The sequence below is a fragment of the Malania oleifera genome, chromosome 3 (genome assembly GCF_029873635.1).
Source record: "Malania oleifera isolate guangnan ecotype guangnan chromosome 3, ASM2987363v1, whole genome shotgun sequence".
In the NCBI taxonomy this organism is placed as follows: Eukaryota; Viridiplantae; Streptophyta; class Magnoliopsida; order Santalales; family Ximeniaceae; genus Malania; species Malania oleifera.
In genome coordinates this window covers 101,217,608-101,289,696 of record NC_080419.1, presented here as the reverse complement: position 1 = coordinate 101,289,696, position 72,089 = coordinate 101,217,608, and the positions used below count along the sequence as shown (strand labels likewise).

General features: G+C 35.5%; 2 protein-coding genes across 4 annotated transcripts; both read left to right on the top strand.

Annotated features, from left to right (window-relative positions):
• Positions 1–20,920: 20,920 nt before the first annotated feature.
• LOC131151075 (probable CCR4-associated factor 1 homolog 7) lies at positions 20,921–22,615 on the top strand. Of its 2 annotated transcripts, XM_058102256.1 has the most exons (2): positions 20,921–21,308; positions 21,564–22,615. In XM_058102256.1, the coding sequence occupies exon 2, from the start codon at positions 21,658–21,660 to the stop codon at positions 22,366–22,368; it is 711 nt and encodes a 236-aa protein (XP_057958239.1). In that variant the 5' UTR covers positions 20,921–21,308; positions 21,564–21,657; the 3' UTR covers positions 22,369–22,615. The 2 variants fall into 2 exon arrangements, with proteins under 2 accessions (XP_057958239.1, XP_057958237.1); XM_058102254.1 differs by having other exon boundaries at positions 20,927–22,615.
• A 9,650-nt stretch (positions 22,616–32,265) lies between these two features.
• On the top strand, positions 32,266–53,750 carry LOC131152074 (probable tRNA N6-adenosine threonylcarbamoyltransferase, mitochondrial). Of its 2 annotated transcripts, none has more exons than XM_058103688.1 (13): positions 32,266–32,740; positions 32,856–32,900; positions 35,752–35,826; positions 36,005–36,101; positions 36,471–36,561; positions 44,464–44,513; positions 44,685–44,875; positions 45,014–45,099; positions 51,137–51,212; positions 51,315–51,398; positions 51,526–51,640; positions 53,004–53,092; positions 53,341–53,750. In XM_058103688.1, exons 1-13 carry the CDS (start codon positions 32,438–32,440, stop codon positions 53,473–53,475), a joined length of 1,437 nt encoding a protein of 478 aa, XP_057959671.1. In that variant the 5' UTR covers positions 32,266–32,437; the 3' UTR covers positions 53,476–53,750. The 2 variants fall into 2 exon arrangements, with proteins under 2 accessions (XP_057959671.1, XP_057959672.1); XM_058103689.1 differs by having other exon boundaries at positions 32,306–32,740; positions 44,688–44,875.
• Positions 53,751–72,089: the final 18,339 nt, after the last annotated feature.

The following is a 72,089-nucleotide window of genomic DNA, read 5'->3' as shown; positions in this document are numbered from 1 at the left end:
ATGACATAGAGTTATCCATCTAGGGAAGTTTTCAAAACTATTACATATGTATAGGAAATAGCAGGATTACTTATAGCTATTAAACGTATAGTCAAATAGAAAGTTCAGTAACAGATGTATTTTAAGTAACACAGGTGTGAATTACACTGTATATTATTATTACATGTTATTTTAGATTTAGTTAATTACAGTGTACGTATATAGTTTGCGAAAACTCATATGCCACACATTGGTAATAGCATATTTTGTCTTACTGAGCGTTGTCTCATCCCAGTAATTTAATATTTTCAGGTGATCTAGCTAGACGAGCAGACCAGACTCGTAGATAGATGAGATATCAGTTTTGCCCTGTTTATAGGGTAAGTAGTTTTTGGGAGAGATGTATTTTTGTATAGATCCTAGGGGATCTGGACTTTTAAACTAGAGTGATGTACATAAGTGGTGGAAAATTCTGGTATTGAGTTTCTAGTTGTACTCTTTATGTTTTCCGCTGCCCAGGTATGAATATGTTTTTGGGTATCAGAGAACAAGATATATTTACCAGTCAATATTATTATTATTATTATTATTATTATTATTATTATTATTATTATTATTATTAAAAAAATGGCATGAAAAATCACGTCGTTATAGCGAAGCTCCCTTTACATCCGCTTCTTCACAGGACGAAGCTACCCTTTGTTAACCTTATTGGTCATATCACATTTTGATAATGACAAATCATTGTGTTTCTTACCTATGCCTTGAGTTTGTAAACGGGATCATTCTTTGCACGCAAGGGTAAGGATACGGTGGAAGCCATAGAGATCTTAATGCTCACACCACAAGATGACATTTGAAGAAGCAAAAGGAAATGAAGACCAATCTTTCATTCTTGTAATTGCAATTTAAATTCGTTGGTCTGTATTATTATTATGGTCTGTAATAATTGCATTACATGCTTAATGGGATGTATAAGCTCAAAAGGCCTTAGACTGACTTTAGGTCCCCAAACTAAAAAGATAATACTTATACAAACAGGGACATACTTGTTGGGGTCAAAATTGGGGCTTTTAGGCTTAAATAAAAAGCTTCAGCCGACCGACCACATCTGTACCAGTCACTTCGATCGACCAACACTGCTACGTGAGGCATGTGTTGTGAAGTCTCGGTCGACTAACTAGTTTAGGTCATATGACCCTTAGCCGACCAACTAGACTTAAGGCCTGGAAGTCAAATATTTGACTTGATCTCAGTCAACCAACCAGAAATGAATGCACCAGCCATGATTGCTCAAACCCTCAAATGGGGACTTTTCACTGCCCACAGTCAACCGACCAAATGAGCTAAAAATAGCTCGATCGACCGAACCTACTAAGGTTCGAAAAATTGCCCATGGCTCAGCCAACTAGCGATATGCTCGGTAGCCTGAACCTTAAATGTTTTTTAATACATGTGAGGGCTCAGTAGGCTGGCCAAATGCTCAGCGAACCGAACCTATCAATTTAGTCGATCGACCCTTTAATTTGGTTGACTGAACATTTCTGTTTGCCAAATTTTTCAGTGCTTAAAAGCAATTAATTTATCATTAATCTTTTTAAAAAATACCGGTCTTGTCCCTAACAACTACATTTTTGGGGATGCCTATATATGTCCCTTCATTTGACCAAATTAAAGGTGATTAACACATTTTTATTAGCAAAATCCTCTAGAATTTGTTATACTCCAAATTGCTTATTATTGACCTTTTGAGTCTGATCTCTAGTTTTGATGCTGATGAAACACAAGGATCTTATGCATGCATCTTGTTTGTGAACAAATTTACAATGCAGCACCCACATAAGGTATAGAAGAAATAGAAGCCTGAAGAATTCAAAGAATACATTCACTTGGTAGGATTCCACAAAGAACAAGAAGAGCAAAAGAAGATTAAAGACATTCCTTGCTTTTTAAATTTTATATGTATTTAGTTTATGGTCTGTAATAATGCATCCACATGCATGATAGTATTTTAATGCTCAAGACCATAGTTTGACCTTAGGGACCACCCTTCGATCGACCTTTGGTCAACCGACGCCGGGTTTTTAGGCGTACTTGAAAAGTCTAGACCATTAACTAACCTTAGGTCCTTGCACAAGCACTTAGGATTATCCCCACTATCATATATGCAATCAGGGGTATCTTATGGTCTAAAAATATGACTTAGGTTTTAATTTGACCTGGCTGAGGACGACCGAACCTTGGCGTTGAAAACGTCTTGGTCGACCGAATGTAGGGAAAGTCAAATTGTTAACCTGACTTCGACGACTAAACCAAAATGAACTGAGTGTTCATGGTCGACTGAACTTAAAATAAATACTTTTACAATGACCCGGGCGCCCAAACTTCATAGTCATTTTGACCTCGAGCGACCGAACTGAGAAATTGGCAGACCGAACTTAAGACCAAGTAACCAAACCTCGAGCAGGTTGAAAATCGCCTTGAACTCAGCCACCCGAAGCTTTGACCAAGCACCCAAACTTCAAAAATGTCTTTTCTTTGTGCCTATTTGCGCAACCAAACCTATAGCTCGGTCGACCGAAACTCTCGGCTTGGCCTATTTTTACCGTGGTTAATTAAGGGTAATTTGGGCTAAACTTTAATTTAACAATTTCAAAATACCCCATAGGTCCCCAACGGTCATGTTTTTTTTTTTTGGAACATCTATATATAGCACCTCATTTATTCTGATTAAAGGGTGATTAGCAAATAAGATTAACAAAAATCCTTTAAATTTTTACAATCCCATTTGTCATACTACATATTTTTTAAGCCAAATTTTACTCTCTCTCTCTCTCTCTCTCTCTCTCTCTCTCTCTCTCTCTCTCTCTCTCTCTCTTATATTCTTTGCAAAAATCACTTTGAAATAGAGAGGTACATTTTTGCTTATACTTCTCACTTGCAAATTAATTGCAAGTTTAAGGGGAGTGTTGAGCTTTATTGTTGTGAGGATTTTCCTACACAAAATTTTGTATGCTCTCAAATTCCTATACTCATTTGAAAAAATCTTCCTTGAGATCGTGCTTGGTAATTTTCCTAATAGAAATTGAGTTTTCTAAAGTAGTTAAAATTGAGTACTTACATCAAGCTTTTCTTAAACATGATGCTTCAAGCTTTTCTTAAACATGATGCTTCAAGTCTTTGATAAGCCTCTTGACTTCAAGTCCCTTTTTATCTTTAAGCTTTTAAGTACTGAGGCTTCAAGTCTTCTTCTTTACTGCTTGAAAATATTTGTTGAAGTTTTCTCTTGATATTCATAACTTGTTCTTTTGACATGATAAAAATGCACAGCTTGTTCTCTTGACGATACTTTAATTCATAGCTTATTTCTCTTGTGTTGAGATATATATTCCTGAAACAAACTCACTCAACAAACAAGTTATACCAGCGTCATTTGTTATCATCAAAATAAAATTGAAAAGCCTCATTTGGCCAACAATCTCCCCCTTTTTGATGATGACAAATGAGAAGCAAAGATAAGGATAAAAATAAACTCCCCCTTACTATATGCTCCCCCTTATTATATGTATATGTATCCAGTATCAAAACTCATAGTTTTCATACACATACTCATCCATACATCCACATAAACATCAGATACAAGGTGCATAATATTCCATTAAAAAAATACAAGGTTCATAATATTCCATTCATAGGGGAAAAAAATGCATAAGTCATAACATAAGGTTCATAACTTCCATCAACATAAGGTTCATAACTTCCATCTTTTCTTGTCACAAAGACTCTCCCCCTTTGGACATCAATCAAAAAGTAGGAGAAATAAGTAAGTAAAGCTACCATCCAAAATTATAGTACATAGCAAAAATTTTTCAAGAAAATCAATTATCGTCAGCTTCATCTTCATCTTCCTCTTCTTCTTTTGCTTCTTCACCTGATTTAACAGCTTCACCTTCCTCATGTTCTTCTTCTGTGTTTGTCTCATCATCGTTATTGCCATCTTGAGAGTCATCTTCATCACTACCATCATCACTTGCAGAAGCTAAACTAATATCCATAGGATCTGAAGGACGAGATGAACTACCAAGGTATTTTTCAATGTGACCAACATGTTTATTCAGTGAGGAATAGTTTGCTTAAAGAGCGAAGAGTTGGTTTGAAGAGAGTGAAGTATGGTTTGCATGTTTTGACTAAAATTGGTAAACTATTGATAAATGGATTGAACCAAGCAGGAGGTCCAACAATAGGAGGAGGAGGAGGTGCTTGACCTCCACTTCCTTTAAGAATCCATTCATCATTGTGTTTTTCATATCCCATCATCTTATAAGTAGTAAAGTTAAAAATATCATAGGGAGTACATTTGACAAAAAGATCGGATGATGAGGATATATGTAATTTGGCAAAAAGCATATTTAGAGTTCCTTTATAAGGCAGGGTAACTCGTCGTGCCTCTACACGTGTGATCATCCATTGAAGCATAAGACTTGGTAAGTCCAGCTTCTTGCCTTTAAGCAAGCACCAGAGAATGAAGTAATCAGCATAAGAAATATAGGCATGAGATCCTGCTTGAGGAAGGATGTTATATGTGATGATTTTCTGCAGTATTTGCGCTTGAAGATTTGGGTGTTTATATAAGGGAGGACCTTCAAATGAAACAAGAGCATGGTTCAATACCAAAGGAAGAAATTCTTCTGGGGTGAAATCTTGCTCATAGATCCAAGACGTGCCAAAAGTAGGACACCTAAACTCACCATTGGAAAACGAAATATTTTTGCAAGAGATTCTGGAGTAAGAGATATGGACTTTCCCATGACATTTGTCAAAAAACCATTTTCTTCCCAAACAAGATTTGCATAAAAATTTTGACAAGATTTGGAAAGTGACCTTGGGCTTGAAATAGTATGAAGTTTTTCCATCCGAGAGTTTCGAATAATGAGAGGATATGTGGAAAATCAGATGAAAAGAAAGATGTGTCAAGAATTTTACCAAGAAGAGGTTCCGCCATGCTAATTTGATTGTGGTAGAAAGTTTTGGCATAAGGAGCTATGAGCCATTTTTCAATGGTTGGGTCTTCGGTGTGCTGCTGCAAAGAGGTGGAAGCCTTCTTGTTCCCAACTGTTTTGGTTCTCAGCATTGTGATGTAGGAATGAAAGGGATTGACAACTTTATGGATTTGGAGGATGATCTATTATGATATTTGGAGGAAGGGAAACAAAGGAGAGTTAGAGACGGAGACTAAGTGGAGAGAAAACCCTAGGTCAATTGACTAACTACTCAAAAGACTTGTATTTTTATAACTAAAGTTAGGGTTTTTCCGTCTGTCAGTCAGCTGGGTCTAGAGCCAGTCAGCTGACTGCTCTCTGTTTCGAACATTTAATCATTCAGTCAGTTGGCTGGGTCTAGAGCCAGTCAGCTGACTTCATCCTGTTTGATTTATTCTTCATTCAATTTCTCTATTATGCAATAGACCTAGCTCTCTCCTAATACTTATAAATTTGTCTTCTGTAAGAGGTTTAATAAATATATCCGCCCATTGATCATGTGTATTTATAAATTCGAGAATTATGTCTCCTTTTTGAACATGATCTCTTAAAAAGTGATGTCTTATGTCTATATGCTTGGTTCTTGACTGTGAGATAAGATTTTTTGATATATTAATAGCACTTGTATTATCACACTTTATAGGAATTGTTTTGTAATCTAGATTGAAGTCTTTTAATTGTTGTTTCATGTATAGTATTTGTGCACAACAACTTCCAGCTGCTACATATTCAGCTTCGGCGGATGATAAAGCTATTGAGTTTTGTTTCTTCGAGAACCATGACACTAAGGATTGTCCTAGGAAGTGACATGTGCCACTTGTACTCTTTCTATCAACCTTACATAGAGCATAATCAGCATCAGAATAACTTATCATATTAAAATCAGTATTTTTTGGGTACCATAAACCTAGGTCAAGTGTTCCTAGTAAGTACCTAAGTATCCTTTTAACGGCTGTTAGATGAGATTCCTTAGGTGCTGATTGGAACCTAGCACACATACACACACTAAACATAATATCGGGTCTACTAGCAGTTAGATATAGTAAACTACCAATAATTCCTCTATAGTGTGTTATGTCTACTTGTTTTCCTTTTTCATCTCTATCAAGACTTTTGGATGTACTCATCGGACTTGTGGATGTACTCATCGAAGTTCCTATGTTTTTACTTTGTTCCATATCAAACTTTTTAAGCATATCTTTGATGTATTTAGTTTGATTTATAAAAGTCTCATGTTTAGCTTGTTTAATTTGAAGTCCTAGGAAATAATTTAACTCCCCCATCATACTCATTTCAAATTCTTTTTACAAACATGTGGCAAAGTCTTTACATAGAACTTCATTTGTAGCCCCAAATATGATATCACCCACATATATTTGGACAATTAGCATGTCTTTATTTTTGTTTTTAATGAATAAGGTACTATCAACCTTTCCTCTTGAGAATTCATTTTTAAGTAAAAATTTACTTAGCCTATCATATCAAGCTTTAGGAGCTTGTTTCAAACAATATAAAGTTTTTGTCAACTTAAATACATGATTTGGACTTTTTACATCTTCGAAACCTGGAGGTTGTTTAACATATACTTCTTCATTTATATAACCATTTAGGAATGCACTCTTTACATCCATTTGATATAATTTAAAATCCTTATGGGCTGCATAGGCTAATAGCATCCTAATTGCTTCCATTCTAGCTACGGGAGCAAAAGTTTCATCGTAATCAATTCCTTTTTCTTGATTATATCCTTGTGCAACTAGTCTAGCTTTATTTCTTACAACTACTCCATTTTCATCTTTTTTATTTCTAAACACCCATTTAGTTCCCATGATTGATTTATCTTTGGGTTTAGGTATAAGCTCCCACACTTGACTTCTTTCAAATTGATTTAGTTCTTCCTGCATAGCTATAATCCAAGAATCATCTTTTAAAGCTTCTTCAATTTTTTTAGATTCCTCTTGAGACAAAAAAGCATAATGGTTGCAAATATTTTTCAATGAGGCTCTAGTAGTTATTCCTTTTGATGTTTCACCAAGAATTTGTTCTTTTGGGTGACTTTTAACATATCTCCATTCTTTAGGTAGTTCTGAATTTTCTAAAATATTTTCATTTGAAGCTTCTTTATTGTTTTCTTCTTTTATTTCAATGATTTCTTCTTTTTGTGAGTTGTCTTCTTTCTCATCAATCTTAGCCTTGTTATCATAGTTGTTTGACTCATCAAATACTATGTGTATTGATTCAATAATTGTTAGAGTTCTTTTATTATAAACCCTATAAGCTTTACTATTTGTAGAATAACCTAAAAAGATACCTTCATCAGATTTTGCTTCGAACTTTCCTAGATCATCTTTAGTATTAAGAATAAAGCATTTGCATCCAAATACATGAAAGTAAGAGATATTAGGTTTCCTACCTTTCCAAAGTTCATATGGTGTTTTGTCTACACTTGTTCTTATAGATACCCTATTTATAATGTAGCATGCTGTATTTACAGCTTCTGCCCAAAAATATTTAGGTAGATTATTTTCATTTAGCATTGTTCTTGCCATTTCTTGTAAAGTTCTATTTTTTCTTTCTACAACTCCATTTTGTTGTGGAGTCCTAGGAGTTGAAAAACTATGATTTATTCCTTGTTCATTACAGAATTTATCAATGTCTTTGTTTTTAAATTCCCTACCTTGATCACTTCTAAAACTTGTTATCTTATAGCCCTTTTCATTTTGTAATTTCTTGCACTAGGTGATTAGCATACCACAAGCTTCATCTTTGCCTGCTAAAAATAAAACCCAAGTGAATCTAGAATAATCATCCACTATTACAAAAGCATATTGTTTTCCTCCTAGGCTTGATATTCTAGTTGGACCAAATAAGTCTAGGTGTAATAGTTCTAGGGGTCTTTTGGTAGATATATATTTTTTTCTTTTTGAAACTTGTTTTAACTTGCTTTCCTTTTTGGCATGCATCACACATCTTGTCTTTTAAGAATTTTGTATTTGGCAATCCTTTTACAAGATTTTTCTTTGATAATTTTGATAAAAGGTCCATGCCAGCATGTCCTAATTTCCTATGTCATAGCCAACTTATTTCATTTATTGCTGCTAAACAAGTTACGTCTTGATTCACTAGATTCTCAATATTTATACAATAAACATTATTTACCCTATAAGCTATAAATAAGGTTTTATTTTCCTTAGCATTTTGAATAATACATTTTTCTTTCTTAAAGGTTATCTCAAAACCTTTGTCACTTAATTGACTAATACTTAAAAGATTATGTTTTAATCCTTCTACTAATAATATATTATCAATGGTAAGAGAAGGTTCTTTACCTATTCTCCCAATGTCAATTATCTTACCTTTGGCATTGTCGCCGAAGGTGACATATCCTCCATCCTTTTGTCTTAGAGAAGAAAACTTGGTCTTATCACCGGTCATGTGTCTTAGTCATGTGTCTTGAACACCCGCTGTCCAAGTACCACTTATCCGTTGACGGTGTTGTCCTAAAACATACCTACAATAGAGGATTTATTGTGTTAGTCTTTGGAACCCAAATTCTTTTAACTTTCTTTTTTTTGTTGTTAGTTCCATTATTAACTTTCCATTCACTTTGTACTTTAACATACTTTCTTTTTAGTGGGCAATCGAACATTGTGTCCTTTAATTTTGCACATATAGCAAGTAGTGTGTTCATGTTTGTTGTTTGAAGAGGTGCTAACACAGTACTTGGCTTCCTTGACGAAGTATCCCATGTATAATTTCTTATTCTTTTTATTTGTTTTACCATTATATCCTATTCTTTCTTTATTTCCAGGAAACCTTTGTTGTCCAACCATTTTTTCAAAATTTTCTTTACCTTTGGTAAAGTTATATATAATTTTCTCCTTATCTTCTACTGATTTTTTGAGTTTATTTACTTCTAAATCCTTTTTATTTAAAATATCTTTATGATTTTTGCTTAATTCTTGAGTTACTTTATTCACTTCTTCTTCTAACTTCCCAATACAAGTGTCTTTTTCTTTTTCAATGATTTTGAATGATTCAAGTTGTTTTAATAGTTCTTTATTTTGATTTTTCAAAGTTATATTTCTTTTGGAAATTTTTATGAATCTTTTATACAAAGAAAACAACTCAGCTTACAATTCCTTATAGGAAGGCATGCTATCACATGACTCATCACAGGACTCGTTGTAAGATTCTGTAGAGGAATAGTAGGAGTTTACCTCTTCTTCATTCGCCATGAAGCATATATTTGTCATCTCTTGTCCGCTTGATTCGTTTTCTATTTCACTTGGGCTTGAATCATCCTAGGTAGCCTTCAAAGCTTCCTTCTTTTTCTTCTTTTCTTTCTTGAGCAACGGACAACCCGGTTTGATATCCTCTGGTTTCTTGCAATGATAGCATATTGGAGATTCATTCTTACTTTTATTTTCTTTCCTTCTTGTCTCTCCTTTTTCAGGTTTCTTTTTATTGAACTTTCTAGTAAATCTTTTATTTCTTCTATAAAATTTACCTAGTCTTTTAGTGATGAATGCTAATTCATCTTCATCTAAGTCACTTGTTTCACTTTCTTCTTCACTAGAGCTATGACTAGATGCTTTTAGTGCAATGGATCTTTTATGCTTTGGTTCAAGATTCCTTTCTTTTGAGGCCACTTCATAGGTAAGAAGTGAACCTATGAGTTCATCTAAAGAGGTGGTCTTAAGGTTTCTACCTTCAGTGATAACTGTAGCTTTTGGTTCCCAAATAGAGGGAATGTAGCAACCCTAAATTTCTTAATATAAAATGTCACATAATAGATAAAATGGTCAACCCGAACCCATGGGTAACAGGGACACCTGTCAATCACAGCGAAAACCTAAGCAGCAGCAATCATAAAATTTAAATCATCCATCTATCAAGCATAATACCAGAGTTTACTACACACCATAAAACTGTATTTTTATACATCCCCATAAACATCAAAATAACTCTAGGTTTAAATACAAAATAATTCTGACCCTAGTACAAAAATCTTACCCTCCTAACGGGGTAATATCCCTAACTTAACGGCGGCCACGATCCGCCGGTCACTCAGGGTCTCCTGAAAAATATATTTAGTTCGGGGGTGAGACACTTCTCAGTAAGGGAAAATAAACTAAATACAGTTGTGTGGCAACATAAACATTTAATGCATTTATACATATACAGTACATTTCATAAATCGGAAAAAATTCATCATATCATACTGAATAATCATACATTTTCATATTTTCTAATAACTCATAACGTACATAAAACATTTGCTATAACTGTAATACTGAAAATACACTCAAGATGAATAGTTAGCTAATGTCATGTATTACCCCCTATGACGAGTTGTGCAGCTCGAAGGCAGGACCCGACAATGGCTACCCGACCACTGTCGAGTCAAATATGTCTATAAGTACAATGGGGCCGCCGCACTCTGGTCTGGACTGCCAGATAGACGTCCACAATTCTACACTGAAAACCACACCAACTATCCATCTCCCACCCCCTTGTGGGGTGGTTAGCACAAGTCTGAACATAGATATCTGATCTATAACTAGCTACGGTACCGAGCTCCTGAAACTGAACTAAACTAACATCCGAGTTCTGATAACATATAGTACATGATAATATAGCATCTTTCATAATCACAGCCTTGTGTCGATCATTTCATAAATACGGTCTTGCGCCGAAATCATACATAAATACGGCCTTGCTCCGAAATCATACATACATACGGCCTTGCACCGATACGGCCTTACGTCAAAATCATATATACATACAACCTTGCGTTGAGATCATATATATATATACATAATTACATCATTCTGAAAAATAATCATTTAATCATATATTCGTCAGAATCATAATGTACTGTATACTTTCATAACTTCTAAAATCATACTGCATTCATATCATCATCATATCATAATATTTTCCACATAAAATAATATTCATGCCATACATTTGCTGTTTAGAATCATGCATTTCATTTTAAAATCATACTTTCTAGCATCTCATACATATATATACATTTCAACATAATAACAGTATTTTTCTCAAACGTACATTTCCTTCGTAATATATAGATATAATATATGCTTTTCCTGAAAATAACTTTTCTCATAAATAACCACAATTTGCAAGAAAGTAACTGCTTTAGTTTATTCCCTTACCTGGCTATTGAGAAAAGCCCCTATAAACTCTAATCTCACATCCGTAGGATTTCCTGATCAATACCCTGAAACTGAAAACTTTCAGTATTAAATTTCAGTATTTCTACGTGTACATCACTTAAAAAGCTTTACCTCAACTTAGGGATGATTTCCAGCTTGCTTTCACCAACGATCCACTTTAGCAGATTTGGAGAGAACTTCCCCAAGAGCGTCATGGTGACTTCGAATTGTCGATTCGGCGTAAAACTAGCCCAAAATTAATGAGAGAGAGAGAAAGAGAACCGAAGAGGAGAGAGAGAGAGAGAGAGAGAGAGAGAGAGAGGTTTGCTTAGTTGTGAAGTAATGAAAATCCGGATTTTTCTATTTATAGAACTGGATTCGTCAACGAGCCACGTCATTCGTCGACGAATCCTTCAATAATTTTATCAACGAAATTCAGTCTTCGTCGACGAATTCTCTTAAGCCTTCGTCGATGAATCCCCTGTATTCGTCGACGAATTCTCTTAAGCCTTCGTCGATGAATCCCCTGTATTCGTCGACGAATCCCTGATGACTCCCTTTAGTTTTTCCTTCCAAAATGCGATGTCGTCAACGAACGCTTCGACTTCCTCCTTCTGTTGCCATTTCCATTTCCCCTCTTCTTATTATTTAAATTCCATTATTATTCGGGTTGTTACAGGGAAGGCCTCTAAGAATTTTTCTAATCATTTTGTAGGTAGTGTAGGTTTTTCCTAAAGCACTTAATGAATTTATTATGTGGGTAAATCTGGTGTACATACTTGATATTGTTTCATCAGAATTCATCTTGAATGCTTCATATTCGCTTGTCAACATATCTATTCTATTGTCTCTAACATTAATTGTTCCTTCATATGTTACTTCTAGTTTGTCCCAAATTTCTTTGGCCATTTTGCAGGTCATGACCCTATTAAATTCGTTAGCATCTAGAGCACAGTATAGAGCATTTATAGCACTTGAGTTTATTTGAAGCATCTTGTAGTCTGAATCAGTCATATCTTTTTTCTCTTTTGGAATATGTTTTCCATCAACGATCTTGGTTGGAATAAGGTCTCCATCCATAACTACTTCCCATGCTTTCCAATCCATGTGTTGGAGATAAATTTGCATTCTCTTTTTCTAAAAAGTGTAATTGTGTCCACAGAAGATTGGTGGACGGGTAAAGGATTGGCTCTCACCGAAGGGTGCTACTCCTATATTAGTCATTTGATCTTTTTATAATTTCTTGTTAAGAGTTACTATAATTTGGCTCTAATACCAATTGAATTTTAGAATAGCTACCAAGAGGGGGGTGAATTGGAAGTTTTTAGATTTTTAATATTATTATTTTAAATTTTTACTTGTTTTAATTCAAACACTAAAAGGACAAAACAACCAATCAAATTACACCAAAAAACTTAAGAATACAATTCAATAATATAAAACTTAACCAATCATTCAACCAATCATTCAAGAATGATATTTCCCTTTAATAGAAGTCCTATAGCTGTTTTGCAAAACCTGTTTTGAATGAATTTGTATTGCTTTATCTCTTAACCAAGATTTCTGCAAATTAACCAACGTACTCTCTTGTGGGTTTCCAAAAACAGTTAACTAAAACGTACTTTCTTAAATTAAGAGATTTCCTTGAATATGATGTATAAGCCCTGCAACCTGCACTTGATTCACACAGTATATAATGTGAAAAGTAAAGAGAGTAAGGAAGAAGATGAACACCGAGATTTACGAGGTTCAGCTTATCTCCAGCCTACGTCCTCGCCTTTGGTCAATTCCACCAAAGGATTCCACTAAGTATTCTCTTTTACCGGGCAGAGCAAGCCTTTACAAAATTCCCTCCTTTTGGGTAGAGACACCTCTCCAAGCGAACAATCCTCACTTGGTACAACGATCCAAACAATCCTTGAATCGTCAACAATACAAAGAAGTTGCTATAATGATCTGTGTACAAAAGAAACTCTCAAAACAGAGCAGGATTGTACAAGTTAGAGCACAATCAATACTTCAATCAAATAATCAATAAAGAAACTATGAAGCTCAAGTGTTTAGAGATCACCAAGAGTTTGTTTTGAATAAACAAACTTAGAGTATGAATCTTGGCTTTGATATTTCAGCAGAGTTTAGAACTTTGCTCCTAGATGGAGTTTGAGCGATAGAAAGTTTTGAGAGATTAAATGCTTTAATTTCAAGAGAGCTAAGTGATTTCTTGGATGATTGAATTCTTGAGTTTAAAAGAGTATTTATAGGCATTCTTGGCTTAGTTTCCTTGTTCTTCAAGTATCTTTGAGTGGTCTCCAAGTTTTTACAATTTTCATATTTTGAAAAACTAATTTTTTTAATTTGCCCGTTGGAGTTTAAAAAATAAAAACCCGTGGAGTCAGTTGGCTAGACAGGCGACTGGGTAGTTCAAAAAACACAGGGTCAGTCGGCTGGACAAGCGACTGGCACCATTCTGTCTCCCAAAAATTATTTCAAGAAATTGTTAGTCGGCTAGTAGAACACAGTTCATTTTGAGTCAGACGGCTGACTGTCAGTCGGCTGGGTAAGTTTGCCTTAGTTAAGTCAGTCAACTGGACAGACAAAAGACTAGATTTTCTTTTTGATTTTTCCATTTCAGCTTTACACTTATGATTTTATTTTTCATAAAATATTTCAGGGATTTAAAAATGAGTTTCTTAAGTTTATATTGGCCCCTTAAAAAGTTTCATATTATCTAAATTGTTACTTGATACAAAGTACTTACATCAAGCTTTTCTTAAACATGATGCTTCAAGTCTTTGATAAGCCTCTTGACTTCAAGTTCCTTTTTATCTTTAAGCTTTTAAGTACTGTGGCTTCAAGTCTTCTTCTTTACTACTTGAAAAGATTTGTTGAAACTTTCTCTTGATATTCATAACTTGTTCTTTTGACATGATAAAAATGCACAACTTGTTCTCTTGACGATACTTTAATTCATAGCTTCTTTCTCTTGTGTTAAGATATATATTCCTGAAACAAAATCACTCAACAAACAAGTTATACCAGTATCATTTGTTATCATCAAAATAAGATTGAAAAGCCTCATTTGGCCAACAGTTTGCATTTATCCTTGATAAATCATTTGCAAGCTTTATCCATAACCTCTAGTGTGCTTTATTTGTGAAAAATATTATTGAGGTACTTGATTAATGCGTATTCTGTGAGTGCATTAGTTGTATTGAGCATAGTGGTACATATATGCTTGTGTAAGAAGCAAATTTATTTGTACATAAATTTCTATATTTGTTGTATTCCCGACATATGATCGGAACAGGAAGACTAACCCTATGAATAGTCCCGGACTTGCTTAGACCCAATTAGGAGAACACCAGATTGGTTCAGACCCGGTTAGGAGAATTAGGTGCACCATCCTGTAAGATATTGTATTAGGTGCCACTCCACCTGTTAAGCGAGTCATAGTGGAATCATCTAACTTGTTAACTTAAGGTGGAGACGTAGGCACAGTTGCCGAACCCCGATAACATATCTTGTGTCTGCACTTAAATTCCTATACTTTAATTTTCAACATATGTATGTTGTATGCTTGATTCATTATATGTTGTACATGTGTTGATTAAATTTATAATTATATAGATAGACCCTAGGTTGTGTATTACTGCTGCTGATTTGGATATACTTAGACAAAAGTTTTAAGTTTCCAATTCACCCCCCTTTTGGAAATACACCAATTCCAACACTCATATTCTTTCAAATCTTTCAAGCATATTGCTCATTCTCCTTACACTTTTATTTGAAAAATCGTTTTTGAGGAGAATCATTTGTTATACTTCTAGTTTGAAAATTAATTGCAACTTGAGAAGGAAGTTTTGATTTCATATTGTTGTGCATATTTTTCATACATCCTTTTTTAAGCTTACACTCTCATTGCATATACTTGCTTGATATTATTTTATTAAGAGTAAGCAAGGGTTTTCCCTTGTGATTTAATTCATAAATTTCTTTTGGGAAAACTTTCTCAAGCTAGTGAGTCTTTGCATACTTGTTGCAAGATTCAACATTTCTGCTTTTGTACCCTTTGTTACGACGAGAAGAGTTTGTAAAAAATCTCTGCCTATTATCAGCACATTACCTCCAAATAGAAAATCAATATCCATTATATCCTTCATTGTTTTATCCAATGCTTCAAATGCATATCAACTTTCCATTGGTGCTCATCCCAAATAATCGTCGTTGCGCACTTTTTGGTGGCCGAGAATGGAATCTAGTGGTATTTTCCGTTCTCCAATCGGCCAAGAATCGGAGAAGATTGAAATTGAAGAAAGAGGGAGATGGGCGGAGGAGAGAGAATGGCGAGAGAGAGCTTCTGTTCTGGAGAAATCTTACAATTTGAAAGATTCAATTGAATCTTCCTTAGGAAGATTCAATATATCCATATATATATATTACTTTAACAATAACAATATTATATTAATATATAATATTGTATTATTTAATTAATAATTATTATTATTTAACTAATTAAAATTTTAATTTATTTTAATTTTAATTTAATTTTTTTTTTTTTTTGGAGCACTACAGTACACCTATTTTAAGTCACAATATATGTGGTGGTAACCCACCTAGTGAGATTGACTTGAGAAATTCCTGCTAGTATAGATAACGAGAATCTCCTTCAACTTTATCAAAGGAATGTAAAACATATTCATGACCTAGAATCTGAGCTATTATTCTATCATTCAAAGTATCAACATCATCATTTTTCAAAGTTAGCGATCCTCTATCTATCATGTACTTCGCATCATTCAAATGGTTTTCCAAATTTGGAAACATATTCTCTATCAATTGATTTATGGAGTGCTCAACTTCCTATTTTATCATCATTGAAAATAGGATTCCTATCATGTCATCTACAATTGTTGGCGAGGTAAACTCTCCGCCCGAAGGCTTGCTAAGTAAGGCAAGTGCCCTGATAGGTATCAGTTATAGCTGCACCTAGGCTAAATGGGCAAAGTTACATAAGGTATCAGAGCAAAGAGTGTTGACCCTATGGGTCATACCCTGTTTTCATTATGACAAACACGGTATTTAATGGTTTGATGAGTTTGTGTGCAAGACCGATTGAACGTATAATATGGTGCACGCACACGACACATGAAGTGAAGACCTGAAGACCCTATTTATGTTGTATTGTAATTTAATCATTCATTTGGGTCTGTAATAGTAATTAGGAGAACATGGTCTGTAATAATTAATGTCTTACCTGCATGGAAGGATCGATAAGCTTAAGACCATAGATGGACTTTAGGGAACACTTTTCGGTCGACCGACACTGGATTTTTTGGTGTCTTGAAAAAGGCTTAGAAATGACCTTAAGACACTCACTCATGCATATATTTGAATGGTCATTTAAATAGGTTGTTTGCATGATTAAAAGGGACCAAAATGTTCTAAATAAGTACTTTCAGTCGACCATACTTCACAGTACAAATACTCCCGGTCGACCGAACCCGGACCTAGTCAACCGTTTGACCATAGTACGGTCGATCGAACCGTTATAGTTCAAAATCCCTGGTCGACTGAAACCTCCTTGGGTCAAAGTTTGACCATTTGGGTGACCGAACCAATTTGTTCACAGATCCCTGGTCGACTGAAACCCCCTGGGGTCAAAAGTTTGACCATCTGGTCGACCGACCCTTTTTGTACTCCAACTACCTAGCCAACCGGAGGGTCCTCGGGAGAACTCCCAGCGGTCTGGTCGATCGAACCTCGGAAAATTGAGAAATCTTCTTCTCCTGGTCGACCAAGACCTCAGTTCAAAAGTCCCTTGGTCTACCGAACCATATGAGATCTGGTTGACCGAACTTGTTCTAGTCGACCAGACCTCTTGGGTTGCCCCATATTTTTTACCGCAGTTAACTTTTTAAAACAGGGTTAATTAGGGTTAAATTGGTTTAAAACTATATTAATAATACCCTACATGTCCTAACGACTATAATTTTTCCTATCTCTATATATAGGGCTTCATTTGCAAAAATTAGCAAGAAGATTAGATAAACAATTAGCAAAAAATCCTCTGATTCTCAAAAGCTCTATTTCTCACATCCAAGCCTTATTTCTTCATTCTTACTCATCCTCATTGCAAATCTTGTTAAGTAAAAGTGCTATTGTGAGTATCTAGTAAAGCTTACACTCTTGCTAGTTTTAGAATCTTTGATATATATTTTTATCCGAGAGTAAGCTTGAGGTTTTTCTTGGAGACTTCATTAATAAGTCTTCCGTAGGAAAACTTCGTAGAGCTTATGAGTTATGAGTTTTGCATAGTCATTGCAATACTCAAGAGTTCATATTGCTTCTTGTTTGTGAAATAAATTTTTACGAACCTTTCTCAAATATCCTGTGTGCTTATTTTTGAGAAAAATACTTTTGGGATATTTTGCTTGTGAAGATTTTTGTTATTGCACCTTTTGATTGATAATATTATCTTGACACAAAGATCAATTATTTTACAAACAAATTTCAAATATCTCTTGTGATTTATCTTGAGAAAAATATTTTGAGATATTTGTTAGCATATTGAAGATCTTTGTTGCTATATCTTTTTATCTTGATACAAAGATCAAATAAATTTTTACAAATCATTTTTAAATATCTCTTGTGGTTTATATTAAGAAATATTATTTGTTGAGATATTTGAAGTATGCTTGTGATCTTTATTGGTGCATTGTGATTAAAATATTATTTTGACACAAAGATCCTATCATTTACACTCTCATGCACTAATTGCTATATTTGCATAAATATTTGAGAGTAGACACTTAAACTACATCAAGCTTATCAAATCCTATCTTTTGGTAGTATATTGATTATACTGTGCATAACTGGGTACATATCTACTTTACACGAAAGCACAATCACTGTACCATTTGTTGTATTTCAAATCAGTTGTATATCTAGGCATGGGCCTGAAGAGTGAGACTAGCCCTATAATAGTCCCAGATTGGCTTAGACCCGGTTAGGAAAGTTAGGTGCGTCGTCCTGCTAAGGCATGTAGGTTAAGGTCAGCCCCGCTAATTGACCTGGTTGTAAAGGTTGAGGTCAGCCCTGTGCTAATTGACCTAGTTGTTTAGGTGCCGCTCCACCCGTTAAGTGAGCCTATAGTGGTAATCCTTGTGCTTGTTGGCCAAGGCGGGGACGTAGGCAATTTGGTCGAACCTCGATAACATTTCTGGGTGTCGTCTCTTTTATTGCTTTATTGTGCATGCCTGGTTAAACGTTTATTGCAGTTTAAATTCCATTGTATATTTACATTGATTTATTTTACATGCGCTAGATTGACCTTAAGCTTGTGTAATACTGTTGTTAGTGGTTTGACCTAAGGCAATAAATTTTAAAATATCAATTCACCCCCCCTCTTGGGATTGCACCAAAGCTAACAAAGAGGCGTTAGATGTATGGGCGTGTAAACTCCCCAATCCTTGGAAACTCTCGTTATAAATAATAGTGTATATGAATTGAATGCATCGTGATTGTGGATATGTTGTGGTGTGATCTGTGATGGTGGATGTACTATGGTAATACGTGTGATATATGTGTATGCGGATTTTTGTGTTATGGATGATGATGTATGTGCGAGTATTGTCTGCAAGTGTATGTTCAGTTATTGGTGAATATTTAAACTATTATATTTTGTATACACTGAAACTCATGTTGCCACACACTGATAATAATTTATTTCATCCTTACTGAGAAGTGTCTCGCCCCATTATTATCAAATATTTTTCAGATGCCCTATGGAGTATGACAGGAATCAAAGTAGCACAGCGGAAGCATGGGTAGCGTTAAAAATAGTAGTTTAGATTAATTATTAAATTTGTTATTTGTGATTTATCTTGGAATTCCTAAGAATGTATTAAATTGATATTAAAGATATTATTGATATTTTATTTAGGTTTTGATGAGTTGGGAACTTCATTGAGATACTAGGATGTATTTAATGTTATATTGGGATATTTTAGTTACTCTAGTAATTGTTATAAAGATCTTCTGTTGTTTTATTATATGGTATTAAAGATTTATTTTAAATAACACTTTGAACCCCAGTTTCGGGTTTGGGGCGTTACATGTACCAATAATATTGTTGAGAAATTTAGATCCAAAAGTAGGGTTATGTAATGGTAAAAGGCTGATTTGTCATTGGTATTTTAATTGTAATGACCTGAAATTCCATACAACTTTTTTTTATAATATATAAAATATACTGATAATCATTTTACTCTAATACTCCTGAAATCACCTATACAACGGAAAGGATAAAGTTATACATCCATAATTACAATACTAGAATCTAGTATTAACCCAAAGCATACATACATAATCATACATCATCCCAGCACCTTCTACCCAACACTCCTGAATACTATTCAAAAATATAATCCACTGATAACACTTACCCTTTAGACAGGGTAGTGTAGACGACCTCTCTACCCGCGAGCCTAATCCACTCATCTAATTGGATCACCTGAAAAATGTTAATTATCTGGGATGAGACAACGTTCAGTAAGAAGAAATATTCTATTACTAGTGTGTGGCAACTAAGTCAACATAAATAATTTACTGATAAATAATTGAACTAAGATATCATGTAAATACTGTGCAACTCACACCTACATGACTTAAAATACAATTGTATTATCCGAGTTTTCTATTTATCCATACTGATAAGAATATAATATATCTGTTGTTCTTCTGAAAATCTGTACATATATAAATAACTGAGAAATATCCTTGGAAATATGTATGTCATGATTTAACCCCTCATAATAAGGTTGAGCGGCTTGTAGGCTGGACTTAACTTTGGAACATTATTAACAAAGTTTTGTAACATCAAAAGAAAATATCTTTGAGTAATCTTCTGAAAAGTACGATTATGTAATTTTTATGTTATCTATTTTCAAATTACTCTTATCTACATTGTTATATACATTTGATATTGAATATTTCATAAATAGTTAGAAAAAGCATGCAGAAAATAAATATATGCACTCAAGAAGTGTGTAGTCGCAATTTTATGTGAAAATTTTATTTTAAAAAACCTACTAATTGTAAGTTCATATTTTAACTGTTTATCTTTTCGATGATTTTGTTACAGTTCTTTAAAACGCAAAGCACACGCATATAATAATTACCATTATCATAACTAAGAATGACACTATTATTTAAGTATTGAAATTTTATTTGATCTTATTATATGTAATATTAAATATCTTTTAATTATTATCTCTTAATGTACAATAGTAGCTATAAGTTTTTTTTAATGACTATTTTTTTATGTAAACATTTACAAAACACGAATATTATCTAATTTATTTATTGGTTAATTATACAAAATTATATATTATTATTACTATCTGATTTCATATGATGACTTTTCATTTATAAAATCAAGATTTTGAAATTTATGAATATTATATCATACACAAAAATATCTAAAAAGTCATAAAATATGTGCAACGTACATGCGACTAGTTATCGTAAAATAAATGAGAATACAAAAAAAAATTATAAATTCATAACATATAATGCATAAAAATAATTATTTTCAAATTTTGTAAAAAAATATATATTTCCTATAAATTATTAAATAAAATAATATAAAATTTTAATTAATTTAGTAGTACATTTATGTACCGCTTAGCTACAAATAGAGTACAACTTCGCTTTTTAATTGTCGAAGAAGCTTCCGGGTCGACGCCTGGCTGCCGAGGAAATGTGCCAATATTGACTGCAGGCCGGGGAAACAGCGGAAAACGTCGTCGTCTAGTGAGTGCAGAAGAACAAAACGACCTCGTTTGCACGCCTAGCCTCGCCTCCATTCAGTATAACTTTGGCAACGTCACACTCCTCTCTCTCTCTCTCTCTCTCTCCGTCTTCGGCTCTTCGCGTTCCGTTAAACCGCGGGCGACCCAGCAAACGCCAGATCAATCGTCTTCTCTCTAAACTGTTTCTACGAACTTTCTCTCTCTAGTTCTTGAGGACGCTTCGAGGTTGACCCAGAAAATCAGTACTCGAAAGATCAAGATCTGCTCATCCGAATCCGCAATATCACAAATTCAAGGTTGGATCTCTTCTTCGGATTATTCTTGCTTTGTATCGATTGATTGCTTTCTTTAGCTTGCTGTTGATTTCGAGCTCCGGAAGCTAAAGAGGGGTTGTTTCGGTGTTATTATTGCAGATCTGGTTAAATCATTAAAGCTCTTTTTTAGGGTTTCCCATTTCTCAATGTTTGTTCACTAACAGATATCTGACTGATAATTTTATTCACTCCGTGTCCCTTTATTGGTGTTTTTGGAATGTCGATTTTTCCCAAAAGCGATTCGATTCAAATTCGCGAGGTGTGGGATAATAATCTTGAAGCAGAGTTCTTGTTGATCCGCGAAATTGTCGATGATTTCCCTTACATTGCGATGGACACAGAGTTTCCTGGTGTTGTGCTTCGTCCTGTGGGCAATTTCAAGAATATCAGTGAGTATAACTATCAAACTTTGAGGGACAACGTCGATATGTTGAAACTGATTCAATTGGGCCTTACATTTTCGGATGCAAATGGAAATCTTCCCAAATGTGGAACCGACAAATACTGCATTTGGCAATTTAATTTTCGTGAATTCAATGTTGGGGAAGATATCTTCGCAAATGATTCAATCGAATTGTTGCGTCAATGTGGGATTGATTTTAAGAAGAATAATGAAAATGGCATTGATGTGATTCGGTTTGGTGAGCTGTTGATGTCTTCCGGTATTGTGTTGAATGAAGAGGTGCGTTGGGTTACATTCCATAGTGGATATGATTTTGGGTATTTGCTCAAGCTATTAACACGCCGTAGTCTACCTGAAACACAAGTTGGGTTTTTTGAAAAGATCAATATGTATTTCCCAATGGTATATGATATCAAGCATTTGATGAAGTTTTGCAATAGTCTACATGGTGGATTGAACAAGCTTGCAGAATTGTTGGAAGTGGAGAGGATTGGCGTTTGCCATCAAGCAGGGTCAGACAGTTTGCTCACTTCCTGCACATTCATGAAGTTGAAAGACAATTTCTTCAACGGTTCAACTGAGAAGTATGCAGGTGTTCTGTATGGTCTTGGTGTTGAGAATGGACAGAATACTCAATAAAAACATAAATTATTGAAGAAAAATAATGCTTAGTGTTTGTTTGACTACTTGGGTTTGAGAGTTCCATTGTTCGTTGTACACAATTGGCAAAATGATTGCTGCTTAGTTATAGATTTTCTCCTTTATTTGCTTTTTACCATCTTTGAAATTCCTGTGTAACTGAAACCCTTACCAGCCGTTGTAACTTGAGTTTTCTGTATATTATTGCAGTTAGTGTTTGAAGAACAAAATTAACGAGCTTCAACTCCTTCTAGTGACTTTCTTATCATTGTGTTCCTGAGTGTATTTGTTGACAATAGTGTGTGTGTGACATTGGGTTTCTTATCTTGGCTAGCATGCTTGTCTTATAGCATCTCTAATAGTATCCATATTTTGTTTTGTGGTCTCAACTTATTCTTCTAGAGATGTGTATGTGTGTGTGTGTGTGTGTGTGTTAGAGAGAGAGAGAGAGAGAGAGATAATGGGAAGCAAACTGAAGTTTAATCCTATTTTGAAACCAATTCTTGTGATTAGGGTCAAGGGTGGTACTAACCCAAATGTGTTAGGTTTAATTAATTAGATTTGCTTATATTTATGTGAGCTTATGGGGGTGAGTCTTGAGCCAATGATAAGGATGTTACATTCACAGAAGCAGCATCTCCGAAAGTTAAGGTAAGGTTGCATATATTATGCTCTCCACAGACCCTGATACGTCATGGGAGCTTTGTGTGGGTGTTATGCCTATATTTGTGTCATTTTTGTCCTGGGGGTTTTCTTGTAAAGATATGACCTCTATGAGTTTGTTTTTGTTTTTGTTTTCTAATTTACTCATACACATGTATATGCATAGCGTACATACATACGTGCATAAGTACGTACTTCTGTGCTCACACAAACACATAAGTATGTTGTATTATTATGAGGAGATTGGTTACACTTTTCAAGTGAATTGGGTAACAGTGTGGATCCCACAAGCCCCTCCCTCCGGAGCGGTCTTCATTTCATGTTCATTTTTTAAAAATATATATATATTCTCTCTCCCCTCCCCCCCCCCCCCCCAAAAAAAAATCCTCTGCAACAAAAATAAATCAGAAGTTATCTCTGGAGGATTTTAATCAGAGATAAGTCCAGGAGTTTCAGTGCTAGAGTTTGGGGTTCCAAGAAGATGATAATATTTATGGTCGAGACAAAAGATTTGCAGGTGAGCAGGCTGGTGGTAAGCATGATGATTCCATTGTATCTGAGCTAACTATTGTATAAAAATGTTCAGAACTTTTACCATATCTGTTGCTTGCGGGAAATCCTTTGTATATATATGATGTTTACTGAATGCAATTTTTTTGTCATTGTGCTCTTTCTACTCAGTATTAAGAGTTTTGAGTTTTGCATTGCAGTGTAACTTCACTTATCTCTCTGTCTCTGCCCAACAATTCAATATCTGAAATGTGTATAGTATGAAAGCATGGTATTTATGTTGGAAGGATGTATTTCTCAAGTGTCAAGTGTCATAACATGGTCATCATGCTCTTGAAATGCACATAGTTGATTTATGAGGAATTTAACATATTATAACATACGAAATATTTGCTCCACATTTTGTCAGTCTAGCTATCTCATCTTGGTGTTAACTACCACACTCAAGCTTGTTGCAGTCCTCTTGTTTGAGGAAACTTCCTTTTGGGACCCTGATTAGCTTCATGATTCATGATTGTCCTTTATTCAAGAGGTCATGCAACTTGTATTAATTATTGAATATATGAAGAGTAACTGTGGCTGATATTAACATCTATGTAACATCTCTTTGCTTAGGGTCACAATGAAGCCTCATACCAATTTTGCAAAGCACTTGAAATCTGTTTCTGATTAGATGGAAAGAGATGGGAAATATCTCATGGCATGGAGAAAATGGCTTTTCCATCTGTGTCTTGGATAGCGGCATTCTTCAGGCAGCTTGCAATTAATTGGTCGGATCTTGCAGATAAGCCACTGTTTGGTGTATCCTAATTGTTGATTTATGATTTCTAGGGCTGTCAGGACTCAGGAGTCTTGTGCTCGTATGGTCTAGGTCCTCTAGGATAATTATGTGGAATGGTAGAGTGCTTTTGGATTGCTTAGGAATATATTCAGTGATCATATTATTTAGAACACTCTCTGTCTCTAATTGTCTCTCTGAGTGGCCTATTTGTTTGTTCAAAAAAGATTTTAAGATTTGCATGCATTGCTGTTAATGATTAGGCCATGAGCTTTAGAGTTTAGAATCTGAGGTCAGTTGTGTGCATATATCTTAAACAAAGTTGTCAATTGTTTGGCTATTTCATATGGCTGAAAGCGTGTTGGTTCAGTCCAATTACGGGTTGAACTGAAAACCTAACCAAACAGTGCAGTTTTCTTGAAAGGAGAACAAAAACCAAATTGAAACAATTTTTTTTGAAAAAAGGTATTGTGGACCATATTTGGGTGGTGTAGTTTCAGTTTTTTTAATTTTAAACCAATTTACTGATATTTTTATAACTTCTAAATATATATGTTTCAATCAATACTTTAAGTCAAAAGCATTTTAACGAGTTTTTAACATGTATATTATATATACAGAACCATATAATTGAATTATTAATAAATTTTTTTTTTGGTTTTTTGTTTCCATTTTAGGTTAGCAACCAAAACTGAAAATTTTAAACTCTAGGAACCAAAACCAAAAACTGGACACTGAAAATCTAAACCAAAGCTTTGTTCAGTCTGGTTTTCTGTTTTTTGGTAATTATTCTACGTCCTTACTCATTTTCCCTACATTCTCTTTCCTACCTTTTATCATGAAATAAATGAATTTTCATTAGTGAGTACCAAAGGGCTGGAGCAACCCAAAGTTCCAAATGCAGAAACAAAGTACATAAGCAGTTGAGCAGAAGGAAAACAGTGAAACCAAAACACAATGCACTAGCTCACTCAAAAAAACCCCAAGTGGCACCCGGTATGGGCTAGAAAGTTTAACAAAAGAAAGACTGCTCGAGATCTGACCTTTCAAGCTGCAAAGCTCCAACTCTAAACCCAGAAAACCCTCCTGCTCCTTTCTCTCCACAGACACTGCAGTTTGCATCTAGGAAGATATTGTCAAGCTATTCTTCTGTTACCTTGCACACCATCACTTTCTCACTGGACAAGCAAATGCTTAACATTGGAAGGCATAACCCAATGCAGGCCAATCAGAAAAAAAGTACACTTCTCAAACTTCCCAAGCAACTGAACAATGAAGTAGACAGCCAACATTTTCCTCTTCTGTTACACATAGAACATCAGTTAACAATTTTCATTCCTCCGCTTTAGTTTGTCTTGTGTTAGAGAACTTAGAGTAGCCTCCCATGCCACTGACCTTAGAAGATCTGCACCTTGGCTGGAATCTCATTCCTCCAAATGATTTTGCTAGGAAGTTTGGTGCCACTTCCTTCCATAGGAGTAGTTAAACTCTGAAGACTCCTTTCTTTTCCTCCCCTAGACTGTGCTATCACATCTGTCATGCTGGATTGAAACACTGTAAAATCTTTTCCAGAAAGCTTTCTGCCTTCGCCACCTCCCATTTCTGCAGAGATCTGATGAACCTTGGCTTCCAAAAGGCGACTTTGCCTCTCCTTTCCCCAAATTCGCTTACTGGAGGTTTTTTATCTCTTGCCTGTCCTAAACAGTTTATTCTACATATTCTCTTTTTAGGATTCTCTCAAACACCAGCATTCCCTCCAAGGTAAATCTTTTGCTGTTACAAGCTTTAAACTTGACGTATTTTAGCAAACTCATCCTATCCATTCAAGATGTCTCTGCTAACTCCCATTCCCTTTCTAGGAGTTTCTTCACAGGTCAGACATTCCTCCAAAAATTAATCTTTTAGCCATTACCAACTTTAAACTTCACACATTTAGTGAATTCATCATCTATTTAAGATGACTCTGCTAACTCCTATTCTTTTAGTCATGCTTGCCTGATCAGTCTTCTCTACTGAAACCTGCCATCTCTTTGTTGCCACAATTTTCCTTGGCTTTCTTTTTGGTTGCAAATATCCAATGCCATTTTTTTTTTATGTTGGGTTTAGGAGCATGAATTTCTTACCTTGGATTTGGATTTGAGTGGATGTGGAAAAATTTCAATACAATTTGTATCATATATTATTAAAATACAATAAAAATACAAATCCAAGGACCAAACATAGGGTTAGAATAGTTTGTTTAGTATTCTTGGCTTTCTAATACCTAGCCCACACTATTTCACAAGCTTGCTAACAATCTCCCAATGAACTGAGTGAACTCCTCTTCTACCGTACCTCCCCTCAAAAAGCCCCTTCCAAGCTTCTCAATCCGTGTAACCCCTGAAGCTGGAATGACAAAAAGGGGCATAAACTAAGTCAGCAAACTACCAGACTAGGTAAGATACTAAGCCTCTCCACCTGTTGAGTTGCGTCCTCTCCATTCTTTCAACTCAAACACCCAAGTTGAATTTAGCCCCCAATCGGAGGAGTAGATGTTTGGAAGGCAGCTTCCTAATTTTACAGTCCATATTTGTAGACATCTCTCAATATCCTGTGCCTTTTCTCCCAATTGAAACAACTCACTTTTACCCAAATTATTTCTGTCTTGATACAGCCTCAAACAGAATCAAGATACCTGAGATTCTGAAGTTGATTCTCCTACACTCCCCAAAGAATATATAGGTGTTTTAAATGTGAGGAACAATTTTCATTTTTCATCTCCAGCTATCCAGAGAATTACAAAATGTGAGCATGTTTTCTAGCCATTCATAGAACCAACTCCGAAAATAATAAAAAGATTTTCCAATTTTGCTTTACAAATGTGATGCATGACAGAACAGCAACCAAAACAGAGAGAGAGAGAGAGAGAGAGAGAGAGAGAGAGAGAGAGAGAACTCAAAACGATAACTGTTCCATACACTAGAACTACTGAAATATTTATATCCCATGATTAACTTAAACACACAATTACAGATTAACCCAAACATCACAGAAAATTACACAATACAAATAAAAGGGCTAGTGCACTGCACTGTGTTGTACACCCCTGGCTGAAAAAGAAAACTCAGCTTCGGGGAGTGTAACTGTTGGTGTGACTCTAATAGTTCAGTAGCTTTCTCACAAACAGCAGCCTCAGTAAGCGACGTGGCATCCAAAACAGAGCAACCTCTTCATTAAACCAAGTGTCATCAAAACCCCCCTGAGGAGAAGTCACAAACGTGTCATGCAGAATAGACTCTATTTGTCATGTGCCTAAGAAATGGAAGGAGCCTGAGGAAGTGCTGACCCTTATAACATGTCAAATCCTCTGCATCAAAAGCTAGACTGATAGTCATATGATCAGACAAATCAAGTGAAAATATTGATTAGGTCCAAATTTATTAAAGATGATGGAGACAAGGCCAATGCCATGGACATGGAGCTTTTTAAGGAATTTCTGTGATAGCGTTCAAGTCTAATGTGAACCATGATAATATCACATTAAATTCTCTAGCCCTATGGTGCACACATGCAGCATGTTTGTTATCCAAATTATGATGCCTAACCTCAGCATGTAGCTCATGGATATGAAGAACAAAAATTTGGCAGGCTCTTAAATGTAGGATCTGGTGGCAAAAGAAGCAGATCAATGGATATTCAGTGTTCGTAATTGAAAAGGCTCTTACTAAATTATTGTAAGAAAGCTAAAGTGGATACTGGATAGCACTAAGTCCTAGTTGCCTTGTTTTTCTCCTGCTAGACATCTAAGTAGGTCACCCAAACTATGGTTAACAGCCGTAGCTTGGAAATTATTTTGGGGATGGCAAGCAAAAGTAAGCATTGAGCCTCACATTTTCCAGTGTCTTCCAAAAGTAACTAGCAAACTTGATATTCTTATAAAACACTATGGAAATTTGCAAACCATGTAATTTGACTGCCTCCTTAATGAAACAACTCAGTCACAAGAGAGGCATCAGACGTCCTACTACATGGAATGAAATGCGCCAATTTGGAGAACTTATCAACCCCTACTGATATGGAATCATCTCTCTGGGCAATATTTGGAATTTCAAGAAAGAACTCCACACTCAAGTCTCTTTGAGGCATATGTGGTACTAGAAGAGGGGAAGGTACATTGTTAGCCTCCTAGATTTGGCTAAAGAACAAGTATGAACTAATCAACTGAGACACTATCCTAGTAATGTCCTTGTTCAAGGAAGGGCAATAAAGCATGTGATCAACCAAGGGATGCAACTTGTCAAAGAATAAGTTAACCCATTGGCATGCAACTCCCAACTAGAAATTTCTAAAAGAAGTGCGGGGAATGTATGACCTAGTGCCCGCCCTTAAACAGGTAACCCTCATGGAGGAGATAGTCTACAAACCTTCTACATTGGCCTGCACTCAGCTCCTGAAAAAACACTCCCTCAATTAGGACACCTTCAAATGATCACAATCCAATGACCTTCACACTCGTGACTTGGAGAAGAATTGCAACTATAGAGGCACCATTAGCTACCTTATTCTCGACACTATCGGGATGTTTAGTGCAAAGGTTTATTCATTAAAGAACTCCATGCTTAGCACTTAACTACTTTTAGAAACTCTAATCTCACAAAGTAAAGTGGTCAGGAAAGAGTAGATACTCCTAGGTACTAGATGATATCTCCAATGTTGGAGAGATCTCACCACGGCATAAAACTCTGACATATGTGTTGTAATTTTTGTTTTGCTCATCGCTGAAAATGTTGTAGGTTGCCCTCTTGACTCAAAACTCCACCTGTAGGCTGTACCTATCCCAGAGTCATCACAAGCAACCTCAAAGACTACTGAAGTATGAATGTCTGAGTACATGACTTCTTTTGTTTAATCTCTCCAAGACTCTAGTAGTTGAAGGGGTCCAACATAACTCTCCTTTCACAAGTCACGGGAGTCATAATGGTGCCAAAGCCCCTAATGGTTGCCCATAGAAAGTAGCCAAGCCATGAAAGTTACAAACCTCACAAATAGTCCTAGGCTCAAGAAACTCCATAATGCATCTAATCTTATGAGGATCAATTGCTATTCCTTGTGCATAAATGATTAGTGTACTAGACTGGAGAAAAAAGCTGCACTCTCTGAAGTTAGCATACAACTTGGCTTCCATTAAGGTGACATTTGAAAATTTGCCAAGTGCTTCTCCTTGGTCCTATGTAAACTAACCCTCATAATTCTAGGGGCATTACAAAGTCCAAAGGGAATGATCAACCACTGAAAATATCGTCCTAGGTTTTAAAGGCAATTTTTTGCCCATCATGGCCTAATTCTAATATGATGATATCCATCATCCTAGGTTTTAATTTTTATTAGTCTGCATTCAGCGAGTTTTTCTTAATTGTTTCAATTTATGACACGAGTTATTGTACTTTTCCATCCTAGCATGATTCACAAATCACATGGGGCCATAGGCATATTTGAAATAAGCTGGACTCTGCCCGAGGATTTCCCCCATAAGTAGACCAAAACAATTTATGCATATAATTCTGAAATTTTGAAGTATGGTTTGCTGAAATTTGTTATAGTTCCGAAAATTCTGGAATCTGGTTTGCTGAAATCTGTTGTAATTCTTCAACTCTGCGGTCTGGTTATTTTAGATATAATATGTTAATATTTTTATTTTTATTTATTTGGGTTATTATCTTTTCTTAAATGCAGCAGTGGCTTGAAATAGGGAATAGACAAAGCTGCATGGCCTTGGAAAGAAATTACAAAGAAAGGAAGGTATAAAGCAACTCAGTTTCATTGGCGATTGTTAAATGATCAATATTTTCCTTCACGTCTCCAAGGAGGAGGAACAGGATTGGTGTCGGCCCTGTTGAGGATGATGAGAATTTAAAAGTAAAGTTTGAGCTTAGCTGTAATTCATAGTTTTAACTGTAATTTCATAGGTATCATCTTTGATGTTAACATGTGATTTTTGTAACTTTTTAAAGATTTCTGTGTATGATGCGAGCCTATGAAGCCAGCATTGATTTGATTAATTTTTCCTTCATGCAAAATGAATTTCTTAATTCCCATTTTTGTACTTCAACTTTGGCAGCGGCGTGGGTATGATGGTTTATTGTTTCGCAGTTTTGAAACTAAATTTGCTACAGAAGAGGCATTGTGTCGTAAGTCATGGTAAATTGGGCAAAATTCTCCAAACCTTGATCTATGTTTCCAACTTGTCCTTTTTTCTTTTTCTTTCTCCACATAGCTCTAAACCATCAAGAGGGTTTCAATTTTGTCCCACCCTCCTTTTGCATAAGGATGTTGTTTAAGGGAGAGGAAAGGAAAACACAATAGTATGAATAAAAAAAAAAAATTTCTTTTAGGAAATAAACACACATCTTTTGAGATTTGACAAACAGACAAAGATTTTTACGAAGTTTTAAAAGTGTTATAAACTTATCTTAAAAATTTTAATTTTTATAAAATATAAGAAGATGTTTGTATCTTTTTTATTAACTTCAGAGGAAAATCTTGAGATTTTTTAGGTCACTAAAATTTTTAAAAGCTTAGGGAGATTATTACTTTTTTGTCACATGTCAAGGGAGGCTAGTAGTCTTTTATATGTACTATATTCTCTCTACATCAAATAGTATTAAAAATAAAACTTTATTTTAATTAATAAAATCATTTTTAAAGACTAAAAGCAAAAATATAATAATCTTCCAAGTGATAAAATTTGTTTTTCAAAACAATCCTCATATTTTCATCTCTCGGGTCAATCATCCCCCACTTTCTAGACAATTTGACCCATTTCTACCATTACAAACTTCTCCTGTTCCCAACTTCTCATTTTCCATTTCTTCTTAAATTTTTGTTATACTCTTCATCTACCTCTTCACCAAACCTCTCACAGGCAGCAATATAGCCAAGAAAAATTGACCAGTGTTTGTTGGTCGTAATTTCATATCCTAGAAAGGTAAGTAACAAACTTTAGTGCTCGGGTCAATTGCGAAGTTAGAGCATGAAGTTATTTTTTATGTTACAAAGCTTATTTTGCTTAAGAACATGTTGGAGTAACTTGACTTTTCACGTTCTTAACCTACGGAGTTAATGTGTGATAATCAAGATGCTCTTTATGTTGCCTCCAATCCTAGTCCTCCCTGAGCAATGAAACATATTGAAGTTAACTGTCACTTTATTCAAAAGAAACTTGCATAGAAGCTCATTTTTTTTACTGCTGTTTAAATTCTAAGCTGTTGATTTATATACTAAATCCTTTGAAGGTGCTCAAATCGAATCAATTTATAACAAGTGAAGAGCACATGATATTTATGCTCTAGTTTGATGAGTGTTACTAGTTACTATAGTTATTTAATGTTATTGTTGTGTTAGTGAGTGTGAGTTAGTGTGTAAGGCAATGTGGTCATTATTTTGTACTTGGCATATATTATAAATAGAGGGGAATATTAATCATTGTGATATAGGTCTTTCAATTTATCCAATCCTTCAACATCTTGTTTTGAGGACTCATATAGTATATTTGCAAGAGTAGAATTATAGATGGATGACATCTATATATATCTACTCCATGCGTTAGTGAATTTACTTTGGACCACCATTGATGTAGACTTTTAAGCCCAAGAAATCAATGCGTTTTTTTTATCTTGTTTATGCTTATTTTAATTTTTTTATCCCTTTTTATTATAAACTTAGATCTTGTTATTTATCAGAATTCGTGAAATTAAAAGATAGATGACATCTTTCGATCAAAGAATGCGATTAAATTGTCTAAACTGCACTATGAAACTACAATCTAAGAGTTTTTCATAAAGAAAATAATAGCACACAAGCTACCTTGCCATATTTGGCTATGGCTAAAAAGTGATTAAAATAAAAAAATATATATATTAATCATAAATAAAATTAATAAATTTCCATTAATTTCCCTTACATTTTTTAAGCAACAAAGCATTACACTCTCAACTGAGAATTGTGAATGAAAAACAATTGCCCCGGTAGTTCCTTAACTATCGAACTAGTTTCACACTCATATACCGTCAAGGTTAGGGCGCTGTATATATGATTCGACTTGGATATGGTCTGAGAGGATTGTAAATCTCAAGCGCAAAAATGGCGGCCTCCGCCCTGAACCTCACTTCCACAATTTCTCGTCTCCACCTCCTTCCAAAACCCTCGCTTCCTTCGCCACTGAGAGCCCTCACGACCTTAAATCTCCACCATTACCGCCGCCACCTCCATTTCCCCAGACCCGCCACCGGGTCTCCTGCTTCTTTCAGTTCTTTCAACTCCTCGGTCCGCTTTTCCTCTTCAGACTTTTCTTCTCCGCAACTGCACAACCAAATTCTCCGAACTGAATCTGATTTAGTGGTTCTCGGCATCGAAACCAGCTGCGACGACACCGCTGCTGCCGTCGTAAGGCATCATTCTCCTTTAATTCAGTTCGCCTTTTCTTTGATTTTTTTTTTTTTTGGTGCTCTCGTTTCTCCTGTAATTGGTTTTTTTTTTTCTCTTCGTTGTATAATTTTAGGTTCGAAGCAATGGTGAGATTCTTAGCCAAGTTGTCTCTTCTCAGGTAAATTTATTATTATTTATCTCCTTTTTTTTTTTCTTTTTTTTTTCTTCCATGAGAACAGAAGATTTAGGCTCTGTATCACTGTCAAAAAAAATTATGAAAAATAAAATCAAAAACGAAAATTAAAAATAAGAAATAATTAAAAAAAAACTAAGACCTTTAGCTGATATTTATAAAACTAATAATAATTTAAAATTTGATTGAACAAATGTTCATTTTTTTACCTTGAATAAAGTAACAAGCAAAAAATTATGGTTTAAATAATAAATAAAAAAAGAAAAATACAAATTAAAAAATATTGATAGTAAAATAAAAATTATTATAGTCATTTTAATTTTTAATTATTCTATTTCATATCTCACTTTTTAGTGCTACATAAGTAATCTTTTTCAACAACAAAAATAAAACCAAGCCTTAGTCCCATAAGTGAGGTCAGTTATATGAATCTTTTTCTGTCAATTTATGCGATTATGGACCATTTCTTTTGATAGATTCAAGAATATTAAATCCTTACTCACTATCTCCTCTCAAGTTATTTTAGGTCTACCTCTACCCCTTTCACTGTCCCCCCCCACAGTAACTAAGTCACTCTTCCTCACAGGTGTACTATAATTTTCCTCACAGGTGCACTATAAGGCGTACGTTGCAAGTGTCCATACCATCTGAGTCATTTCTCCCTTATCTTATCTTCTATAGGAGTTACACCTAATTTATCACAAATATGTTCATTTCTTAATTTATCTTTCAATGTTATACCACTCATCCATCTAAGCATTATCATCTCGACAACTTTTACTTTTTGGATATTATGTTTTTTCGTCGCCCAACATTTTGATCCATATAGCATAACTGGTCTTATAGCTGTCCTATAAAACTTCTCTTTTAATTTTAAGGGTATTTTACGATCACATAGCACACTTAAAGTACTTCTCCATTTTACCCAACCTGCTTTAACTCTATGCATTACATCATTTTCAATTTCTCCTTATTGCTCATGAAAATTAATAAATAGTAAAAATTTCTTTTTGATGACTTATTATTCTTTTCTTTTTTTTTTTCAATTTTTGAATAAATTTTATGGATATTTTTATTTTAATTATGTTTTAAATTCACAGTAATTTTATTTTAATTGTATTTAAAAATATATATATAAAATAAAAAATTTGATTTACAAAAATTAATTCTGATTTGGTTTTTAGTTTTATAGATGTTTTAAATTCCCAGTAATTTTATTTTAATTATAGTTAAAAAGTAGATATAAAATAAATGATTTAGTTTACAAAAATTATTTCTGATTTGGTATTTAGTTATATAGATATTTTTACTTTAATTATGTTTTAAATTCACAGTCAGTGTATTTTAATTGTAGTTGAAAAGAGCATATAAAATAAATTGTTTAATTTACAAAAATTAGTTCTGATCTGGTTTATAGTTTTTTCAAAAACAATTGAAAAGCAACAATAGAAACAAAAAACTGGTAATAAATAATAAGCATGTTGTCAAAGTCTGTTTCTTTCTTGGACAGAAACTGAAATAGAAAACTGAAAATAGACAGAGATCCATAGGGACCAACTTTGGTATCATTCTCAAAAATTATGAAAATTAAAATTAGAAACGAAAACTAAAAATCAGAAACAAAAACCAAAATTGGAAAACGAACAACCTATTTTGTTAATATTTCTAAAACTAAAACAAATTAAATTTTTTGATTAAAAAAACTCCCATTTTTGTCCTTGAATCAAATAATAATTAAAAAAATATGATTAAAATATTAAAGTGCAAAATCATACAAATTAAAAGTATTATAATAAAAATTACAATTATTATAATTATTTAATTAATTATTATATGTCAATTCCACTTTTGAAGAACAATCTTATTTACGTTACTATTGAAAATTAGTAAAAAAATATTTTGTAAATGGATTTTCTTATTATTTTTATTTTTTTTCAAAATTTGCAGACATTTTTGTTTTAATTATATTTTAAATTCATATGATTATTTTATTTTAATGTTAATTAAAAAGTATGTATAAAATGGATGATTTAATTCAAAAAAAGTTAATTTTGGATATAAAATATTCTGACAGCAGGTTGCCGAAGCAATTGAAAATCATAAAATCTGGTTTTATTTTTTTATTTTTTATTTTTTGAAGCAACTGAAAACGAAGAACAAAAATAGAAAATTGGGAACGTAAAACAACTCATTTTTATGATCTATTTTTTCATTGTACAAAAACAAAAATAGAAAATAGACTTACATTTTCATCCATTTATGACTTGGTTCACAAAAATGTCTATTCTAAGGAATAGAACAATCATAATTTAAGGATTTGATAACTTAACAAAAGAAAATGTGTTTTCTTGTCATAAAGCAAATGATAGTGCATATATTTTTATTAGTCCATATTTAATAACATGAAATAGAGTAGGAATAACAATCCAAATATCACTATGGAAATGTATTCCTATCTTGTTCCATGTTGAATGGAATAAGAGAAGATTTTGCATGAGTGACTTTTCTTTTTCAAAATTATTATATCCCTATATCTAATTCCTTTCCATTTCTAGGACTAGGCATTTCAAAGACTAAATGTGACCATGACCTTATTTTTTGTAATCTTTTGTTTTATGTGCCAATGGGCATAGAATCCTAATTCCCAATCCTAAAAAATCAAATCTTAATTAGAAGCTAGAGTTTTGCTATAAATAAAAATAAAAAAATTAGAATCTAGAGTTTTAAATTTGATAGAAATAGAAATATAGAATTCCAATTGAAAGATTCTTCTCTGCCACATAACAGCGTGTTACATCACATGCATTTAGGTAACTTTATATTTCATGAAATCAAGGCAGATTTGCTTGCTCGATATGGAGGTGTTGCTCCCAAAATGGCAGAAGAGGCGCACATTCAAGTGATTGATCAGGTATCACAATTTCACAGTTGCATTTTTTTTTTTCTTTTTTTCTTTTTTTCCCTTTTTGGCCCCTTATGCTTTGTTGGATATCTTGCAAAAGTAGGAGTCCAATGCAATGCCTATGGCTATGAGATATGCACATTAGTTGCCTTTGCATGCAGACTGATTGTATGCTTGTTAACTGCAGGTAGTACAACAAGCACTTGATAAAGCTAATTTGACTGAGAAGGATCTCACCGCAGTTGCAGTTACAATTGGTCCAGGCTTAGGCCTTTGTTTGCGTGGTAACTTGATTGATATATACTTCTTCTTCTTCTCCTTTTTTTTTTTTCCTTTTTAAGACGGAGTTTCCATTAACAATTGCAAACCTTGGATAGTTTGTTCAAAGCAGCATTGATAAGGTTCTGCTATTGCCCATTGAATGGCAGTCTATTGTAGAAAAATACAGAATATTGTAATTCCGTTAAATTACAAATGCACCTTTGATTTGTTTCTTAGTTATCCTAAATTGGTACTACAATGTTTATCTAGGACTAGTGAGTTTTTTGTCAACATTCTGATAAATGATTTAAGTTTGCATATTTAAGTTGGAATTGTTGCTATGGACAAACGAAAGTGCTCATGGTTTTTTTGTTTGTTCAATTGCTATGTAGTTGGTGTGCAGAAAGCTCGGAAAATTGCTGGCAAATTTAACCTACCAATGGTTGGAGTTCATCACATGGAAGCTCATGCTTTGGTAGCTAGGTAAGAAAGTAAATCAAATTGAATTTTAAGTTAAGAAGAACATCATTCTCATTTCCAAAATGGATTGCCTATATTTCATGATATATATATATATATATATTCACTTGAGACAAGTTGGATTTTGAAAAAGCATTTTGTTATTTATAAGCTTATTTTTTAATTTCTTTGGATTTTAGATCTGTATGTATGTTAAAGAGTATGGCTACATTATTTATTTGGGTATTATATTATTCTTTGTTCTGATGGATAAGATGTGGGATATACATCAGCTATTTGTCTCTATGACATGCTAAATAGGGCATGGATGAGGATAAAGTAATCTCAATAGTTTCACATGTTTTTCACCTCTTTTGAGATCACACTTCATCTTTTGATTTGATTTGGGGGAGTATTGTTTACTTTGCTTCGCTGTGGCTTTTCTAACTTTTCTCTTTATGGTGTTTTGGCAAATGATTTTCTCTGATATTCAGTGTGATTGGTTGGCTTTGTTCGCTTGAGTTTTATCTTTGCTAATTGTATTTGATTACTTGCGTTTTTGCATTTTTTCTTCTGTGTTGTTTAGAGGATTCTCCTCTGTGTATATATTCTTTTACCTTAAATGAATTTTTTTTTCCAAATAAACATATGTTTTTCACTGCGTGTCTATAAAATTTTGCATTTTTCATTCATCTATGAATTAACTATATTTTACATGGTATAATCTAGAATATTCAAAGCACTGAAGAGCATGCTTTGAGCTGCTGGTTGCACAGATCTATTGGGCTTTTATAACAGCCAGTTTTAACGTTTGTTTCACACGCACATTACAGATTCTTAGTCAATTATTTGTGCTATATATGGAAGTCAAAATGCAATGAAGTATGAAACATTGTACTTGACAAAAATATTCTTACCCTTTAAGTTTGTTTTAACTAAGTACACTTACATGGGCCTGCTCTGATACAATATTATATTTGACAGAAGTACCCTAAAGTTCTGAACTTTTTTATACGAAAAATACCTTTATACAGACCTATTCTACTTACAATATTGTATTTGACAGGAATACATTTCATAATGATATTTTTATTTATTCCTGTTTTTCTTAATAAAATAAACTTGTTTACTTTGAAGAAAGTTGGGTTTATCCTAGAACAGTGGAGTTCTTGGCAATTTCTTTTGTAGGGTTTGGGAGGAAGAAGGAAGGAATTGCATTATGGAATTGTGCTAAATTTGCAGTGTTTTGGGGCTTGTGGAAGGAAACGTAATGCACATATATTTGCAGTGAAGAAGTTACCATATTGGTTGGTGTGGGAAAATATTCTGTTTGTGGCCTCTTTATGGTGTATGGGCTGTGGAAATTTCAAGGGAATGTGTGTTTCAGAAGTTCAGCGTAGTTGGAACTCTCTTTTAATGGCATCTTGAGTTTTTGTCATTTGTTATTTTTGCAATTTTCTTTTTGGTTTTCCTGAGGATTATCAGACTTTGTTAAGGAGTTGTCCTCTATCCTGCTTGTAACTTCTATCTTTATCTAATCAATTTCTTTTTTCCATCAAAAAAATGTTTTTTAGAGGATAACTTCCTAAAATATGAAGCTATTAAACTTTTTTAGTTAGAAAATCTCAATTTCACACCAAAAATACTGTATCCGATCCTCCAAATATATGAGGATACAAAGGTGTTAGCACTGTTGTTCCTAAATTTTAATTCTGTACAAAAGGTTGAAGTTTCATTTTTTTTATATTAGCAGTTGTTAGATTATCACTTCACCTAAAGCTTAAGCTGTTAAATTGTGGGCCAAATGTTTTTTTTTCTCCCCTCGCGGGGGGGAGGGGGGGGGGTGTTAATAATAGAAGAAGTCTATTAACCAAATCAAAGTACAAGAAGTCTAAGACATGGTGTCCACATAGAACATTGAACAAAGATTAAAGACCAAAAAGATTACATAACAGCTGCCTTGCAATGCCTTTGAAGATGGATGGTGACAAACCCCCAAAATGCCAAGAGAATGGACCCAAGAAGAAGCCAATAATACCACTCTATCTCATGATGGATGTGGGCTAGATGAGCATCCCCTTAAAGTTCTCGCATTCCTTTCAAACCAAAGAGTCCAAATGATCTCAAAGGCTGCCTCTATTCTATAGAGCTGACCCTTTCAAATCTTGAACCAAAACCTTTGTAATTCACTAACCCAAGATCTTTCACTTTCTGCAGCACCAACCATGCTTCTCCAAGATTTGAAAAAGAGCATTCCAAAGATATAATGCCACTTTACAGCGAAGAAACAGGTGGGGGCTTGTTTCATTGGACTCACCTCACAAGCACATATTGGGCCTGAGATGCATATAAGGCCTTCTTATTTTAACATGTCATGCTTATTAAGTCTATCCAATGGCACAGTCAAAGGCCCAAATCTTCAAAGGAGCCTTAGCCATCCAAATGATTTGGCTCCAAGGATTAGAGGAGGGGGAGGGTGCTTTTAGGAGATGTGAGAAAAAAGATATAGAGGAGAGCAAACCCAAGGAATTAACCTCCCAAGCTTTCTCATCATCCCTATTGGAATGAACAAAATGATCTAATACAGAAAGCAACGTGGTGAGCTCTTCAAACCTCCCTTTCATCGAGATGCCCAAAGAAGTGGAAATCCCACAAAAGGATACCCCCCTTGGAAGAAAAGAATGTGCTGATGCATGCCTTGTGATGAGAAGAAATCTTGAACAACCAAGGCACATTTGGCTCAAAAGACCAGTTCGAGATTGGTTTTTGAATTTGGAAACTGATAATTTTGGTTGGTTTTGGTAAAAACTAAATTCAACTGATAATATTCGAGTATTTCTTACTTTGGGATAAAGATATTCTCTGTGGAATCTTTTCTTATTGATTGGTTTAACTTTGAACTTTGAAATTAGCTGGCACATGGAGTCAATTTCATTAAGTAGAATCATATTGCATTTAAGTTTATTATAAGACGAACACAATCAAATGCTATTATAAAAGATATTTTTCTCTCTTTCCATTCTTTTTCTTGTATGTGGTTCTTTTCTAATAATTTCAGTTGCTTGCAAGTTGCAAATGAATTATGAAATAATAATTTTCTTTGGGAGGACATCCTACAAAATATTCCACTTAATTATCATCTCTTGCAAAATATGCCCATGTTTGGTTTGTCATTAAGTAATGGAGCATGCTTAAGTGTATATGTGTCAAAATGAGCACATTTGTTCCTTATCCTGATGTCTTTAGGCTTTGTGATGAGCAAGTACTATGCATGATGATTTTTGCTTTGTTTATCTGAACATGCTTTTGTGGCAGCATGTGTAATCTGTAACATTGACTTGTATTCCTTCTATGCATATTCCCACCTTATAGTATCTAGGGCCTCAGGAGGATGTCTTGGATCCCGAACAACCAGGGTTCCATGGTTGGCTTGAAGCACAATTTTTTAGGGACTACTATCGCGTGGAACTAAAGATCGTTTTTCTTATGTTGCCGGCTACTGTAGTTATTTTGTGTTATTTTTGTGTGTTGTTGCTGTGTTAGTACATGTGACTTAGTGCTCGAGTTAGTGAGGGTAATATGGTCATTGTTGTGTACTTGGCATATATTAGAAATAGAAGGAGAAACTTATTATTACTTCAATATGGTATCGAAGCATGGTCTGAGACCTAAATCTTGATTACAATAGCTGCTGTCAAGCTGAAGCCTAAAACCCTAAATCCGCTACATGTCTACCGTATGACAGCACCATCCTAGGCCTAAAAACCAGCAGGCAGTTACTGGAAGCCACAGCAATCACAGGGAATCCCCTGGATGACACTGTTAGTTCAGGAACACAAAAACCCTTTTAGATTTTGCAAAATCAAATAGCCACCCATAGACATTGCTGATTTGCCCCACTAACCATTATTGAAGCTGCTCCCACGTGCCAATTGAAGGCAGCCAAGGCCAACCCCATGCACTGGCATGTAAAGCTTCATACTAGCATGCTTTTGGCCTGAGTTGATCCTACACTGTTTGAATCCCTCTATAAACATATTATTGAGTTGTTCGTGATGGTTCTTTGTCCAAAGATCTCACCTTTTAGTTGCTCATGTGCAGCTCTCAGGGAATGATTGTTTGGTATTGCCTAAGCTGTTTGTTAATGTTCACTATGTTCATTGGGCCTTGAAACAATGGTATGTGTTGTATTTGCAATTTGTTCAGTTGTTTATCTTGCTTGTCATTTGTTTATGGTTTTGCTCAGGTTGTTGAAGCTTGTGCGTGTTAGGATGGAGTCCACGAATCCCAAAAGTCTATGTTTGTTGTGTGTTTATGATTTGCTGCCATAGTCAAGGTTGTGTATGTTGTGAAGGAGTCCCTAAATCCCAAAAGTATGTTTCCCTCTTCAAGGTTCTTTCAAGATGAGGCATCCCAGCATGCATCACATCACATTGCATCTTTTACTTAGAAAGGTAATCCTATGGTTGCATGCTCAGAAAGGTAATCCTATGGTTGCATGTCATCTAGTATCTCTCTTGCAATTTCTTGGGTTATTGATTCCCAATAACCATATGAGAGGTTTAACGTTCTTCTTTTCTGCCCACTAGTATTCTAAGAAGATGCCTCGAGTTACCCTTGTTGATGGGTCCACTCCTGAGGGGATAGGAACTATAAATCCTATTCCATTATCTCTTCTTTTTTTTTTTCTCCTGCATCCTATATCCCCCTTCAATTTTAAGTTCATTAGTCTTCAAAGCCACAATTGTTCTGTAACATTCTTTTCTAGTTTTGTTGTTATTAAGGATTTGAAGACGAGGAAGAGGATTGGCATAGGACATGAGGCCAGTGGATTTTACTTCTTTGAGTTGCTTTCTCCTCCTATTGAATTTGGTGCTACTACTACACAACTTCAAATCTTTTATCTTCATTGGACAAGTTAAAACAAATAGTTTCCTGGGTGCTTAATCCTGTGTGTGAATCTTGCCCATTGAGAAAACACCATTGTGTTCCCTTTGCTTCCTGAGTCGGTAAATAGACTGTCAGACCTTTCATGCTAGTTCATTTTGATGTTTGGGGTCCTAGTCATGTCACATCAAAGTTGGGGTTCTTTGTATTGCGTTCAGTGCTACTAATACACTACTCCAAATTCATCATCTTCATTTAACAAGTTAAAACAGCTAGTTCCTACATTGAGATGTGTGTCTAATCTTGAGTATGAGTCTTGTCAACTGGGAAAGCACCATCATATTTTATTTGCTTTGTGAGTCAATAATCTAACGGTCAGCCCTTTTATGCTAGTTCATTTTGATGTTTGGGGTCCCAGTTATGTCATGTCAAAGTTGGGGTTCCAATGCGTTCTTGCTAGTTAAAGCTTGATATATATTGTTGGCCCCCAACCTAAACAACTTAAGTTTTTAGGTGACATGGTCTCTAACATTGTATTAGATCCATGACCTCCAAGAGGTCATGACCCTCCTGGGATCTAGTCTCGTTGCCTGCATTTATTGTGTGTTGCTTAAAAAATTGTTGTGTTCCTTGTAATTGGTGTTATTTATCATGTGTTTATCTATCCACGTACTATTATGCTGCACATGTGGAAGAGTGTTAAAGCTTGATATTGTAATTGGTGTTATTTATCATGTGTTAATCTATCAACGTACTATTATGCTGCACATGTGGGAGAGTGTTAAAGCTTGATATACTTTGTTGGCCCACAACCTAATAGCTTAAAATTTTAGGTAAAGTGGTATTGTAACTGTTCTGGTTGTTGATAACTACTATAGGATAACATGGTTTTATTTAATGAAAGATCATTTAGAGTTGCTTAATACCTTTTGTGCCTTCTGTTCTCAAATAAGGCTGAATTTGATACTTCCTAGTGATAATGCTAAGGCGTATTTCACTACTCAATTCACTACTTATATGAATAACTCTAGTATGATCCATTAATTATGTTGTGCTCACACTCCACAACGAAATGAAGCTGCAGAACAAACATATTCTCAAAGTCACTTGTCCGTTATTGTATAGGACGAATGTTCCTAAATTGTTTTGGAGTGATGTCATGCCCATTGCTTGCTCTCTCATTAATGGAAAAATGTCATCCTCTGTCATTGGTTGTAAAATCACATATTCAGTTATTTTGATGCATTCTTTATTCATCTCCTTAGTCGCCACATGTCATTGGCCTATGCATCAATTAAATGTGAGGCATGCCTTCTTTCATGGTGGTCTTCATGAAGGAGGTCTAAGAAATCTTGACTCCCATTGAATTAACCAAATGATGCATTCTTTCATTAGTGTGTCGGCTTAAGATATCCTTCGATGTTCTGAAGCAATCTCCAAGAGCATGTTTTGGTGAATTTAGTGCTATAGTACTTGAGTTTGGTCTTTGGTAGTGTGCAGTAGATCACTCTTTATTTTAATGTCATTTCTAGTAGGATTCAGCTCAATGTGTATGTGGGTAATATTGTGTTAACTTGTGTTGATGATTGAGGTATGCAGCGCCTAAAGCATTTTCTACAAACTGAATTTCAAACCAAATTAAGGCCATTGAAATACTTCTTGGGTATAGAAGTATTCAGGTCTCTTTTGGGGCCCCTTTTTGTCACAGAGGAAATGTGTTCTAGACCTTTTAGATGAGGCTAGGCTGTCAATGCACCTATGGATCCTAACAGCTAGTGCCAGATGTGGTTGATTTTGTTGGCTGACCCTGGAAGATGCTAGACTTGTTGGAAAGTTGATTTATTTCAAGTTGCTTAACTCGATACATGTTGTGATCCAGTTTCTTAATCCTCCAAGAACAAGTCATTTGGATGCAGTCATTCATATCTTGAGTATTGTGTTTTTGTTGGTCATAACCTCATAACCAAGAAACATAAGAAACAAAAAGTGATGGCCCGGTCAAGTGCTGAGTTAAAAGTATTTGGCCATGTCCTGCACTGCAGAGCTTATTTGCTTAAGAACATGTTAGAGGAACTTTGTTTTCCACATTCTCGGCTTATGGGGGGTTGATGTGTGATAATCAAGTTGCTATTCATATAGCCTCCAACTCAATCTTCCATGAGCAAATGGAAAAAATTGAAGTTAATTGTCACTTTGTTCAAGAGAAACTTTCACAGAAGCTAATTTTAATGACTGATGTCTGAATTCCATTTGTTGATTTATTCACTAAAGCCTTGGAGGTACTCCATTTGAATCCATTCGTAACAAGCTAGGAGCATATGATATCTATGCTCTAGTTTGAGGAGTGTTACTAATTACTGTACTTATTTGGTGTTGCTGCTGTGTGTTATTGCTGTGTTAGTAAGCATGAGTTAGTGTGTGAATTAGTAAGGCAATATGGTTGTTGTTGTGTACCACATATTATAAATATAGGGGGACATCTATCATTGTGATTAGGTTTTCCAGTTTATCCAATTCTTCAACATCTTGTTTTGAGGACATATATATATATATATATATATATATATATATATATATATATATATTCTATTTTCAAGAGTCAGAGTGTGGATGGGTGACCATCTTTATATTTGTTCCCTGTCTTAGTGAATTTCTTTTGGACCACTGAAGATGTAGGCTTTTAAGCCCAAGAAATCAGTGCATTCTTTCTGTTTTGTTTATGTTTCTTTTTATTTTTTCATCCCTTTCTATTAGAAACTTAGATCTTGTTATTTGTCACAATCCATGAAATTGAAAGATAGAGGACGCCTTTCAATCAAAGAATGCAACTATGAATTGGAAGATTAAGTTGCCTAGGCTGCACTACGAATCTATGATCTAGAGAATTTTTCATAGTGTAAATAACAGTACGCAAGCTACCTTGCCACATTTTGCTATGGTTAAGAAGTGATGTGCCTATGCTTTTTTTTTTTTTTCGTTTTCAGCTGTACTGTATTAATGGTTGCTTATTTCTGATTTTTTTTCTTTTTTATCTCCTAGAATAACTGAAAGAGAGTTACAATTTCCTTTCTTGGCCTTCCTCATTTCAGGTAAGAATTTATGCACCTATTACTATTGCTTTAGAAAGTAACGAATCAGGGATCTCATATTATTTCAATTTCATGGACTGGTATTAGTCTCTGTGAATTTACCTTTCTAGTTTATTAAGCCACAAATAAAGCATATGAAACTTGCTGTCACTATACTTGCTTGTTTCTTAGGAGGCCACAATCTTCTTGTTCTTGCCCGTGATCTTGGCCACTACATTCAACTTGGGACCACAATAGATGATGCCATTGGTGAAGCATATGACAAGACTGCAAAATGGCTTGGACTTGATATGAGGAGGAGTGGTGGCCCGGCAATAGAGGAGCTTGCGCGGCAGGGTAACGCTGAATCAATCAAATTCTCAGTAAGTCAATTTTTGGGAACCTAAGTCCCTAACCCTATTTCAAGTTTTATTTGCCTTGGATATTTTGTTTATCATTTTTTATATGATTATGGTCTTTTCATCGCCCACTGAGTTTTGTGCCCCTTTTTTTTCTCTTAGATTCCAATGAGACAGCATAAGGATTGTAACTTCTCATATGCTGGTCTGAAAACGCAAGTGAGGCTGGCAATTGAATCCAGAAATATGTATGTAAAATACCTAAAAATATTTTTGGTGTTTTTCCTGAAGTAATATCTCCCATTTGCGTATTCTACATTTCTAGGTGTTTTCCTTTTCTTCCTCTTACTGGAGTTTATGCTTCTATATGGGGTTATCACAGAAGCTAAGAAATACTGCAGCCGAACTATGTAGTGGGTTTCAGTTGATAAAAGTTAATTGCCTACTGAAAGAAGAAAAGATTGGGAAAAAATATTTCTTTCATAATTTTGTTCTTACGTACAATCCAATATATAATACAATAACCTATTTAAAACAAGGAAACAATTTCCTATTGAATAATATCAAATTCCCCATAATTACCCACTTTCCTAATTTGTATTTTATTTACAAAGATATTCTGGGTTGACATTTTAACACTCCCCCTCAAGTTGGGTCATAAATATTAATCATCTCCGACTTGCTAATAAGATCATCAAAACTCTGTCGTCCCAAACCTTTAGTGAGGATATCTGCAGTTTGTTCCTTGGTTGGTACATAAGTCATACATATAATTCCTAATTCAATTTTTTCTTTGATGAAGTGTCTGTCTACCTCCACATGTTTAGTCCTGTCATGTTGGGCTGGATTAAGAGAGATGCTAATAGCTATCTTATTGTCACTGTAGAGTTTGATAGGAAGGTTCACCGATACCCGTAATTCCTCCAATAGTTTTCGTAACCACAATCCTTCACAAATCCCTTGAGCGACTGCCCTGAATTCAGCTTTAGCACTACTACGAGCCACGACATTCTATTTTTTGCTTCTCCAAGTCACGAGATTTCCCCAGACGAATGTACAATATCCTGTGGTTGACCTTCTATCTTCCACTGATCCTGCCCAATCTGCATCTGTAAAGATCTCTATTTCCTTGCTTTCACATTTCTTAAAGAAGAGTCCTCTTCCTGGGGATCCCTTGAGATAACTAAGAATCTTGTATATGGCATCGAAGTGAACTTCCTTTGGTGAATGCATGTGTTGACTTACTACACTAACTGCAAATGCAATATCTAGTCTAGTATGTGATAGGTAGATCAGTTTGCCAACCAATCTCTGATACCTCTCCTTTTTTGCTGGTTTTCCACAATCTTCAACCCTCTTTACTGTTTCTATCGGGGTTTCGCTGGGTTTGCACCCTAGCATGCCAGTTTCAACTAGGAGGTCAGTAACATACTTTCGCTGAGAAACACTAATACCCTTTTTTGTTCTTGCTACTTCCATGCCCAAGAAATACCGCATCTGTCCCAAGTCTTTAACTTCAAATTCAGTAGCCAGAACCTTCTTCAATCTCTCCATTTCTACAGTATCATCACCAGTAAGGATTATATCATCAACATACACTATTAGAATTGTTTTCTTACCTCCTTCAGACTGTTGAAAGAATAGTGTATGGTCTGATTGCCCTTGTCGATACCCTTGATTCTTTAGTACCTTTGCGAATCTGTCGAACCATGCTCTTGGAGATTGTTTGAGGCCATATAACGATTTCTTTAGTTTACACACTCTGTTTTCTTCACCTGTTCTACTGAATCCTGGTAGTATAATCATGTAAACTTCCTCTTCTAATTCTCCATTTAAGAAAGCATTTTTAATATCAAGTTGTTGTAGTGGCCAATCTAAATTGGCTGCCAGGGACAAGAGAACCCCAACTGTATTTAAGTTTGCCACTAGTGCAAATGTCTCAGTATAGTCAATGCCGTAGGTCTGTGTAAAGCCTTTTACAACAAGTCTGGTTTTATATCTTTCAACTGTTCTATCAGATTTACATTTTACTGTGAAAACCCATTTACAACCTACTGGCTTCTTCCCTTTCGGTAGATCTGTCAACTTCCAAGTTCCATTTTTTTCTAGGGCTCGCATTTCTTCCAAGATTGCCTCTCTCCATTCTGGTATTTCTAGAGCTTCCTGAATGTTTTTTGGTACTTTCATCCTGTCCAGATTAGAGACAAATGCACGATATCCTGTAGACAAGCTTTTATAAGACATGTATTTCGACCAAGGATATTGAGTACATGACTTGGTTTGTTTTCTGATTGCTATAGGTAGATTGATATCATCAGGTGCAGAATTATCAGAGGAAGACTCAATTACCAGATCATGATTATTCAGAGCCATCACCGGGTCCAACGCTATTGGTGCCTCAGGTATGAGATTCTCCCTCTCCTTTGTTTTCGGCTTTCTTGAGTAAACCAGTATGTCTGCGTTGTTTTGTTCTCCTGCATCTCCCCCTGAGGGTAAGTGTTCAGTTGTGTTTGGCAAATCGGGAAGTACTGTAATGGAAGACTCAATAGATGGGTCAAGAAATGAAGTAACTGGAGTAACCGCAGATTCAATAGTAAAAGGATCAAAGAACCGATCTTCACTCCTCCATTTCTCCCCCTGAAGAGAGGGCTTTGAGAAATAAGGAGTGGTTTCAAAAAAGGTGACATCAAGACTAACGAACAGTCGTTTTGAGACAGGGTCATAGCATTTGTAGCCTTTTTGGGTAGGTGAATAACCAATAAAGACACATTTAATGGCACAAGGATCCAATTTATCGCGATGATGTGCATGGACATGAACAAACGCAGTACAGCCAAAAATTTTCAGTGGGAGACTGGAAGGGAGTCGCGAGGTAGGAATGTTTTCCTAAAATTTCTACAGAGGAGTGACAAATGAGAGTGCTTGACTTGGCATTCGATTAATGAGATGTGTGGCTGTTAAGATGGCATCGCCCCAAAAATAATGTTTCATGTGGGTAGTAAACATTAAAGCCCGGGCTACTTCAAGTATATGTCTATTTTTTCGTTCAGCAATCCCATTTTGTTGATGGGTATCCACACAAGAACTTTGATGAACAATCTCATGATCTTGAAGATAAGTTCCCAGGATGGTATTGAAATATTTCGTACCATTATCAGTATGTAGAATCTAAATATGAGTCTGGAACTGTGAATGAATCATGGTATGAAAATTGATAAAAATGGAGCGGACTTCAGTTTTGTCTTTCAGTAAGTAGACCCAACAAAGACGAGTATGGTCATCGATAAAGGTCACAAACCATTTTGTATTGGTGCGATTTAGGGAACGTGAGGGACCCCATACATCACTGTGAAACATAGAAAATGGGCGAGATGGTTTGTATATGGATGATGGAAAAGAAGTACGACGATGTTTAGCAAGCTCACACACTTCACATTGAAACTCATAAGCCATTTTATTTGAACAAAGAGAAGAAAACAAACGTTTTAAATATTGAAAATTGGGATGACCCATCCGTGAATGCCATAACAAAAGTTCACTATTTTTAGAAGTAGATGCAGAATCACAAATTGCAGTATTACATAGTTCACTCAAACTTGCCTCCTCAAAGTAGTAGAGTCCCTCATACGCTTTAGCAGTGCCAATCGTCTTCCCCGATGATAGGTCCTGAAAAACACAATGGGAGGAAACAAATTTAGCGGAACAATTCGAGTCTTTTGTTAACTGACTAATAGATAGCAGATTGCAGGATAACTTGGGGACATGTAAGACTGATTGTAAAGTTAAGGAATCAGATATGCGAATACTTCCTTTTCCAGCAACTGGTGAGAGAGATCCATCTGCAATTTTTACCTTTAAATTCTCGGCATATGGGAGAGTAGGATGAAAAATATTGATACGACCCAGTCATATGATCGGATGCACCCGAATCAATTATCCAAGGGCATTTGTAACAAGATGTGGTTTTTAAAGCTGACAAATGATTACCTCGATGAGCCAGAGAACCAGAGGAGGACTGACCCGATGTTTGCATTGATGAAAACATCTTATATAACTGATCCAACTGTTCAGGACTGAAGACATTGCCAGATGGGGTATCATTGTTCTCTCCTTGTGATCTTTCAGTTGATCCGCCAGTGTTGGCCTGGTACCCACGATTTTTGTGGTATTGTCTCGGTTTCTAGTCTGCCGGTTTTCCATGAATCTCCCAGCAGGTATTTTTTGAATGACCTGTTTTTTGACAATGTTCACACCATATTTTTCCTCTTTGTGGTCATTGACTAGGTCTTCCTGGGCCTTTTAATGCAAGAGCTGAGGCATCTGGCCCATTGTTCAGCCCATCTAATTTTTGGGCAGATCCATGTACAGCCGGGTCTAGCCCAGCGGATTCATTTTGGGGCCGCAACATTACCCGTCTCCTGTTCTCCTCCCGCCTGACCTCTGCGAAGACTTCTCGGGTTGAAGGGAGAGGTCGCCGGCCAAGGATCCGTCCCCTCATGTCGTCGAGCTCTCAATTCAGGCTGGCAAGAAACTCGAAGACCCTCTCGTTTTCGAGCCTCCTTCGGTATCGCATGCTATCGTCGGCGCACTCCCACTCTTCGTCGATGCTCAGATTGAGCTCCTGCCAAAGATGACTCATCTCCATGAAATACTCGGTAACCCCTCTCTCGCCTTGCCTCATCTGCCACAATCGGGTCTTGATGTCGAAGATTTGAGAGTAACTTTCGCCATTGGAGTACGTCTCACGTACGGCCTCCCAGACCTCCTTCGCTGTCGGCAAAAACAAATAAATTTTTCCGATTGATGGTTGCATTGAATTGACGAGCCAAGCCGTGACCATGGAATTTTCAGACCTCAATCCTTGCAAGGCTACGGCGTCGGAAGGATCTAGTTTCCTTAGCTCACCGGTAAGGTAACCAAGCTTTCCTTTTCCCTCAATCACCAGTTTCATGGACTGAGCCCATTCACGGAAATTTTTTCCGTTTAGTTTTTCCAATGAGAGTGGAAAGACTGTGTTATCATTCGTACTCCCACCGAACGTAACCTCTGAATCACCGGTGATGTTTGCAGAGGAGGTAGAGTCTCTGCTGTCAGCCATTGTTTAGCTGGGTTTAAGAAACCCTAGCTCTGATACCATGAAAGAAGAAAAGATTGGGAAAAAATATTTCTTTCATAATTTTGTTCTTACGTACAATCCAATATATAATACAATAACCTATTCTAAACAAGGAAACAATTTCCTATTGAATAATATCAAATCCCCCATAATTACCCACTTTCCTAATTTGAATTTTATTTACAAAGATATTCTAGGTTGACATTTTAACACCTACGGCATACCTATGCACTTGCTCCCCTTTTCAGAGTAGAATGTAGTGAAACAACTAAAGCAAATGATGAAGTTTTGATTGCTATGTGTTTCAGTTTCATTTTTCTTGATTAAAAGAGAGGAAATACTGGAACGATGAAACCAGTAAGACAACTGATTCCTGGCACATGTCTGGAAATGGAAGGATTTTGTATGCCCAGGAATGTATGGCATGAATATTTTAGTCATCATCACCATTGTAAGGAATGGGGAGTTGCATATTGATTCAATGGGACATGCAATATTTACTTTACAAATTATTATTTTGCCATTTCCCAATGTTAAAGTCCTTTTATTTTGTACTGCACGGTGCCAGCCCTTCAATTTCTAATAAAACTCACCTATGGCATGTTGTATCAGTGTATCTTATAGAAACTAAAGAAAAGCAAGAGATTGAGATTGTGGAATATTGATCAGATGCATTAACTAGAGGTTGGAAATGTTGGCTGCCAGTCTGCACCTGCAGTTTGGTTTTTTTGGGTAGGGAGCATCTACAAACAAAACCTCCTATACAAACTATACCGAAAAAAAAAAAAAAAATGGTTATCATATCAAGTGCAAAATGCATGTTTAGTTTACTGCTGACGTAATTCTGACATAGATAGGCTTTGGAGTAAATTTTTTAATTAAAATTCCTGTGGAGTTTTTTTTCATTTGCAAGCATTGATTTCAGTTTTTCAAAAGTTGCATTGCTTTGGTGTGAGCATATAAGATATACAATTATTAAAAAGGAATAAAAAAATGTTAATAAGTTATACACTAGAACATAAGATTCTCCATGTGTGTATGTGTGTTTTAATTTGAATATCATGAACTAATCTAGAGTTTAATGTTGATGAATTAATCAAGTAATTAACTCCTTTGTTTCTATTCTTTTGCCTTCCCAATCTACCAATGCATATGTGGGATGTATGCAGAAATGCTGAAATCCCTATTTCTTCTGCAAGTGATCAAGATAGAAGTTCACGGGCTGATATTGCTGCTGCTTTCCAGGTTATATTATATTTGAAAGCTAGCTCTTTTTCATTCTTTTGTTTCAGACATCTTGTAAGTTGGTGCTTATAGGCTCTTGTGTATTATAATGTGCTAATGCAGCGAGTTGCTGTATTACATCTGGAGGAAAGGTGTGAACGGGCAATTGCTTGGGCATTGAAGCTTGAACCTTCATTAAGGCTCTTGGTGGTGACACTATGCAGTTTCCCCATTTTCTTGTTTAGTCTGCATTAACCAATTGATCCTGTGCCTTTTAATAGTTTCCTTGTCTTGCCTAACTCATGGCACTCATCTTCAAATTCTGTGTCAACAGGTTGTATCTGGAGGGGTTGCATCAAATCAGTATGTGAGGGTTCGACTTGATCAAGTTGTTAAAAAGACTGGCCTAAGACTTGTCTGCCCTCCTCCAAGCCTTTGTACTGACAATGGTAATTATTTCCCTTTAATTCTAGCTCACTTAATGGCCAAGAAAAGTGCTACAGTGGAAGGACTAAATTGTGAGTAAGATAAGTAAGAGTAACAGAAATTCATCCCATGAAAACATAGCAATTTTAATTGGAGTTGTTTGCCTAGCCAAAAAATGGGGACTTGACCTGCCAACTCTGAAGAGGGATGCAGAAAACCGTGAATTTCTTGCATTCTTATTTTCTTGTGCATCTTAAATGAAAAGAAAATTCCCAAGTGGTGTTTCTTTGGTATAATAGAGGAAATATTATATGTTTAGTGCAGCCCAAAAAAAAAAAAAATCCTAAGCTATGCTCTGCCTAAAGTTAATCGGGCTTGTGAACAGGAGCTAGGTCAACTTTAGATTAGGTTTGGATCATTACATCCATTAGGTGCAAATGTTAGCCTTCATTTGGCATAATAAGCGTAAGTTTGGCTCGGATTGGCTATCTTGGGATTGTGTTTTGCTCAACTTAGGCTCATAATGGTTGCAAAGAAAGGCTTATTTGGTTGGGATTTTTTGGCGTTCCTCTTCATAGATTATCTCACTGTTTTTGGGAATTTGATGACCAAAAGGGTGGGTTCTATCAATGGAGTTGATTTTGCAAGTCTTGCATGGAAAGAAATTCAGATACAGTTGCTCATGGTTTAATTTTGAATTTAACGTAAGATTTTGTTCTAATGCATATCAATGCATTACATGCATCAAATAATTCGAATTAAATTAACTGTGTTTTGAATTAGTAATTAAACAAGCTGCGCTTTGGCCATTCCAAACTTATTTTAATTGAGCAAAAGCTCATTTTTGTTCTTGAATTAATTACAATTAAAGATATGATTAAAATAGTAAAATTGAAATTTTTATAATTATTGCACTTATTTAATATATTTTAATGCTCATTTTTTAGTGTTACGAAAAACAATCTTATTGTACATAACAAATGAAAAATAGTAACCCAAAAAAAAAAAAAACTTTTTGAGAGGCTTCAATTGTTTTATTTTCAAAATTTTAGAAATTTTATGGATTTTTTTATTTTAATTATTTTTAAATTCACATTGTCATGTTATTTTAACTCTAATTGAAAAATTATGCATAAAATAAATGATTTCATACACAAAAGTTAATTTTGGATATTCAAGTACTGAAAACAATAAATCTGGTTTTCAGTTTTTGTAGAAAAAGCTGAAATGCAACCAAATAAATAAAAAAAAAAAACTAACAATATAAACAAACACATTGTCATAGTATGTTTCTTTTACTGTGAAAGCCGAGAGGATTCGAAATAGACTGTAAATTACTCACATCCTCACAGGCTTGATTATTATCTTGTTTTCTCATCTGATTAGGTGTAATGGTTGCTTGGACTGGGATTGAGCACTTTTGCATGGGAAGATTTGATCCTCCTCCAGCTGCTAATGAGCCTGAGGATTCTGTGGTGGGTTTGAAATCTTGATTGGAACTGCATTTAGTTGCAATTCATTTGGTTTGTAGCAGCTGTTAGCTTCACAAAGTAGAATTGTTTATTGCTATTGTTAATCATGCATTGTCAGCGAATGAGAATGAAATCATGCAGGTTTTTGTTTGATAATTACACAATTAGAGCTGTTATTATAATGTAACTTGCGCGTAATTTTGTTTGACTGCAGACTTAATCTAAACAACCTGTTTTTTGCTGTGACTCAGCTTGATGTGCGACCACGGTGGCCATTGGGGGAGGAATACAGTGAAGGAAGAAGTGAAGCTCGTTCAATGAGAAGGGCTCGGATTCATCCATCCCTTACATCTCTCATCCAAGCATCTCTGCAACAACCATCATAGACAACATTCTCAAATCCTTTCAATTTCCTTATGATGTGGTAAATGGAGCCATTTGCCTTGCAGTGGGGTAAGAGGCAACAATCCTGATTGCAATCCGAGGTTATGATGTTTTCACCGGATGGAATAGGGAAGGAATGAAATAATATTTGTATAGGGCAAGATGACATTTTTCAAGGCAAATTATCATGTAAAAGTCATGTTATTCTAACAAATATGGAATAGATGAGGTATAATCATTTTGAAAATTTTAAATAAAAATGTCTGTTCTTATATTATTTCATATTACTTGGGAACAAGAACATGTGCGTGTCATTTGCCTTGCACAAAAGCCATATCATTCTCACCCCTATTTCATTAGCGAATAAACCTTTAAAAGTTTGTGTTGGTTGGTCAAGATCGATCACAGATGAACTCCCGCTTCAAGGACTTGACATCAAGAATTCAAGATCAATCAGTCTTCAGGGGCTCATGTGATACCATCAGAGTGGACAGGCTAATTTGCTGGGAGGACATTTCACAACAGCTATAAATCCTTGAAAGATTGAATGCTTCTTTCAGCTGTCAATTATATTTTATACCGTACATTTTTTTTTTTCTCTTCCAAGATTTCTATCAGCCCATTTTATTTATATAATTGATGATGATGCCCAGATCTTGCTGGTGGGCAACAAAGGCTTCTCTTCAAGGTTGTAATTAATACTTAAATGTTTTCAATTTTGAATAGCAGCTGGGAGCTTTGAAAATATGGAATTCCTTTGTTGTTTTGGATTGCCAACCCCTGATTGATGTGTTGAATGGTTAAACTGTAGTAGTGCATAAGAAATTGACCGCCCTCCATGAAACTACTACCATAATGCATAATGTCATCTCAATACTTGAACATTTGTTACGTAGGAATGGAATGTCCATGAAACTACTTCCAAACACATAATGTCATCTGGATACTTGAACATTTGTTACGTAGGAATGGAATGGAATATAAATTATCATTTGATTTCATCATACTTTTCATTAAAATTTTCATTGCATTTCTTTTCTACCTCATTTCATTCTTCAAAGCTCATGATGACATGAGATTATACTTCTTGCTTGTATGAATTTAAGTGTTATTGGCTGCAACCAACCTATAGGGTGACTAGAAGTCTCAAATGGTTTTGAATATCTCTGTCAAATGATCAGGAGCTCTAGCATAATTGAATCTAAGTAGATTGCGAAACCAAGGAGTCAAAACATTTTTATTAAAGAAAAATAAAAAATAAATAAAAGATACTGCTATATTTAAATTTTACAAACAATAGATTGTAAGAAAACCTCTAAATCAGTAACCAAAAAGAGGGGACATAAGAGGGAAAAAGTAGGGTAAAGAAAAATAAATAAAAATATAGTATATTTAGAAGCTCCCTAATTTAAAAGGAGATGTTATATTATTGCTTAAATTTATCAATGATTAGGGATTTACATTATTGGAACTCACAATAAAGCATACATTTCTTTTTTATAAATAAAGATACATAAAGATAATATGTGTATTTAAAATCTACTAAGAATAGCTAGCTAGTGAAAGGTGGTATCAACCTTTATCTTATGTTTGTAGGAGGCTTTAGATTTGGATTTATGTGAATTTGGATAAAATGTAATATAAACTTGTACCGAATTCTATTCAAACCTAACCAAATCCAAATATAAGGTTTGAAATTCATTCTCCCAAACATTGCATAAATGTGGACTATATATATATATAACTAAAAAGACGAAAATAGCATATAAAATAGGCCAAAGGAAAATAAATAAAAATAAGTTATATTTAAAAGTAATTGTTACATGATCTACCTATGTTGAAATAAAAAATATCTTATAAGCAATAACGAAATTATTTGTGATGTAGTTGGTGTAATCCCAAGAAGGAGGGTGAATTGGGTATTTAAAAAATTTCTTCCTAAGTTCAATTCAAATGGCAATTAGTATTTCACAACCTATGATCTTTCTAAGCAATTACCAATTCCACAGATAATAAGATATGCAAATATATTTAAATCAAGACATAGCAAATTAAATAAAACATTCAAGTGCTGAAATTAAAAAGCATAGGGAAAAGAATGACACAGAATATGTTATCGGGGTTCGGCCAACCCTGCTTACGTCCCCGCATCAAGTTAACAAGTAAGAGGATTCTACTAAGTGCTCACTTACGGGTGGAGTGTCACCGGTTACAACTTCCTCTCCTTACTGGGCGAGAAATACCCCAACTCACATTCACTGGGCTGAGCACAACCTATAACTACACCTTACAAGACGGTGCTCCTAGTTCTCCTAACTGGGTTTGAACCAATCCGGTGCACATTACAGGCCAGTGCAATCCTCTTCCAACCATATGTTGAGAATACAACAAATATCGAAAATATTTGTACAACAATGAATGCTTCTACAAAAGCAGATGTATACACAATGAAGTACTATAAGCACCCACGTATGATATGGACTAAAAGCTCAAGTGAGTATGTGTCATATTTCTCAAAATGATTTTGTAATCTTTGAAAATGATGTATATGATAATGCACTTCAAAGATTCAAACTCTAATAAAAATTTCTCCAAAATATTTTTCAATAAAGGATATAGGAGAACCTAGGGTTTTGGGTTTTAAATTGGTTTTGCCCAAATAAAATATATATGATCTTTGATGAAAATGAGATATTAAATATATGCTTTTCAAAGATCTCAAGAACCCTTAAATGATATCTCCAAAATATATTACAAAGATAAAGTGCGGGAGATCTAGGATTTAAGCTCAAAAAGAATTTTGCAATAAAGTACAAATGAGCTTATGAATCTTGCAATGGAAGTGCAAAAGATTCACGAGCAAGAATATGTTTCTCCAAATATATTTATCAAGGAAATATGTGGAGAAACTCAAACTTTACTCTCAAGGAATGATTTTGAAAGATAAGAGTAAATGAGAGTAGATGATATTTGATATGAAAAATCAATGCCCAAAGTGAATGTTCTCACTAAAATATTTTTAAAAAAAAATAAGTGTAGGAGAGTGTAATGCAATAAAGCACAAAATTTATTTTGGGAGAATTATAATCTAAGCATTAGTTAGAAAAATGAGTAATGAGGGGGTATTTATAGTTTTTCTGAAAATGTGACCGTTTGGGAACACGGAGGTCATTTTGAATTTGTTTAATTAAAAATTAAACACATTTTTAGCACTTAAAAATACTAAAACCCGAGAGGTTCGTTCGGCTGATGCTGGCGTCAGTCGCCTAACCTCACACACCAAATTTGAACTTCTAAATGGGTTCGGTCAACTGTGGAAGGTTCCGGTCGGCCGAGCCAAGGGCGATTCTGAACCTTCGTAGGTTCGGTCGGCTGGCCTTAAGGCTGGTCTGCCGATCCATGAAGGTTGGTCAGCCGTGGTCGTTTTGAACTGAGTGCCCAGTTGGCTAGGCATAAGAAATCGGGCCAAAGAACACTGGCTAATCAGCTGGCCTTTTCAATAGAAAGATGGTCGGTGGGTCGAGGCTTTCCAGAAAAGCCCACGTGGCAAGGACGGTCGACTGAGCAATTAAGGCTCTGAAAGGGTCGGTCACCCGGGCTTGTGAAAAACTTGAGTTTGGCCCACTTTTTGATTTTAAAACATTTTAAAAACCTTTTGTACGATATAGACTTTGATGAAAAAAGTTTTTCCTAAAAAGATTGGTCTCCTAAGGTCTGTCTATGGTCCTTTTTGAGCTTACCATTCATATCATGCATGTCATGCATTATTACAGGTCAAGTAGAAACAAAAATACAATTACAATTGAAATAATCAAATGTCTTCATTCTTCTTCTTCTTTTGCTCTTCTGCCTTTTATAGAATACGCCAAGTTGAAACGAGCTTTATGCATCTCATGGCTTCCATTTTCCAATATCTTATGTCCATGTAGAAATGTAGACCTGTTTACATACTAAATGTATGTATACATAAGATACGAGTGATTTGTCATAATCAAAATGGGATCAGACTCAAAAAGTCAACAATTTGGAAAATATGTATTTTTATTTTTTATTACAATACTGATGGCAAAAGCTTTGATGACAAAATGGTTAGGAATATCAACCAAATTATTTTTGTAACTTTGTTTTCATTTCAAAAACCTTCTATTAAAATAATTAATTTGTAAGACATAAATTTATTCTACTATTATCATTTTTTTTTTTTTTGTAATTTAAACGTAAGCCTCAAAAGGTATTTGTATTTTAAATTTAATAATTAGTCATGAAACATTGTGACCATTAGTTGCATTTAAGTGAATTCCCTTCACCGTCAAATGCTGGTCTATAATCGCATTTGACCATAGTTTCCATCCAAATCCCGAAAAATGCGATTTGTCACTCCCTCCTTCACTTGAAGCATCGAACAATGAACATAAACTATCAACACATGTGGACTAGGGATTCAATACCTTGATGGGAATGGCGACCCTAAAATGATTTTTGTGGGTATTAATGATCTTTAAGTTTTAAGGAGTTGCTTCTAACGTTTTATTCACACTAGGTATGCTTAGGTAACCTAATTACTATGAGGTGATTAGACTTTAAGCTAACCTAAGTCCAAGAAACCAATAATCCTTGTTCACATAATCAGAGTTAGGTTTAGAAGTGCGATTATACGAGAGGAAGGTACTAACATCTTGTCACACAAATAGTGCCTATCAAACCTTGTATAATCACCACATCATGTTAATTATCCTTTAATTGACTTTTGTTACCTTTCTGTTTATCGATCACCTTGCATCTAACGCCCCGACCCGCCACGTGGGGCCTGAGGTGCTACTTAAGTTATGTATATGTTCCTAATACCATATTCAATATAAATGCAGCGGAGATGAGTGATGCATTCTCCAAACATATTATCAGAGTTCTAATTACTATTATACATAAATGTCTCCAAATATCCATATTACAACCCATAATATTGTACAAAAAGAAAACTCAGTCCATACACACTACATACATAGACTTTACGACTAGCTCGGCCCCTCTAGCCCTATTAACATGATCCCTGATGTTTCCTGAAAAGATAATTTGTATATTGGGTGAGACACTTCTCAGTAAAGAAGACTAAGTTAAAATTAGTGTGTGGCCAACATGAATTTAGTATTTACATAAAACATTCATCCTTCATTTAACTGAAAATAGCTATTTTACATTGTACTCACTTTATACGGTTGTAAAATACTCGTCTCGTTTCCATAGTATAAGCAGTTCATTAAATAGTAACATCATGTACATAAATCTACAGATATGCATAAAAGACACTTCCTATGACTAACACCATTTACTTCCCTCATGGTACGGGTTGTACGGCCGAAGGCTGGACTAAGCCTGGGTAATCAACCCAAAACAAAGTCAAAATATCCTTCTACAAGTCCACCTACAGGCATCCATAGCCAAGCTGCAAGCCCGATGCCCTTACTTCATCCTCACGCAGGCTATCGGCTAAGACCACCCTACACTTCTATCCAGAATAGTGTGGGCGCACATGGTCTAATAATCAATCACTAGCAACGATATTGTGCTCACAAAACAACTAGTCCCCAGGGTTCCTAAAGCATATCATGCAATTTAAGTAATTAAAAACTGTAGTTTAAATCATTTCGTTTCAAACTGCCATTAAATAAAAACCCAGTCCCAGACCGTCAAATAAACTGCGCTCACAGCTGTCAAATAAAACTTGGCCCCCAACCATCATATAAAACTCGGCTCACAGCCGTCATATCAAATCCATGTATTATTCACAAGCAATTCTAGTATGTTTCACCAACAGTTCCAGTATATTTCACAATCATTCCCAAATTCGGTTACACGATAAACCATATAAATTTATTCACGTGCCACACAATTTCAATATTCAAACATGATCTAGGAGATAACCAAGAAAACACTATATTTTTAGTTCGTGAGTTAAATCAGATTTTTCACCATTTATATTATTCAAAATACCGTACCATATATCCTAAGTTTGTAAAATCCCTGTTAAATGGTTGGTTTTCAAAATAATCTTTGAACTCATAAATAAATAAATTTATAACAGTTTAATCAGTTCATATTTAATAAAAATCATGACTTAACTTAATCCCTTTACCTATTTACTGAGAGAGTTCCTACGACGCTCCTAAAGCCCACCCTTCGGCGATACGGAGCCCAAAACCCTAAAAAAACATTTCTCCAGTTCAAACCATTACACCCCAGAATAATAATCATTAAACACCCCCAAGCCCATACACCCCATTCAATCAATTAAATGCTAGACAAATAGCCCATTTCTACCCTTACCGACAAAATGGTGCTTTCATCAATGAATTGCAGAAGGACGTTCGTCGATGAAAGAAGGGGTTTGTCGACGAACTTTTTGCTTGAAATTCCTGTCGTTGGGGATCTCTTCATCAATGACACCTGAACTTCGTCAACGAACCACAGAAGGGCATTCGTCGATGAAAACAAGGATTCGTCGACGAACCTTATTGCTTTACCCTTTTTAAATTCATTTTCTTCATTTCTTATTTATTTCTTTTATTTTCTGGGTTCGGGTTTCTACAATCTCCCCCCTTATAAACATTTCGTCCTCAAAATTGCTAACTGATACCGATCACATCCTTATTTTACAATCCATCTCTACCGAAGAGTCGGTAGCCACCCACATAGTGGCCCCGTCCCAAGTTTATTAAATACTCTCACTTACGGTAGAGGAATACCATGGTTACACACCATATCTTGGGAGATTACAATATCATACCAAACTCTCCCAAGACCATTCATATACGGAATCATAAACAACTAACAAACTAAACAAACCTACCTTACCTGACCTACAAATAAAACTAACACTTACCTAAGTTGCCAACTAATCTGTCTGGGGTTAAACCTCTTCGAAAAGCTATGGGTATTTTTGGTGTATTTCTGCTTCTAACTCCTAATAAGCCTCCTTAACTACATGATTATGCCACATCACCTTCACTAATGGTATATCCTTAGTACGCAGTTCCTTTATTTTTCGATCCAGAATTTGAACTAGTACATCCTCGTATGCTAGAGCATCTCCGATCACCAAAAGATCATAACTTATCACATGCGAAGGATCTTACACGCACTTCCTCGGTATTGATACATGGAAACATTATGGACTCTAGACAATGCTGGGGGTAACGCCACATGATAGGCAACTGGACCTATCCTTTCCAGGATCTCGAATGGCCTAATGTACCCAGGACTCAACATGCCTTTCTTCTCAAACCTCATCACCCCTTTCATTGGAGCAATCCTCGCAAATATCATATCACAGATCTTAAACTCTAACTCTCATCGGCAAGTATCTGCATAACTCTTCTGCCGACTTTGTGTTGCTTTAATCCTTTCCCTGATAAGCTCGACTTTTGCGAAGGTCTGCTGAACTAGTTTTGGCCCCAAAATTTGCCACTTGCCTACCTTATCCTAATACAACATAGATCGACACCGGCGACCATACAAAGCCTTATATGGTGCCATCTCGATATTGGCCTGATAATTGTTATTATATGCAAATTCTATGAGCGGTAAATACCAAATCCAACTATCCCCAAAATTCAATACACACGCCTACATCATTTTTTCTAGATTTTGAATGGTCCTCTTGGACTGCCCATCCATCTGCAAGTGAAACACGGTACTGAAGGTGAGTTGAGATCCCAAGGCGTCCTACAAACTCTTCCAGAACCAAGAGTTGAACCGTGGATCTCGATCTGAAACATTGGAAATCGGGACGCCATGAAACCGTACAATCTTCTGCACATAAATCTCTGCCAGTCTATTCATAGAATAATTGACTCCGATCATAACGAAGTGCATAGTCTTTGTCAGCTGATCCACTATTACTCAAATGGCATTTTGTTTGTGCACCGCTGAAGGCAACCCTGATACAAAATCCATCGAGATATGCACCCACTTCCATTTAGGGATATCAAGGGGTTGAAGTGGTCCCGCTGACCTTTGGTGCTCTGTTTTAATCTGCTGACATGTCAGGCACCGTTCAATGAATCTGGCAATCTCCCTCTTCATGTTACTCCACCAAAATGATTCTCACAGATCTCTATACATCTTCGTGCTTCCTGGATGAATAGTGTAGAGAGAGCGATGAGCTTCCTCCATAATCATTCTTTTAATCTATGCGTCATCAGGTACACACAGCTTAGTGTGAAATTTGAGAACTCCATCCTCAAAAACATTGAAGTCAATCTTCGGTTCACTCTGTACCTTCTCCATAATTTTCGAGTCCTTTTTGAGATGCGTCACTGTAGATCACATAACCACCGTCCTCTGATGGAATGGTCAACATTGGGGCTATGTCTAATCGCTGCTTCAATTCTTGAAAACTTTGTTTGCATTCCCTAGTCCACTCAAACTTGCAGTTCTTGCTTATAAGCTGCATCAGAGGACCCGACAATCTAGAAAAACTCTCGACAAACCGGCAATAGTACCCTACCAAACCTAAAAAACTTCTAACCCCATGCATGTTCTTCGGTCTCACCCAATCAACTACTACCTCTACTTTGCCCGGATCCATTGAAATTCCTTCCCCAGACACTACATGTCCCAGAAATGCAACCTGTTCCAACCAGAAACATTTCTTGAATTTAGCAAATAATTTCTTCTCTCTAAGTACCTAAAACACCAGTCTCAAATGAGCTTTATGCTCTATAGGACTCCTCAAATAAATCAGGATGTCGTCAATGAACACCACCACAAACTGATCTAAGTACTCATGGAACACCCTATTCATCATGTCCATAAATGCTGCAGGTGCATTCGTTAAATCGAACGACATAACTTGAAATTCGTAATGACTATATCGGGTTCGGAAAGCTGTCTTCGATACATCCTATCATTTCACCTTCAATTGATGATACTCGGATCGCAGATCAATCTTAGAGAAAACCTGTGTGCCCTTTAGCTGGTCAAATAGATTGTCTATATGGGGTAATGGGTACTTGTTCTTCACTATCACCTTATTAATTTCCCTGTAGTCGATACACATCCTCATCGACCCATCCTTCTTCTTTACAAACAACATCGGTGCTCCACTAGGTGATACGCTTGGCCTGATAAAACCCTTATCCAGAAGCTCCTGTAGTTGCTCCTTTAACTGCTTTAGTTCAGCCGGAGCCATTCTATATGAAGCCTTAGAAATCGGTGCTATCCCCGGATTCAACTCGATTGAAAACTCCACCTCGCGATCAAGAGGCAATCCTAGTAAGTCCTTTGGAAAGACGTCTAATAACTCCCTTATCACTGGGATATCCTCCAGCTTAAGTTCCTCCTTCGGTGCTTCTTTCACAAATGCAAGATACCCCTGGCAGTAATCTCAAAGCAACCTCTTTGCCTGAATCATTGAAAGGATCTTTGGTGCAGAGCGCACACACGACCCATCGAATTTGAACTCTTGCTCCCCTGGAGGTCTAAACACTACCACCTTCATGCCGTAGTCAATGCTTACATAACTGGATGCTAGCCAATACATTCCCAAAATGATGTCAAACCCATGCATGTCAAAAACAATCAAGTTAGCAGGCAGCATCCTCCCCTAAATCTCCACTGGGTAGCCTCCGACCACTTTACAACATACAACAACTGACCCCGTTGGTGTGACCACCCCTAACTCAGCATCTAACAACTGAGTTTCTACCCCGCAATATTTAACCAATCCCCGAGACACAAAGGAGTGTGTCGCACCTAAATCAAATAATACAATAGCACTATTCGACAAAAAGGAAATAGTACCTGTCACTATGTCACCAGCATTCTCCGCATCTCTCGGCGTAAGTGAGTACACCCATGCCTGGGTGGTGCTCCTCTGGTGACTACCTTGGGGTGCTTGGTTACCTCCCCGATACTGAGGCTATGAAGGTGTATAGGCTAATGTCGCGCGGTAGTCCCGCACCAAATGTCCTGCCCCACCGCAGCAGTAGCGGACAGCTGGTCCTTCTCTGCACTCACCCCAATGCCTTTGATGGCATCTGGAATAGATAGCACGCTACAAACCCCCCTGATGGCCTCGGTACCCCATCTCCTATCTTTAGCCTGAGAAATTACCAGGCCGCTTCCATGAGCCCTCGCTAGTGCTGGTCTGAAACCCCTGAGGCAAGGGTCTCTTCTTATGGTTTGTAGCTCTTTCCCCCTCCTGAATACTGGCCTCAACTGCCATGGCCCTATCCACCAGCTTATAGAAACTTTGAGTCAACAACTCCACCACCTGAGCGCGTATTCCCTACCTCAGGCCTCTCTCAAACATCCGAGCCTTCTTCGGCTCATCCGAGACCATATGCGGAGCAAAGCGAGATAGCTCCACAAACTTGGCCACATACTGTTGTACAATCATGGGCCCCTGGGTCCTATGTAGGAACTCCTTTGCCTTAGCCTCTCGGGTGGCAATAAGGAAGTATCTGTTGAAGAAGACCTCCCTAAAACGGCTCCAAGTAATAGATGTATGTCTTGGACACTGTTCCTCTACCATCTTTGCCGATCTCCACCACCTCTTCGCTTCCCTTACTAGTTTAAAAGTGGCAAACCACACCTTCTGCTCCTCTGTGCACTCCAGCACACCTAGCAGCTCCTCTATCTCCAGAACCCAATCTTCAACTGCAATCAGGTTCGCTCCTCTTGAAACATTGGCGGATTAGTCCGAGTAAACTGATGAAAAGTGCAGCCCCTATCAGTCAATGGCTGATCCTGCTTCCTGGAGTCCCTCCAAGTTTCCTTCCTAGCTTGTCGTGCTATACTTCGCAGCACTGACGAGGCATCAGCATCGTCCTCACTAGAGGTATCCACATGATTATCCCCTCCAGTTATGACATCCTTTCCCTTGGGATCCATCCTAAAGATAGGATAGAAAAAGACTTAGAAACTCCTCATTTATCATAATTGAAGCAAGTATGAAATGAAGAAACTACTAATACGTATGAATTCTCAGTTTAAAGATTCATTCCCCTAGTTCTATCACAAAATCGACAAGGTATCAGTCTCCAACATAATACTGACTCCACACACGTACTTGACCGCCCTAACGTCCCAACCTAAATTTTTGAGCTCTAGTCTCTTAACCCAGAAATGAAACCATCGATGGAATTTACCATGGTTTTCCTAAAATCGTCATTCTAGGAAAAACACAGAAAACTGTCAAAGCAACTTCACCTCTAAGCTTCCAGACCAAAACCCAACCTAATCTACCCACTCTCATCCTTATCCTATCTCAACCTATACTCTGGTAATCACCCATTATCAAAGTCTACAGAACCTAGAAAACCTAGGCTCTAATACCAACTATAACTCCCTAACCCACCACGTCGGCCCCGGGGTGCTACTTAAGTGATGTTTGTGTTCTTGATACCATATACAATATAAATGCAACATAAATATGTGATACATTCTTCAAACACATTACCAGAGTTCTAATTACTATTATGCATAAATGTCTCCAAATATCCATGTTACAACCCATAATAATGTACAAAAAGAAAACTCGGTCTATACACACTGCATACATAGACTTTACGACTAACTCGACCCCTCTAGACCTGCTAAACACGATCCCTAATGTTTCCAAGAAAGATAATTTGTATATTGAGGGTGAGACACTTCTCAGTAAAGAAAGCTAAGTTAAAATCTGTGAGTGGCCAGCATGAATTTAGTATTTATAGAAAACATCCATCCTTCATTTAACCAAAAATAGCTATTTTACATTGTACTCACTTAATACAGTTGAAAAATACTCGTCTCATTTTCATAATATAAAAAGTTCATTAAATAGTAACATCATGTACATAAATCTACAGATATGCATAAAAGACACTTCCTGTGACCAACACCATTTACTTCCCCCATGGTACGGATTGTGCGCCCCGAAGGCTGGACTAAGGCTGGGTGATCAGCCCAAAACAAAGTCAAAATATCACTCTACAAGTCCATCTACAGGCATCCACAGCCAAGCTACAGGCCCGATGCCCTTACTTCATCCTCACGCAGGCTATCAGTTGAGACCACCCTACACTTCTATCTAGAACAATGTGAGGGCACATGGTCTAATAATCAATCACTAGCAATGATACCGTGCTCACAAAACAACTCATCCCCAGGGTTCCTAAAGCATATCATGCAATTTAAGTAATTAAAAATTATAGTTTAAATCATTTCGATTCAAACTGCCATTAAAAAAAACCTACCCCTTGGCCGTCAAATAAACTCGACTCACAGCCATCAAATAAAACCTAACCCCTGGCCATCATATAAAATCCAGCTCACAGTCATCATATCAAATCCCTATATTACTCACAAGCAATTCCAGTATGTTTCACTAACAGTTCCAATATATTTCACAATCATTCCCAAATTCGGGTACACGATAAACCATATAAATATATTCACATGCCACACAATTTCAATATTCAAACACGATCCAGGAGACAACCAAGAAAACACTGTGTTTTTAGTTTGTGAGATAAATCAAGTTTTCCACCATTCATATTATTCAAAATACCATATCATATATCCTAGTTTGTAAAATCCATGTTGAACGGTTGGTTTTCAAAATAATCTTTGAACTCATAAATAAATAAATTTATAACAATTTAATCAATTCATATTTATAAAAATCCTGACTTAACTTAATCCTCTTACCTTTTTACTGAGAGAGTTCCTACGACTCTCCTAAAGCCCACCCTACGGCGATACGAAGCCCAAAACTCTGAAAACACATTTCTTCAGTTCAAACCACTACACCCCAGAATAATAATCATTAAACACCCCCAAGTCCATACACCCCATTTAATCAATTAAATGCTATACAAATAGCCCATTTCTACCCTTACCTCAACTTTGGGGTGATGCTTAGAAAGATCCCGTTCAAAATTCCACTCGGCTAGACTTGTAGAGAAACTCCCCTAAATCCTCGTGCTAACTTCCGATCGTCAATTCGGGCAACAAACGGCGAGATATCGTAGAGAGAGAAAGGGAAGGGTGTGGTTTTAGATAGAGAAAAATATATTTTTAGTTTCTTAATGAAGAAGTAAAGTTAAAGCCTCTTTATAGATTGTTGACACGATCGTCTTTGTCGACGAAATGGTGCCTTCATTGACGAATTGTAGAATGACGTTCGTTGACGAAAGAAAGGGTTCGTCGACGAACCTTAAGCTTGAAATTCTTATCGTTCGGGTTCTCTTCGTCGACAACGCTTGAACTTCATCGACAAACCATAGAAGGACATTCATTGACGAAAACAAGTATTCATCGACGAACCCTACTACTTTGCCCTTTTTAAATTTATTTCTTCATTTCTTATTTATTTCTTTTATTTTCTGGGTTTGGGTTTCTACATTGCATCCCTCATGTTAGTTTGCTATAGGACACAAGGTTTACTCACTCAAAAAATCAATGAGTGATAATACGTCACTCTATGGTATCCATAGTTGAATTTGATTAAATTAGGGTTCACTAAATTCAAATAATACAACTATTCAAGAATAAGAAAGGAAATAAGATATACAAAACAAGTAAAATATCTAATATAAATCAATAATAGTAACTTACCTTAATCACCCAAAAAAATGTCAGAGGCCATCATAGTAAAAATGGTAATTAAGTCAAATATAGCTATAAACAAAAAGGAAGTATTTAAGGAAGTCAGAATGCAATTAGGTGAATTCAAATTCTACTTTCCTATTCTGAAAAATTATGTATTTCTAAATTAAATATCAAAGCTTTTATGTACCATGAATTTGATTTCCTCCCCCCCCCCCCCCCACCTTTTTTCCAGTTTTTAGCAAAATAGGAAACCCTAATCACCACAAAAGAAAGCCCTAGAAGTCTTAAAACCCTAGAAAACAACCCAAAACAAATCTTAGGATTTTATACATTTTTTTTGAATTTTTTTCTATTTTTAGGATCACAAAAGGGCAATTAAAAATGAATAAAACAATAAGATTGATAATAATAACAATAAAATACTAATAGTAATGACCTAATGCTAAAGAATCAAAAGCATAGTAAAACAATTTTTAGATTTTTAAAACATATTTCATATTTTGGGGCAGGGGGTGGATTTTTAAAGTAGTAGTGATAGTGGATGTAGCAGTAGTAACTAAACACAAGCATGAAATAAAGACGATACTTTAGCACACATGGAATAAAAAATAACAATTTTAGCACAAACATGGAGTCAAGATCTCAACTTCAACGCAAGTTTAAAGTAATCATAAATTAACTTTATACTAACATATATCACTCCTCAAGAATGTTGCATGCTTAACCTTAAACTCTTTTAATCATGGAGATTCATAAGAAAAGATATCAAGACTTGTACCCTTTGTTTTTAGAAGTTAAAATACCAAGAGAAAACCCAATATAAGAATCTAAACCAAATGATGGAAAACTAGGATGCGAGTTGGGCTCTTGATTCAATAATGTTCCAAGCACCCTTCAAGGTCAAGGATGTGGAAAGCTCAAGAGAAAAAACCAAAATTACCTCTAAGTAGGATTCAAGGCAAAGCAAAGCCTACCTCCGAAAGGAAACAACACTAGAGATTCTCCTTAGGCAATGCAAAAGCCACTCCTTAATGATACCAGAGACTTCAACATTCAAAGGGAAAAGCAATCTTTATAAACCAATGATCCTTAAGCTTATATTTAAGGACTTCAAGGGTTCCAGTTATCAAAGAGGGAGATTCAAGCTCCATTGCTAATGGCATATTTGAAAGCATTTTGAGCTCAGTTTCTAACACCTATCATTCTTTTACGAACTTTAGTTCTAGCATAAGGCAAATTGGTAGCCCAAATATATTGATATTTAAGCCTATAGGCTTGAAGGAACTTAACCCACAATAAAGGGGAACCATATTAAACTAGCCATTTTTGCTTTAAATCAAAACATTCTCCAGGTCCTAAAAGATTTTAATACCCAAGTTACCTTTAGCGAAGTGCTAGCAAGCAATGCTCTTCCTAACATTGTGGTGCTTAACAGAAGACGTTGAGCCTTTCCAAAGCACACTTTTAACTATATGCTCTATAATAAAAATCACTGAAGAAGGTAGCATAATAGCTTATCCCCAGTAAAATTGAATACTTGTAAATACTAAAATGATGAAGTGAAGCCTACTTGTATAAGTAAGATGTTTATTTGCCCAATTTCCAATTATTCTAGTACTTTATCAACCAAAGCACACAATTAACTCTATTGATCTTCTTAAAGGCAAGGGACAAGCCAAGGTATTTCATAGGAAGAGATCCTTCTGACATTCCAATAATATTAAGAATATCAGCTTCAGTGTATCCAAAAACACCAGAAAATAAAATTGAAGACTTCAAATTCATCTAGAGGTCGCAAGATATAGAAAAAGTGAGGTTAATATTGCTTACAGAACCAACACCACCAAGAGAGAACATGAGTAAGTCATTAGCTGAATAGAGAGTTTTCAAGTTAAGCTTCTTGCAAAGCTTGTGAAAGGAGTCTCAGATCTCCTTCAAAAGTAGGGTGTCTTAGATAATATATATATATAGATATATTCTTAGAAAACTTCCATGATCATGACAAAAATGTAAGGACATAAAAGACCCCATGCTTACTTGCCTTTAAACAAGCCCTTAATAGATCCATTTATGGCATGGAAAAAATCAGTGCATTTTTTTGTTCATGAATAAAGAATGATAGGGGTGCTAATAGCCTTAAGAACAATAAGGAGAAAATCCCATTTGATAAAGCCGGAATATTTTTAAAGATAAATTTTTGGATATCACTCCAAAAGTTAGGGTTTCGTTTTTCAGGAGTTCTGAGTCATTTTTCGGGAATTAGGTAAGGGGATTATATTATGTAAGCTAATCTTATGGATTTTACCGATTTAAAATGTTGGAAATGTTTATATGTGTTAAATTACGGCTTTTCTAGGGTTTCCGAACCTAGGGATTTGGTTAAACGACTTTATTTTTAAAGCCAACATTAAATTCAAATATGATATTTTTATATTAAAGTACTAGACTTTCTGAACATTTTTGCCGGTTGGGAATTTGGAATTTGAAACCATAGGGGTATTTTATAACAAACCAAAGGCGGTACGGTTGATTATCTCTGTTTTTCATGTATTCAGTTATATATCTATATTTTTAGTAAAATAACAACTTGGAGATACTCATACCCCTATTTTTCAGTACAATATTTATTTTCTCAAGCAGTTGTGTATTTATGAATTACCTAATGAAAAATTGTGTGGCATGAGTATAGTTTTTAATTTGCATAAAAGAGCAAGTTTTGTATAATACTGTTATGATACGACGGCTATATGCTGAGATATGATACGACGGTTATATGCCGATATGTAAAATGAAGGCTAGATGCCAAGTTTATGTATGCCGATTTTTACCGAGACAGTATACAACAGATATTTTTATAGAACTACGAACAACTATTATTTTATGTAGTTCCATGGAAATGAATTATGATTTCAGTTTTATATGATGTAAATTTCCATGTATGACTATAGAGCCCTGTTGATATGATGTTATGTTATGAGCACGGTACCTTAGTTATATATATATTGTAGGGGTGCAACCACGCGTCTTAAATAGAGTGTGGATATAGGAAAGGCGACTGGTGGTGTGACGACCCAAAATTCACACCATTTTTTTTTTTTTGAAATACTGTAAAATCATACTACTCTGAGAATCTACAATAACATCTCGGTCCCAAAGTGGACACCGAGGAGTACCTGTTCATAAGACAACACACCTATGCAGTGGAAAACATAAAATCATATAACCATAACTACAATACCAGAATTCAATATTTTCCCAAAACATATATATACACATCTCTCCAGTATTCTCCACTAGATCATCTAGAATCTACACAAAAACGCATCTCCCAACATTCACTTACCCTACAGACAGGGCAATACAAGACCTCCTCTATCTCTGAGTCTGATCTGCTCACCTAGCTGGATTACTTGAAATGTTTAAATTACTGGGATGAGACAACTCTCAATAAGACAATATGTTATTACCAGTGTGTGGCAACTGAGTTACATGAACAATATACTTTTAATCAATTGAAACAAAGATAACATGTAAAATAAACTACAATATAACTCACACATATGTGGCTTAAAATATAACTATTTCTGAACTTTCTATATAATCATACTTTTAGTATCTATAGGTATATCTGCTATTTTATGTAAATCTATATATAACATAGCTGTGAAAACTTCCCTGGATAAATAATTGTAAGTCATGATTTAAACTCTCATGACAAGGTTATGCGGCCCGTAGGCAGGACTTAACACTGGTTGGCCTACCAGGATAAGTCAATTGAAACCTCTGTCGTCAAATTGGCCGCCTCAACCCGGACTACCGGGAAGCCTACAATCTCTCCCAAGGCACGATTGACTACTCATAAAATCCACACACTATCTAAGATATGTGATTGCACTCTGAACTGAAATAGCTACGGTACCATGCTCTGAGATCTAATCTGGTCCATCAAGGTCTAATACCATATAATACTATTTTATATATATATATATATATATATATATATATATATATATATTGAAAATAGGGATAGCTTCCCAAGAGGGGGGGTGAATTGGCTTTTAAAACTTTCGTTTAACTTCTTTTAAGAATCCTTAACTTCTTTAAACACTTAACTAATTCTTTAACTTATTTGTTTGATTTCACCAATCACACAACAACTTAATTAAACAACCAATCAATTAAACGCAATCTTCAAACCAAACAATCAATTTATTTTCCAAGTATAAGTCAAACAACAAACAACCAAACCAAGATATAAAGTATTTAGCACTTTGGTAATATAACAACTCAAGATGGTTGTTTGTTTATATTTGCCAAATTTGAACCAAGCCCTAAAGTGAATGAGAATTTATGTTTGCTGATGTAAAGCCCTGTATAGATGAATCAAATCACTCTTTCCAAATATTTAGAACTCAAATAAACTCTTGGTAAATTTATCTTTGGGATGTTAACCAAGTAACGTACTCCCATAAGGTTTTCGCAAGATATGGTGTCACCAACGTACTCCCTTTCGGTTTCCGCAACCCAAATCAAAATTAAACCTTAAGTTTGTTTGATTTTCCAAATATATGTAGTTTATATAATTCCCAAATTTAAACCATCCACACAATTTAAATATGCTGAAAATAAAGAGTAAGGGAAGGAGAGAATGAGACGGAGATTTTTACGAGGTTTGGCTTATACCCAGCCTACGTCCTCGCATTTGGCAAACCACCAAAGGATTCACTTGTTCAGTTCCGTTGACGGGTGGAACAATACCGATTTCAACACTCCTTGGTTAAGGCTAGAGCCCGCCTTCTCCAAACGATATTCCCTCATTCGGTCACTCCTTACATAGGCTAGAGCCCACCTCTCTAAGCAATCTCCCCTTTCTTAGCCAACGATCCAAACGACCCTTGGAACGTCAAAGAACTACAAGAAACACAAGATAAGTTTTGCATACAAGTAGACTCTCTCAAAGAGCAAGTTAGTACAATTTCAGCACTATATACTTTGAATGTAAAATATCAATATGAAATACAAT

Coding starts and splice junctions, on each gene's coding strand:
- LOC131151075 (XM_058102254.1), top strand. CDS start 21,544: ATGTCGATTTTTCCCAAAAGCGATTCGATTCAAATTCGCGAGGTGTGG.
- LOC131152074 (XM_058103688.1), top strand. CDS start 32,438: ATGGCGGCCTCCGCCCTGAACCTCACTTCCACAATTTCTCGTCTCCAC. Junction 45,100..51,136: donor GCAATTGAATCCAGAAATAT/GTATGTAAAATA, acceptor GGATGTATGCAG/AAATGCTGAAATCCCTATTT. Junction 51,213..51,314: donor ATATTGCTGCTGCTTTCCAG/GTTATATTATAT, acceptor GTGCTAATGCAG/CGAGTTGCTGTATTACATCT.